The sequence below is a fragment of the Bos grunniens genome, chromosome 12, assembly GCF_055505025.1.
Source record: "Bos grunniens cultivar Pamir isolate PY7600 chromosome 12, Bosgru_T2T1.0, whole genome shotgun sequence".
NCBI lineage: Eukaryota > Metazoa > Chordata > Mammalia > Artiodactyla > Bovidae > Bos > Bos grunniens.
Window position 1 is genome coordinate 58,416,737 of NC_141176.1, and position 72,089 is coordinate 58,488,825.

Genomic DNA, 72,089 nt, shown 5'->3' on the forward strand with positions numbered 1-72,089 from the left:
GCAAATGTCTTTCCAAGGTAGTTTTACTGTGGTAACATTTGGCTGAAATGGGACTATTGGGATCCAAACACACTCTCAAATCTGAGTAAAATTTTTCCTTTTAATGTTAACATGTTTTCCAGCCTTTTCTTACTGAAAATAAAAGGCCAAATTTTCCTAATTCTCTGCCAGGTGGACTTAATTTTAAGGATGTAATTCTCTGAATGTAAGATGCTTTTCTAATGTAAAGATAGAAGTAGAATCACAGAAATACCATGGTGAATGGTCTTTGAGAGGTCATGAAATTTATCAGCCTCCTCACCAATCTGGGAACATATTTATCTACATTCTTTTAAGTAAGACACTGCTAGAGAAAAATGTTGCATAAGCACACAAAAGCCCTGAACACTAATCCCTGAGAATTTTCTGTAATTATTCTTTTGAAACCACTTTAAACCTTTAGATCTCAAAATGTTTTCACCAGGACTCCCATTAGAAAACAAAAAGCAAAAATATACAAAAAAATAGTTTCTCTCTCCTTCTTTCTCACACACACACACACACACACACACACTCACTCACAAGCTAACTTCTTTCTAAGATGTATTCCGATATTTTCCCTTTCTTTTCTTTGACCTCCATTTTTTTTTTCTTCTCTCATTAATTAGATATAGTAACAGTGCAGTTTGAAAATTACCTCTTTAATCCAAGGATAGTAATTTGGTAACTTCTTGGGACAGATAATCTGTCTATCTATTTATATTTACATTTCAAATAGTGACTTTTTCTATGCCAGTATTAGTCTTTACAGCTAACATGATTATGTTTGATGCAAAATGCTCATGCATAATGTTCCTGACATCCAGAAGTGAAAGGACTTCTTTTTATGTATTCCTTTAGTACATGTTGTTTAAGGATGGCTTTGAAGAAAAGCATTGAACAAGGTTGATGTTGAATATGTCTTTAACCTCAAAATGCATATACTATATATTGGTATATTGTTTTCTCTTTTATACCTCTGTGGCATCATTCTTGGTTAATTCAGAATTTGACTATTATTTGAAAATCAATAAAATAATTAAAGGTTGACATATTTTAAGAGGTGTGTCTGTACACATTTGCTTTAACCTACACATTTTGTTAAAATTGTAAGAGTTAAAAGAGAAATATAAACAAGACAAATGCAGGATGTTTTGACTGAACATTTATCATGTGACAGCACACAATTAAAATAAATTATGTCCTTAAAAGTGTTATGTTGTTTTGGAAATGATACCACAGTGGAATAATTCAAGCACTTGAAGAATATTTATACAACAGGCAGTAAAGTTTTTATTTTTGTGTTTTTTTGCTTTGCCTTATGTTCAGTATTTAAGAATGATTTGTATTTTGGCCAAGATTAAAATATTACCTTATTTTTGAGAGTAGACAGTACATTAACCAATTAGAAATCCCTGTCCTATATGTCTTAGAAGAATAACAACCTTATTTGAAGAATATAATGCATTTGAATTGACTTGAATATGATTAAATTTAACTGCAGCCTATGTTTTCCCTTTGAAAACACCTTACAGAGGAAAATATGTGACAGAAAAAAGTCTGAGTTTGGTGATTTCTGTGCTGTGTTCTCTGAAATGTGATTTGCAAGTCCGCAGTGCAATTTACTCAAAGCAAAAATTACCAACAGTGATTTAGAAGATGGACTATTTATGCCTTTTCTCAGAAATTATTTAACTTACAAGTTTATCAAAATTATAGAGTGTTCACTTTCTTTTGTACAAGTTCACTTCCTAAAATAGTGTAAATGTACAAAAATATTTCCAAATTCTTGCAAAAAAATTAATTAAATTTGAGTTTTCCTGTTAAGGTGATTAATTTAGTCATTTTCTCCAGGACAGTTACTCCAAAAAGAACAGGAAATAATTTGAACTTGAAGACAACCGAAAGGCAAAGGAGAAAAGGAAAGATATTCCCATTTGAATGCAGAGTTCCAAAGAATAGCCAAAAGAAATAAGAAAACCTTCCTCAGCGATCAATGCAAAAAAATAGAGGAAAACAACAGAATGGGAAAGACTAGAGATCTCTTCAAGAAAATTAGAGATACCAAGGGAGCATTTCATTTAAAGATGGGCTCAATAAAGGACAGAAATGGTATGGACCTAACAGAAGCAGAAGATATTAAGGAGAGGTGGAAAGAATACACAAAAGAACTGTACAAAAAAGATCTTCACGACCCAGATAATCATGATGATGTGATCACTGACCTAGAGCCAGACATCCTGGAAAGTGAAGTCAAGTGGGCCTTAGAAAGCATCACTACAAACAAAGCTAGTGGAGGTGGTGGAATTCCATTTTAGCTCTTTCAAATCCTGAAAGATGATGCTGTGAAAGTGCTGCACTCAATATGCCAACACATTTGGAAAACTCAGCAGTGGCCACAGGACTAGAAAAGGTCAGTTTTCATTCCAATCCCAAAGAAAGGCAATGCCAAAGAATGTTCAAACTACCTCAGAATTGCACTCATCTCACATGCTAGTAAAGTAATGCTCCAAATTCTCCAAGCCAGGCTTCAGCAACACTTAAACCATGAATTTCCAGATGTTCAAGCTGGTTTTAGAAAAGGCAGAGGAACCAGAGATCAAATTGCCAACATCCACTGGATCATGGAAAAAGCAAGAGAGTTCCAGAAAAACATCTATTTCTGCTTTATTGACTATGCCAAGCCTTTGACTGTGTAGATCACAGTAAACTGTAGAAAATTCTGAAAGACATGGGCGTACCAGACCACCTGACCTGTCTCTTGAGAAACCTGTATGCAGGTCAGGAAGCAACAGTTAGAACTGGACGTCGAAGAACAGACTTGTTCCAAATAGGAAAAGGAGTATATCAAGGCTGTATATTGTCACTCTTCTTATTTAACTTCTATGCAGAGTACATCATGAGAAACGCTGGACTGGAAGAAGGAGAAGCTGGAATCAAGTTTGCCAGAAGAAATATCAATAACCTCAGATACGCAGATGTCACCACCCTTATGGCAGAAAGTGAAGAGGAACTAAAAAGCCTCTTGATGAAAGTGAAAGAGGAGAGTGAAAAAGTTGGTTTAAAGCTCAACATTAAGAAAACTAAGATCATGGCATCTGGTCCCATCACTTCATAGGAAATAGATGGGGAAACATTGGAAACAGTGACAGACTTTATTTTTTTGGGTTCAAAAATCACTGCAGATGGTGACTGCAGCCATGAAATTAAAAGACGCTTACTCCTTGGAAGGAAAATTACAACCAATCTAGATAGCATATTCAAAAGCAGAGACCTTACTTTGCCAATAAAGCTCCATCTAGTCAAGGCTATGGTTTTTCCAGTGGTCACGTATGGATGTGAGAGTTGGACTGTGAAGAAAGCTCAGCGCTGAAGAATTGATGCTTTTGAACTGTGATGTTGGAGAAGGCTCTTGAGAGTCCCTTGGACTGCAAGGAGGTCCAACCAGTCCATCCTAAAGGAGATCAGTCCTGGGTGTTCATTGGAAGGACTGATGCTAAAGCTGATACTCCAATATTTTGGCAACCTCATGTGAAGAGCTGACTCATTTGAAAAGACTGTGATGCTGGGAGGGATTGGGGGCAGGAGGAGAAGGGGATGACAGAGGATAAGATGGCTGGATGGCATTTCCAACTCGATGGACGTGAGTTTGAGTAGACTGGGAGTTGGTGATGGACAGGGAGGCCTGGCGTGCTGCGATCCATGGGGTCACAAAGAGTCGGACACGACTGAGTGACTGAACTGAACTGAAGCATGTGCTGTTTTGATGTTTAAACATATGTTTCTTCAGATGCAATATTCTACTTTCCATCCATGATGCTTTTGAATGGTAGTGTTGGAGAAGACTCTTAACAGTCCTTTGGACTGCAAAGAGATCAAACCAGTCAACCCTAAAGGAAATCAGTCCTGAATATTCATTGGAAGGACTGATGCTGAAGCTGAAACTCCAATACTTTGTCCACCTGATTTAAAGAACTGTTTCATTGCAAAATACCCTGATGCTGGGAAAGACTGAAGGCAGGAGAAGGGAACAAGAGAGGTTGAGATGGTTGAATGGCATCACTGACTCAAAGGACATGAGTTTGAGCAATCCTTTGGGAGTTGGTGATGGACAGGGAAGCCTGGTGTGCTGCAGTCCATGGGGTTGCAAAGGGTCAGATATGACTGAGCAACTGAACTGAACTGAACTGAATATATATATAAACACACACACATATATATATATTGAATAGTTATCCTTCTCTCAGATCACTTACATTATCTGTCAGATAAAATTAATTGAACTATAGTTTGAAAACCAAATTGAACTAATTAACAATAGAATTAAAATTTACTTTTACAAACAGTTGCACAGCACAGACAGCAATGACAGATTCGCTGCATTGCCTGGACTGGTGGAGCTACAGATGACACCACTTTTTATTTCGTGTTGCCCTTTAGGTTTGCATGACACACATGTTGATGGGCTGCAGGAGGGAGGGCATGAGAAAGTCTGAGCAGCCAGTCGTCTGAATCCTCGCACTGAAGAAATGTGTCCACTTGCCTTCCACTTGGCTGCTCACTCTGCCCTTTACCCAGTTTTGCCTCTGGTTTCTGCTGATGGTGGAGCTACTCCTACCTCAGCTAACCCAGCTGGGCTCTGTGCTTGACCTGGACAATACCTTTACCCAACGGGACTCTTCCCAGCCTCTCACACAACCACTCTCAGATAGAAAGAGGACTGTGTCATTCCCAGGGGAAGCTCTTTGGCGCACTCTCCCTAGCTTCTTTGTGGATCCATCATCAATACTCTTTGCCAAACGCTGGATGAGAAGAGTCCTACCGTTGCCCATTGAGGAGCAAGCTAGGGAGATGGGGGCTTCTTTCTTCCAGTGTCGCCCTCTGCCCCACATAGCTAGACCTGTGTCCTCACAGGTTCCTAGGACTGCCTGATCTTTGTGCGCTTGTGGAACTAGGGGCTGTGTCTGTGGTCCCTTTTCTCTGAATACCTCTACATCTTTTTATTCTTCCAGATGCCTTATTTTATATCACTTCTGAACTATGTGCAGAAAAGAACTGAAAATAAATCTAGGAATACAATTTCTACAGACCAAATTTTGATAAATGTTATTTTCTTATTTTGTGAAGATAAAAACTGTTATGAAGTATTACCATTTTCTTTATGTAATTTTTTATAATTTTGCTCAATTTTTTATTTGTTGTTGTTCAGTTGCTCATTTGTATTTGACTTTTTGTGACCCCATGGATTGTAACATGCCAGGCTTCGCTGTCTTTCACTGTCTCCTGGAGCTTGCTCAAACTCATGTCCATTGAGTTGGTGATGCCATCCAACCATCTTATCCTCTGTTGTCCCCTTCTCCTCCTGCCTTCTATCTTTCCTAGCATCAGGGTTTTTTCCAATGAATCTGCACTTTGCATCAGGTGGCCAAAGTATTGGAGCATCAGCTTCAGCAGCCATCAATGTTCAGGGTTGATTTTCTTTAGGATTGACTGGTTTGATCTCCTTGAAGTCCGAGGGACCCTCAAGAGTCCCCTCCAACACCACAGTTCAAAAGCATCAATTCTTCAGTGCTCAGCCTTCTTTATGGCCCAACTCTCACATCCATACATGACTACTGGAAAAACCACAGCTTTGACTAGACAGATCTTAGTTGGCAAAGTAATGTCTCTGCTTTTGAGTATGCGGTCTAGGTTGGTCATAGCTTTTCTTCAGAGGAGAAAGTGTCTTTTAATTTCATGGTTGCCGTCACCATCTGCAGTGATTTTGGAGCCCAAGAAAATAAAGTCTCACTGTTTCTGTTATTTCCCCATCTATTTGCCTTGAAGTGATGGGACCAAATGCCATGATCTTAATTTTTTGAATATTGAGTTTAAAGCCAGCTTTTTAACTCTCCTCTTTCACCTTCATGAAGAGGCTCTTTATTTCCTCCTCACTTTCTGGCATAAGGATGGTTTCATCTGCATAATACGAGGTTATTGATATTTATCCTGGCAGTCTTGATTCCAGCTGGTCCTTCATCCAGCCTGGCATTTTGCATGATGTACTCTGCATAAAAGTTAAATAAGCAGGGTGACAATATACAGCCTTGATGGACTCTTCTCTCATTTTGGAACCAGTGGACACACTATCCACTATCCACAACTGGTCTATGTCTGGTTCTAAGTGTTGCATCTTGACCTGCATACCGGTGTCTCAGGAGGCAGTTAAAGTGGTCCGGTATTGCTATCTCTAAGAATTTTCCTGTTTGTTGTGATCCACACAGTCAAAGGCTTTACTTTAGCATAGTCAATGTCATGGTCCGTGCCCGGGTTGGAAAAGAATTTCCAGACATAAGACATAATGAGAGGGAAATAAAGTTTATTAGAATGGGAAATGCTGTTAGAACAATGGGCCAGTTCAAGGGAGAACTAACGTTGAACAGGGGTCCTTAATCCACTTTTATACCCAGGGTACAAGGAATGGGATAGGGGTCTTGCAGGTCATTTGCTGATTGAATGAGGCACATATACTGGGTAGGGGGAAGAGTAAGGCAAATACCTTCTCCCTATGGGGTAGGAGAGGAGACAGATAATACTGCTCTAGAGGACCTGAAATCCGTTAATAATTACAACATGGGGGAGGCAAGGATGATAAGGGTCTGGTTTTTCCATTCCTGCTTTCCAAGACCCTCCTTGGTTTTATCTGCTCTTTTGTCCTTGGGTCACCACAGTCAATGAAGTCAAATTTGTATTATTGTTGAAAATAATCTGCTATGATTTTCTCTCACTTATTTGTCATTTTTATTTGCAAAATCTTTTATGAATTTTTGCCTTTTAATGTCTAGTTTGAGCCCCACTCTTTCTGTGCTGCTTGTTTCAGCCTCTTTGATCCCCTGTTTTCTAGTCTCCTACAGCCCTTGCTCATTAATTTTGTGTTACTGTCTTTCAATACATGCTGTAATTAGCTAAGGTAAGAGTCACTTTAAAAATATCAGTCTGAAATATAATGAAATTGTTTTTATATTTTCTTTTACTGTGAATGTTTTTCCTCTTCTCAGATGTTTCACTGTTACTGCTGCTAAATGTGGCTCACTGTCATGAGCCTTTAATTAGGAAAGTTCCCCCAAAGCTAATATTAGTCAACATTAGAACACATGGTGCTTCTTGAACTTTGGCATCAAAAGAAATTAATAATTTACCCTGAATGGCATATATAGTCATCATTGAGCAGGAAATTTCTAGTTTTATTGCTCTCTGTGTGAATTGTGGCAATGAACTACTAAATCATGGTCACCTCAGGTTATATGTCTTTTTTTTTCTTTTCCTTCTTTAGAACAACACATTAAGCAACTCAACTCAAATTATGTGTCATTCTAATTGGAACTGGAGAGCAATTAACTTTTGTGTGGCAAAATGTCAAGCACTTGTTTTTTTTTTTTTTTACTCATCAAAAGGAATTTGTCAAGAGGAGTTTATGGCTTCATATAAATTACAATTGTTGCTATTAATTTGGTCTCTGTTCCAATTAGCTTTGGAGCTGCTCTAACTCTGGGAAGGATAGCAACTAGGAAATCCAATAAGCAATACTTTGTTTTGTTCCCTGACAAGACATCACTTCTTAATAGTCAGGGTACTGTTAGTTCCAGTTCAAATAAATAGATTTTCCTTGTTGTATAAATATAGGAATATATAAAATACTAAACTTGTGTATATCTTTCTTACTTTAGCACCAGTTTTCCCAAGTTTATATTAGGGAAAGCCATTATGTTTATTCCTTACTTCATAAAATAGCACAAGTCTAATACCAAAGAACTAAATAACAGACAAGAAATTGCAAAAGCACAATCCACATTATCTTCCTTCACATGCATATTTGAATATACTCTCTAGCTCCATATAAATTATTTGTAAAAGTAATCTTTAAAAAAAAAAAAAAAAAAACAACTGTAGCTCTTTTTGTCCTTTCCTTTTCTTTCTTTCCCTGTCCATTTTTCTTCCACAATGTTATTAAAAAAAAAAAAAAAAAAACCTTTGAATTACTGAATTTTAGTGACAAACTGGAGAAATATGTAAACTAATAAACCCAAATAGGTTTAGTATCTCTTTAAATAGAATCCAAAAGTAGATAAACTTTTGTTCAGTAATTAATGTTCTAGTATGTCATCGGAGAAGGCAATGGCACCCCACTCCAGCACTCTTGCCTGGAAAATCCCAGGGATGGAGGAGCCTGGGGGGCTGCAGTCCGTGGGATCGATAAGAGTCGGACATGACTGAGTGACTTCATTTTCACTTTTCACTTTCATGCATTGGAGAAGGAAATGGCAACCCACTCCAGTGTTCTTGCCTGGAGAATCCCAGGGACAGGAGAGCCTGGTGGGCTGCTGTCTATGGGGTCACACAGAGTCGGACACGACTGAAGTGACTTAGCAGCATGTCATATTTTGGAAATGATCTAGATATTCAATGAATATCCATCATTTAGTTTATCTCAAAGTAACCCTAAAGTTTTACTTAACAAAATGATTTTGGAAACTATTTTTAAGTAGGCAAAACAGAAAGCGTAATTACTGTTGAAAATTCATTTATAAACTTCCAGTTATATGAATTTAGATTACTTGTTAACAGTTTTGTTTAGATCATTCATGACGATTTATGACATTAAATAGCTAGCCATCATCTTAAATTGTTTTTCTTACTAACATTCTATAATAAATAACTTGAGCTTATTCGACTTTTAGTAAATCTAGGTAGAGTTAAAATTGTATGTCTCCATTATTTTTAGTGCTAATCATGCTAAATATATCTCTGTTTTAAATAAACCATTGAATAAACCAACAAACAACTTTATGTACTGAGAATTATCCAAGATCGCGTGAACTTGAAAAACATGGGGGTTAGTCTCTGTATTTCTGAGAACATACTTAATTTATATCACTTAATTTTCTTTTGGTGCTGCCCCAGTGGCACCAGTGGTAAGGAATCTGCCTGCCAATGCAGGAGACACAAGAGTTGTGGATTCAAACCCTGGGTTGGGAAGATCCCTTAGAGTGGGAAATGCAACCCACTCCAGTATAGTTTCCAGTGTAGAAAATTCCATGGACAAGAGAAGCCTAGCAGGAAAAAGTCCACAGGGTCGCAAAGAGTCAGACACAACTTACCACGCATGTATGGAGTTTTATTTAAGCCAATTAAATATAGTTTCTATAAGCAATACTATTTGTTAGCAGAAAAACATTATACATCCCTGCATATATGCAGAGATATACCACCTTACAACTGATACAGAGATCTTTTGTTTTTTTCAATAATATATGAAAGAATAGTTGGATTCAAATTGTGCTTTTGCAATCAGAATAAGGTTAACTATTCAGATGTCTTAAACATTTTACTAATATCTGTGGAGTAGACTTTCAAGATTTTTTGTTTATATGTTTATCTCATTTCCAATTGGCCTTCCTCCCGCTGGCTCCTCCTTCTTTTGATAAAATTACCAGGGTTTGGGGGTTTCCTCAGTAGCAAAGAATACAGCCAGCAGTGCAGGAACCATAGGAAACCCAGGTTCAATCCCTGGGTCAGGAAGATCCCATGGAGGAGGTCATGGCAACCCACTCCAGTGCTCTTGCCTGAGAATCCTTGTGGACAGAGGAGCTTGGTGGGCTACAGTCCATTGGGTCACAGAGTTTGACAAGCCTGAAGCTAACTTAGCATGCCTGTAGACACTAGGGTTTCTAAAGAAGACTGGGTAGAACGAATACATCTCAAAGGCACAGAGAAAGAATGTAAATTCTGCCAATAAGTACTTTCCTTTCCTAAGACCAGAATGTTTACAATACCCGCAAGCCTTTGAGGTAAATTAATAGGTGAGGTTTGCTGCTACTGCTAAGTCGCTGCAGTCGTGTTAGACTCTGTGGGACCCCATAGACAGCAGCCCACAAGGACCCGCCATCCCTGGAAGGTGAGGTTTGGGGATTGGGAAAAAGTATAGTTCAGTTTTTTTTTTTTTTCCTTCTATTCTTGTTAAGACTCAGTTGGAAAGATAAGTTCTGTCAACTGAAAACAAAAAGTGTACAAAGTGTGAGTTGTGCCTTAAGTGTTTTTTGAGACAGAATGAGGAATGAAGCTCAGGAGACATTGTTTCAGATAGCTCTGAGAAAGTACTCCAAAGAAATAGAAGGGAAAGTCAGTATATATGTGATTTTTGGTGACATGGGGGTGGGGGACAGGCAATCAAGTACACCCCCAAATCTATCTTGGCTGCAATGCAGGAGCAAGCAGGAAAGCCAAGCCCCTGAGTTAGAGTTATTGGCCAGAGACACCTTGGAAACTAACCCCATTACTGTAAAACCCAACACTGAGAGCCACATGGTAAAGCAGTCCTCTGTTCCCTTACCTTGCTGCTCTCCACCCAGGCCCCTTCCCAATAAAGTCTTGCTTTATCAGCATATGTGTCTCCTCGGACAATTACTTTCTGAGTGTTAGACAGAAGCCCTGGAAGGCCTTCCCATAGCTGCTAGTCTCATGGATGTTATTACTAGTCATGAGGAACAGATGTCACCACTTATGATTTAGTACTTTTTTAGATATGAGGAGATGCAACAATCAGTCTCATATAATCTTCTCCTGAAAATATCTATTTATCTGAAGGCCTAGTCGGCCAGTTTTCTGAGAGCATGGTGCCGAATTCCTGATTTCTACTCCGAACTCCCTTCAGGGTATGTTGGTGGTCAGAGATCACAGCAGCTTATGATATATATCCTCAAAGAGGCAGATGGCAAATGCCAGTTTTCAGTTGGAAGTTGTACAGGTTGATCCTCAATTTGTAGGGAAGCATTTTTAATTCCTCAAAAAATAGGGTTGCATCTTGAATGATATCAAGGGGTGACCAAGCATTCAACTACACTGTTATTGTAGAACCAGATTCATTTGCCCGACAACATGGAACAAGCCAAACACTGAGACACCTAGCTTTGCAGCAGAGGGAAATGTTATTCACGAGGCAGCCAAGGGGGAAAACAGAGAACAAATCTCCCTGAAGGTAGAAGTGAAAGGTGTATGTAAGGTACAAGTAAGGTGTAGAGATCATGGAGAAAGGTGACTGAAGAAGAGGAAAAAGTAAGGTAGTCATCATTACATCCAGGTGCAGCTAACCTGCATGCTTCTTCATGGGGCAATTGTTCAGAAATTGTGAGTTACCATACTCTGAGAGTGGAGTTTCTGCCCTCTGACTCCAAAAGATCATGGATCAGACATTTGCACATGCCCAGTTGGAGGATCATGGTTCCAATTAGTCTTAACTAGCTTGAGTTAGAACTGGATACAGCTGGCTCCAAATTCCTGGGCGGGTGGTGGTGGGTGGAATAAAAACACTCAGCCACATATCTTATTGTGTGGCTATGTGGTACAAGGAAGATATGCAAGTTTTTGTAAAAACAAATAAATTGAGCTTGATCTATGAAGGCATGTTATGATCTATTATTTAGTAATGACTAACTGATGACCACCCTCAGTTTCATTATCTTTAGCTTACTTTTTTATGTCAGGGAGAATATATTCAACTAAGTTAAACGTCAAACAATCCCCAGGTTCTAGGTTGAGAATTGTTTGCCTTTGGAATGGTTCCTTTCCCTCTGGATGCATAGCTTCATTTTAGCTTAGAGGAGAAAGCCTAAAAATAGTTCCTTTTAGGCTCTAAATATCAGCTTTCAATATGACCAACTTCTGACCATAGAGTTACTTAAAAAAATCTAAGTTTCAGCCAGGATACTTAAAAGAATATTCCTGACTGTCCTGAACAACCACTTGGACTCAAGAGACTGCAAAAGACACCACCCCCTCAAGCTCCAGAGTTACTTCCAAAAATATCCAAAAGCAGGACACACAGACAGTTCCCCTGAGAGCTGGCAGTCAGGAGAACCCTAAATGTAAATAGAACGCAATCCACATTTCTGTTCGGCTGTGGTTTGAGGCCTCCAACCTGACGGTGGCGCTGTCTGCATGAACACTCAGGAATAGAGCACCTGCGTGCTCAGAGAGGCGGAGAGTCAAGCCAAGTTTGTAAGACACAAAATGAGACACACAAGAAGGAAGTAGCTGCCCCTGGGAGAAGGGGGATCAACAACCCATGGGCACCTCAAAACCATGTTCACCAGAGTCTGGAATTGGAAAGATAAGGACAGTATAAAATTATACCTTCCTTTCTCAACTAGGCAATACAGAGGTCTGGAGAGCTGATCCAGGTAAGAGTTCTCACTCTGTGCTGGTTTCTGCTTGTTTTCCCCAAAAGCCCATCTGCAGGCTCCTGGGCAAGGGGATTTAAAGTCAAGTAGTTAGCTCTGGTATCAACTAGAATTTGGTATGATTGTCCATTAAATTTTAGTTTTCCCCTGTATGTTTAAGAGGACAACTTGAAACGGTTTTTCAGAGAATCCCTTTTGAGTCTCCCAACGCTGAGAGGGACCCAAATGGGGTTCATCCTTTGAGGGTAGACATAGGGTGATCAAACTGGTGTGGAAGGATTTGACAAAACTGTTTAGGATGATAATTCCACCCCCCACCCCGTGTTTTTGTTGGTTGCAAATGAAACATGAATTTCTGGGTCAGTGTTTTGATGATGGACTCCTAGGAGCGTTCAGTGGGGAGGCTCAAGGTGTTGCTCTAGGTTACTGGCTTTGGAGCTATTGCACTTGTAAGACCACTGACTTGGTGGACTTTATGGTTTTGTGGCTTCTTCAGTGTGGTTTCTTCACTGCTCCTATAGAACAGTGGTCCCCAAACTTTTTATCACCGAGGATTGGTTTTCTGGAAGACAGTTTTTCCACAGACAGGGGAGGTGGAGGGGGGATAGTTTGGGGATGATTCAAGTGCATTACATTTATTATGCACTTTATGTTGTAAACCAGAGGTCCGGGACCCCTGTTATACAGGATTAGTGAGTGAGTATTCAGGTAGAAAAGGATGGAGGAGAGTACCAAGAGTCACATCAGTCTTACACTGTTTTGTTTTAGGTACCTCTTGTGTCTTTCATTTTTTATTAGCTCTTGGTACTGAATCCTTTAATGAAACTGTTTTGGAATCTTGAAACCTTTGGGAAGCTCCTGCGTGCTGGTTAAAATACATCTTCCATTCTGTTTGATTGATTTGGGAGTGCTTGCTTTCAGGTGCACCTTTTCAATGAATGATTGTGTCTAATTGGAATGTTCTCCATAATGGCTATTGTAATTCTAAGTTGTCTCACTAAGATTTGCCATTTTTGTAGTTACTTCAGCTTCTGGGACCACAGTTCTTAGGCTTAAGTGCTCAGTTTCTGATATTTAAAGACTCCTTCTTTTGGGCTAAAACTTGGGTCTTTTGGAGCTAATTTATTACAAAGAGCAATGTGCTGCTGGATAGGGGATTTTGTGGTGTTTTACCATGTATCTCATTTCATGGAAATTTTCTTGAGGTTGGCAGGTGACCTGGTGTCAATCTAACACCTTCTATGACCAGCTTATCTAGCAAGGGCATCTTAGAGTGAGGTGGCAATTGCTCTAATAACTTTTTTTGCATACCCACCAAGATTGTGCATGGCTTCCAAGATTTGCATCAGAGCAATAGATCTATGACTCCTTTCAAGAAATGATTTAAGTGACGGATGCTCTAATGGCTTTTAAATAGTGTGATGTGTGCCTACTTAGATTTTGATAACCAAAACAGTCAGAATTTCTCATCTTATTTCCTAAGTCCCCAAGTGGCTTCTGTTGTCGATTGACCTTGAGGCCTTATGAGTGTCCTTGCAACTACCACCTATTGTGGACTGCCAATAAAACTATACCAGAAGCTTTCCTTTCTGGGGATGATATATATAATGTATATTTAAACAAAGTGAGTTGGAATTGGAGAGCTGGAAGCAAGAGAGTGAGGCTCAAACCTGCGAGTGACTTGCCCAGATCCCTCAGTAACAAGGAGAGGGAGAATGAACTCAGAGGGCACCTGGCTCTGTCTCCTTGTCTCACAGACTGTGAGCACACAGCTTTCAATCCCATTCCTCACCTCATTCTGAACAACTTAAAAATGAGAGAAAAAAGACATAATTAACACTTTATGAAGTAGTTTCCTTTCAGAGAATTTCAAAATTGGCAGAGAGTAGGATGCTTTTGTAGGGTAAAGAGTAGAAAACAAGAAAGTCAAAAATAAAAATATCTGATTAGCTGGGGCCACATAGTCAGCCTCATTTGGAGTGAGAAGCCCAGAACTAGCTTGATGTTTGGAGCTTGAGTGAATGGATATACTATGTTTCTGACCAAATTGAGCATTTCCAGGGACTTAAAAGTCATAATTTTCAGTTTGCTAAAATGTGGTATCCTGGACAGCATCAACTCCATCTTGGGTTTAGAAAGTCATTTCAGCATAGTTGATAATCTGAAGAGAGGTTTGCATATATACATATGAAGAATGGAATATGTAACTTTGTTACATGGGTGTACAAATAACATAGCTGTGGATGATTTATATAGTGATGATCTGTATTCATTATAGAGAGACCAAAGTCAGAAAATGCTCCAATTCTGTGTTAAATATTCTTTCACATTTCTAATAAAACCTTTCATAATTTTAATGTTGTTAGAAAAAGTGTGTTTTACACAATTAGTCTGACTTAATTTATATTTAATTATAATTATACCTGCTATGGTCCATTAAATAAACATGTTGTGACATAATTTTATCCATTTATTTTTTTTAATGTCTGGAAAATAATTCTAATCATTTATTCATTCAGTGAACATATATTTATCAACATCTGTGGGGGCATTACCTGGAAGGGTGAGCAGTTAACCAAAAGTTGAGGCTCCTTACCCCTAACAGGATGGATAGATATTTAACAATATGATTGATAGTTTATATGTTGATTACATGTGTGTTGTGATGTGGTATTTAATAAACAAATTCGGACTTATGAAACAGTGTATAATAGGGATCTGAATGTAAGTGAAACGTTCCCTGAAGAATTGTTTTGAGAGCTCAATGCATAAGTATTAACTTTAAAATAATAGTGGCAGATTGGGGCAGGAATGACGATACATGTAGAACAAGGAAGGAAAAAATGCAAGGACAAAATCCCTGAGGAAAAAAAATACTCCTTCCATTGCAGGAATTGAAAGAGAGCCAATATGGTGTAAGTTTAATGCCTGTAAATTACTGATAGATTGATGCTGCAATAGACTAGGGAGACAGAGGCAATTGTTTACAGTATTGTAAGCCAGGTTAATAATGTATCTTTTTATTTTAAGAAATGGGCAGAAAACATCTAAAGTTTTCATGTTTGTCAGAATTTTTTTGAGGCAGCTGATTTATCCATACCTCAAACTAGGCATAAAGAGGGATTCACTGATTCACATTGCTGAAAATCTATGATTCATATGTGACTGTGAAAGACTGAATATACAGATGGACAATAGTCAGACCATGTGTAAAAATAAAACTCTGGCCATAACCTGCAGCAACCTACCCAGGAGACCAGCCCATTATCTATAGTAACCAGCCCAGGAAGCCAGCTGCTACATATCAGACTTTCAAGGGAAGCCAGATTGCAATCTCCACCGACAGTCCAGGAAGCCAAAACAGTAACTCCTATAAAATCGGCCCCAAACAGCCAGGATTTATTGACTCACTGGCAGCTTCCCTATATTTTGGCCCTGTTTCCAATTTAGGACCAACAAGAGAAAAGCCAAGTATGCACCTCTAACCAATCACAGAGGATACATTGCTTCTAGTTAACTCAGTCCCACCTTCCCCTCCCTACACCCTACCATCAGGACAAACCTGCAGCTTCCCCTTTTTCTCCTAAAAGTCCTCCCACTCCTCTGCCTACGATTGATTCTCTCCCAAAATGCAGGTGTTAGTGGTTGACTTCCTTGCTCCCCCCAGTCTAAAAACTGACTTTGCTTGTTCTCATTTGGTTGGTCTTTATTTCTGCTACTGGATTCAGCGACTGAGAGAAGCCATCAGTAATATCTCTCTCTCTGTCTTCTTCTCTCCCTGTTTGCATCTCTCTGGTCAATCTTTTTCTGAGATTGACCAGAGAGATGGAAATAAAATTATTTTCTTCCACAAGACAATAATGACCTCAAGTAAGTCAAAGCTAAAATCATCTACCAGATATAAATCACAGATAAAAACTAAGTACTTCTACCCAGGAAACTCTACAGGGTGATCAAAGTCATTTTATGGCACAGATATTATTCCTGAACTAATAATTGTTTACAAAGTGGATGATTTGTTACTGAGGTTCATAAGATTACAGTACTTATATGTAGAATTGCCATATTTAGTAGAGGAAAAGATGTCCGGTTTCATTTGAATTTTAGATAAACAGCAAATACTTTCTTTAAAAATACAAGCATGGCTTATGAAAATGATACATGAAAAATATTGATACCAAGCAGGGCCATGTAGGGCTCCCAGGTACAAAGCCTTTCTGTGTCCTCCATTCCTTTGATTACAAGAAATAGACTTCATTTAGCTTCCATGACCTTTCCTGAGTTCCAGGGGGAAGATAGGATGATTTAAGCAGTTGCTACTTGGGGAAGGGAGGGGAGGTAAACCAGGGGAAAACAGTCAAGAAAGACAATAGTGTAGACTTAGAGCAAGGTCCTGGTTCCCCATCAAGGGAACAGTTCAGTTCAGTCCCTCAGTTGTGTCTGATTATTTGTGACCACGTGGACGTCAGCACACCAGGCTTCCCTGTCCATCACCAACTCCTGGAGCTTGCTCAAACTCATTTTCATCGAGTCAGTAATGGCATCCAACCATCTCATCCTCTCTTGTCCCCTTCTCCTCCTGCCTTCAATCTTTTCCAGCATCAGGATCTTTTCACATGAGTCAGTTCTTCACATCAGGTGGCCAAAGTATTGGAGTTTCAGCTTCAGCATTAGTCGTTTCGATGAACATTCAGGACTGATTTGCTTTATAGTTTGCTAGTTTGATCTCCATACAGTCCAGGAGACTCTCAAGAGTCTTCTCCAACACCACAGTTCAAAAGCATCAATTCTTCGGTGCTCAGCTTCCTATATAGTCCAAGTCTAACATCCGTACATGACTACTGGAAAAACCATAGCCTTGACTAGACGGACCTTTGTTGGCAAAGTAATGTCTCTGCTTTCTAATATGCTGTCTAGGTTGGTCATAGCTTTTCTTTCAGGGAGCAACCATCTTTTAATTTCATGGCTGCAGTCACCATCTGCAGTGATTTTGGAGCCCCCCCAAAATAAAGTCTCTCACTGTTTCCATTGTTTCTCCATCTATTTGCCATGAAGTGATGGGACCAGATGCCATGATATTTGTTTTTTGAATGTTGAATTTTAAGCCAGCTTTTTCACTCCCATCTTTCATGTTCATCCAGAGGCTCTTCAGTTCCTCATTGTTTTCTGCCATAAGGGTGGTGTCGTCTACATATATGAGGTTATTAATATTTCTCCTGGCAATCTTGATTCCAACTTGTGCTTCATCCAGCCCAGTATTTCGCTTGATGTACTCTGCATATAAGTTAAATAAGCAGGGCAATAATATACAGCCTTGATACATTCCTTTCCCAATTTGGAACCAGTCCATTGTTCCATGTCCATTTCTAACTGTTGCTTCTTGACCTATATACAGACTTCTTAGGAGGCAGGTAAGGTGGTCTGGTATTCCCATCTCTTGAAGAATATTCCACAATTTGTTTTGAGCCACACAGTCAAAGACTTTGGCATAGTCAATAGAGCAGAAGTAGATGTTTTTCTGGAACTCTCTTGCTTTTTCGATGATCTAACAGATGTTGGCAATTTGATCTCTGGTTCCTCTGATTTTCTAAATCCAGAGCTCAAACATCTGGCATTTCTTGGTTCACATATTATTTAAGCCTCACCTGGAGAATTTTAAGCATTATTTTCTTAGCATGTAAGATGAGGGCAATTGTGTGGTAGTTTGAACATTCTTTGGCATTGTCTTTCTTTGAGCTGTTTTCTAATACCGAAAATCCCTCCAGGTGGGAGAAGTTAACAATTAGTGGTATGCTGTCCTCAAGTATATAGACCCCAGACCAGCTGGAACCATAAGGTTGATGATGCTAACTCCTACTGACCATTAACACATCAGAGCACTGTCCAGAAGCTGATCACACCGTCTTTGAACTATTACTATAAATATTTTCACTATCTTCTCCAGGTTTGGATGTGTGACTTTCAGGGCATTAGCCTGCTGTGGTCCTGTTTGTCTGGCAAAGCAATAAAGCTATTGTTTTCTACTTCACCAAAACCTGTCTCCAAGATTCAATTTGGCACAAGTGTACAGAGAAGCTGAGCTTCTGGCATCAAATTTTTGTGTTTAACTCAAATTCAGATGTAACTGGGCATCTTATATATATATGTGTGTGTGTGTATTACTGCAGTATTACTCACATGACATGAAAAGCAAAGACATCATGCTCCATGTAATAGGCTGAGAGGCTGTGTGGGTAAAAATACAGAAAGAAAATATGCTAAGATGAAAAAAATAAGATGCCATTAAAATGCTTAAATGGGAATGAGATATTCAGATTTGAAATTTGAAACAGTTAGCATGGTTACTATGTTGCAGAAAAACTAGAGGCAACAGGAGAGGATGTGTAGGATATGTGTGGGTAGGCTATTGCAGCAGATGAGATGAATGTAGGTGGTTTTAACTAGAATGATGGTACATGGATTTAAAAAAATACATTAGACCACTGGGGCAGTAGAAGAAATAGTGATTAGTGATTGTTACTTGTTAATTATAAGGAGTAAGTTTAGTAAGATTGTACTTTAGTTAAGTTCAGTTCAGTTGCTCAGTCCTGTCTGAATCTTTGCAACCCCATGAACCGTAGCACACCAGGCCTCCCTATCATTCACCAACTCCCCTGAGCTTGCTCAGACTCATGTCCAGTGAGTCGGTGATGCCATCCAGCCTCTGTCATTCCCTTCTCCTCCCACCTTCAATCTTTCCCAGCATCAGGGTCTTTTCAAATGAGTCAGTTCTTTGCATCAGGTGGCCAAAGTATTCTAGTTTCAGCTTCAGCATTAGTCCTTCCAATGAATATTCAGGACTGATTTCCTTTAGGATGGACTGGTTGGATCTCCTTGTAGTCCAAAGGACTCTCAAGAATCTTCTCCGACACCACAGTTCAAAAGCATCAATTCTTTGATGCTCAGCTTTCTTCATAGTCCAACACTCACATCCATACATGACCACTGGAAAAACCATAGCTTTGACTAGACGGACCTTTGTTGGCAAAGTAACGTCTCTGCTTTTGAATATACTGTTTAGTTTTGTCATAGCTTTCCTTCCAAGAAGGAAGCGTCTTTTAATTTCATGGCTGCAGTTACCATCTGCAGTGATTTTGGAGCCCCCCAAAATAAAGTCTGTGACTGTTTCCACTGTTTCCCCATCCATTTGCCATGAAGTGATGGGACCAGATGCCATGATCTTAGTTTTCTGAATGTTGAGTTTTAAGACTTGCCCACAAGTGTCCAAGAGTCTCTGGCAGAAGTTTTGGTTGGTGGTGGCCTGATGCAGGGTTAGGGGCACTGAATGTAGCAGTGAGTGCATAGGACCTTTTGAAGGAAGTGGCCGTTATCTTCATTACCTCCACCATAGTTTAGCCTTAGGTCAAATGACGGGGAGGGAACCCAGCCCCACCCTTCAACAGAAAATTGGTTTAAAGGTTTACTAAGCAAGACCCAGTTTCCTCCTCAGTCAGTCTCTCCCATCAGGAAGCTTCCACAGGTCTCTTATCCTTCTCCATCAGAGGGCAGACTGACTGAAAACCACATCCTTGTCTAACTCAATGAAACCATGAGCCAGGCCATGTAGGGCCACCCAAGATGGACAGGTCGTGGTGGAGAGTTCTGACAAAACGTGGTCCACTGGAGAAAGGAATGGCAAACCACTTCAGTATTTTTGCCTTGAGAACCCCATGAACAGTATGAAATGGCAAAAACATCGTAATTAAGGTGTTAGAATTTAAGCGAACTTAGTAAGTCTACTGGAGGCAAGACCACTGTGCAAATTCAGTTTTTATTTCACAAAGCAATGATAAATAGTTCAAAAGTGAAGTTAAAAATACAGCATTTGAGTAACATGATAATCACCACATGATTAAAACCAAATCAAACAGAAGCAGAGTGATATTTCCCCACAATAAAATATAAAAGTTTTGGAAGTAAAGAGAGAATACCGAACTAAATGTGAGCAACCCTCTTTGTTGACTTGTAGCATCAATATTCAGGGAAGGCAATGGCACCCCACTCCAGTACTCTTCCCTGGAAAATCCCATGAACGGAGGAGCCTGGTAGGCTGCAGTCCATGGGGTCGCTAAGAGTCGGACATGACTGAACGACTTCCCTTTCACTTTTCACTTTCATGCATTGGAGAAGGAAATGGCAATCCACTCCAGTGTTCTTGCCTGGAGAATCCCAGGGACAGGGGAGCCTGGTGGGCTTCCGTCTATGGGGTCGCACAGAGTCAGACTCGACTGAAGTGACTTAGCAGCAGTAGCAGTAGCAGCATCAATATTATAAAGTTGATATTCTCCTCCATATTTATATATAAATGGGCTTCTGGGTGACTCAGGTTGTAAAGAATCCTCCTACAATGCAGGAGACCACCTGCAACACAAGAGACATGGGTTTGGTCTCTTGGTCAGGAAGATCCCCTGGAGAAGGAAATGGCAACTCACTCCAGTATTCTTCCTTGGGAAACCCCATGGACAGAGGAGCCTAGCAGTGTACAGTCTGTGGTGTTGCAAGAATCAAACACGACTAAGCAACTGAACCACCACATTTATATATAAATATGATGTAACCCCAATCAAAACCCCTGCAGGTATTTTTTGAAAGTATACAAGTTGGTTCTAAAAAATACTTGAAAGTATGAGAGACAGTATAATCAAGACAATCTGGAAAAGGTACGCAGTCATTGAATGTACTCTGCTGGGTTTTTAGACATCTATTAAAGTTAAAGTAGTTCAGAGAATTAGTATTGACACAAGGATAAACAGATAGGTCAATGAAATGGAATAGAGTCCTAAAGCAGAACCAAGTACATACAGCTACATTATTTAAAACAAGCTAGCCTTGCAGAAAAGAGTCATTCTTTTAATAAAGGGTTGGATATCCATATGAAAATATGAACAAATTGACCTTTTGCTTCACCACAAACACAAGACCACTAAACTTGCCTTTAGCTTTATATGTGAAACAAAAAGAAAATAGAATGTGTGGCCAATAATATATGAAGATGTAGTAATTATATTTATGATAAGAAAGATACTTAAATAGGAATGAAACTAAATACTAAACATGAGACACTTGAGCATGTTTGACAAATTGTGACCATACAGAGTTTCTCAAAATATTGAGTTTGGAGCAAAGAAAAGTTTATTGCAAGACCAAGCAGAGAGAATGGATGGCTTATGCTCAAAAATCCAAATTCACCATTGGTTTTCCGATAGAAGTTTTATAGGCAAAATTTGGATGAGGGCTACAGGCTGTGTGACTTTCTTCTGTTTGGTTGGTAGTAATGAGTTGGTAATAGGACAATATTTCAGGATTCTTGTGCTCAGCCTGAAGTTTCCATGCATGTCAGCTGCTCAGTCATGTTTGACTCTGTGACCCCATGGTCTGTAGCCTGCTAGGCTCCTCCATTCATAGAATTCTCCAGGCAAGAATACTGGAGTGGATTGCTATTTCCTACTCCAGAGTATCTCCCTGAAGCAGGGATCTAACCTGCATCTCTTGTGTCTCCTGCATTGGCAGGCAGATTATTAAATACTGCATCACATAGGAAGCCCGAAATTACCATCCTCCAAATTAAAAAGAGATCAGATACTAGCTGAAATTATTTTTAAAGACAAAATATTTGATAAGCTCAATCAGGTTAAAATATTTTAAAATGAAAATTAATGGAGTAAAAGAGATTTTAAACTATTCAATGAATGTGTGATGCTTCCAATATACCAGGTAATTTTCAAACATCTAAAGATAGATAAGGAAGTTAGAAAGAGAAAAAGTAAGAGTGGTGGGGGAAAACAAGCATAATATAAAAATTACAAGAAATATAGATAACATAGAATCAAGGATTTAAAGGAAATAAAAGTTGACCCTAATTTCAGATATAGTGTCACAAAATGCAGTGAATTATGGCATGTATTTCTTTTATGAATTAGGAAAAGAGGTTTGTATGTCTAATTGTCCCAAACTTGGTAAAATATATAATTGTATAGATTTCAGAAGCTAATTAACCCCTAGAGAGGACAAACTTAATGAGAATTAAAGTTAGGCATGTCATAGACGTCTCTTGAAAATGCAATAAAGAGAAAATCTTAAAAAGCAAGGAGAAAAAAATATATATTATCTCAGAGGAATAATCGTCCAATGACTGCAACTACTAATTTAAAACCATGCAATCTAGAAGACAATGCAGAAAAGTGAAGAAAGAAAAAGAAATTCATCTCAGAATTCTACTTTTTAAATCAATAAAGAAAGATAACTAGTAAAGGTATTTATCTTATTACAAAGGTAAGTAGCCAGGTACACATGCAAGACAAGATTTTCTCTTATTTTATTAAAATCTACATAGCCACTAAAACCTAAAATTAGAACACTGTCCTGTGGGTTAATAACATTTGTAGATTTAATAAGCATGATATCTATACCATAAAAGGAACATGAGAGTAGGTGGAAATAGATGTATATGTTTGAAATTTTTCTGTATTTTGTGTGAAATGCTACAAGATTACATCTCAGTAGATCATGAAAATGTAGAGATGCATATCATGATATCTAGAACACCACAAAAATATGTAAGGATATATAGCTAAATACAGTCCAGTTCAGTTGCTCAGTTGTGTCTGACTCTTTGCAACCCTATGAACCACAGCATGACAGGCATCCCTGTCCATCACCAACTCCTGGAGTCCACCCAAACCCATGTCCATTGAGTGAGTGATGCCATCCAACCATACATCCTCTGTCGTCCTCTTCTCCTCCTGCCCTCAATCTTTCCCAGCATCAGAATCTTTTCAAATGAGTCAGCTCTTTGCATCAGGTGGCCAAAGTATTGAAGTTTCAGCTTCAACATCAGTCCTTCCAATTAACACCCAGGACTGATCTCCTTTAGAATGGACTGGTTGGATCTCCTTGCAGTCCAAGGGACTCTCAAGAGTCTTCTCCAACACCACAGTTCAAAAGCATCAATTCTTCGGTATTCAGCTTTCTTTGTAGTCCAACTCTCACATCCATACATGACCACTGGAAAAACCATAGCTTTGACTAAACAGACCTTTGTTGACAAACTAATGTCTCTGCTTTTGAATATGCTTTTGAATATGGTATGTCTAGGTTGGTCATAACTTTTCTTCCAAGGAGTAAGCATCTTTGAATTTCATGGCTGCAATCACTATCTGCAGTAATTTTGGAGCTCCCTAAAATAAAATCAGCCACTGTTTCCAATGTTTCACCATCTATTTGCCATGAAGTGATGGGACCAGATCCCATGATCTTAGTTTTCTGAATGTTGAGCTTTAAGCCAACTTTTTCACTGTCCTCTTTCACTTTCATCAAGAGGCTCTTTAGTTCTTCTTCACTTCCTGCCATAAGGGTGGTGTCATCTGCATTCTGAGGTTATTGATATTTCTCCCAGCAATTTTTTGTTTGTTTGTTTGTTTGTTTTTTTAATTTTATTTTATTTTTAAACTTTACATAATTGTATTAGTTTTGCCAAATATCAAAATGAATCCACCACAGGTATACATGTGTTCCCCATCCTGAACCCACCTCCCTCCTCCCTCCCCATACCATCCCTCTGGGTTGTCCCAGTGCTCTAGCCCCAAGCATCCAGTATCGTGCATCGAACCTGGACTGGCATCTTGTTTCATACATGGTATTTTACATGTTTCAATGCCATTCTCCCAAATCTTCCCACCCTCTCCCACAGAGTCCATAAGACTGTTCTATACATCAGTGTCTCTTTTGCTGTCTCGTACACAGGGTTATTGTTACCATCTTTCTAAATTCCATATATATGCATTAGTATATTGTATTGGTGTTTTTCCTTCTGGCTTACTTCACTCTGTATAATAGGCTCCAGTTTCATCCACCTCATTAGAACTGATTCAAATGTATTCTTTTTAATGACTGAGTAATATTCCATTGTGTATATGTACCACAGCTTTCCTATCCATTCATCTGCTGCAGTCCAGCATTTCTCATGATGTACTCTGCATAAAAGTCAAATAAGCAGGGTGACAATATACAGCCTTGACGTACTCCTTTTCCTATTTGGAACCAGTCTGTTATTCCATGTCCAATTCTAACTGTAATAGATATATTAAAATTGAGTTGTGAGAAATTCAAAGCATTTTTAAAAGATAGGAAAGGAGAAAAAGAAGAAGAAAAATTAAAGTGGATAAAACAGAAAACAAATGACACATAGACAGGCTAACTTCAACAGTTGAGCTAAATATTAAGAGACTATAATTCGTTGAAGGGAGGAAACATAATAGAAAAAAAAATGTTGGTGGGGGGTGGTGAGTCCATTGAGGTTATCTGACTATAGTGATACCTAACTGAATTAAATATGTAGCATAATTCCGGTAGGTATCACTGTAGTCAGATAACCCCAATGGACTCACCACCCCCCGCAACATTTTTTTTCTGTTATGTTTCCTCCCTTCAACGAATTACAGTATTTGTAATGGATATCTTTATTTTATTAATAAGAATGAAAAATTTTAATACAATAACTAATTTACTTTTGCTGTTTTATTTCCTGAAAAAAGAATGTTTATAGAGATTTATGTGGGAGACACTTAAGCAAGAGATAAACAAAAATCTCCTTTAAAACTAATCAGCATTTGTGTCAAAGAGCCAATGTGTTTTCTCCCAAATTAAGTCAATTGCTGAAAGCTTGGCAATTATACAAACAACTGAGGTGATTCTTTTTAAAATTTTTGTTAGCCACAACATAATAAGTAAATAATGTATGTTCTTTAAAAAAAAATAACTATGCAGACAGTAAAAGAGTTTTGTATAAAATTGCAGGAATCTGAAACTTTCATATGGTTACCACGAAATAGGTGTTAAGATAAAACTGTTGACAGGCAGAGTGCAACCCCAAACGTTCCCTCTAATTTGAAGAAACTCTTGTATTTGAATTTCTCCTCAATTTTTGTTCTTTTATGTGACAGTTATCTTTTCTGTATTGCTAATGTGAACACTTAACTTTAATATGCACTGATTTTCCCATTATCTGCTCTTCCTCTTGCTGCTTAGACAATATCATCATTGTTAGAAATAAACTATCCTTTAGAATTGTTACTCAGATTTTGAATAACTACTTATTATCTGTAGATAAAATTCACGGTCTTTTAGAGTCATCAGTTCGATGCTTTTAGACATCCTTTATGGTGTAAAATATAAACATAAATACAAAGAACTATTTTAGTTTGGATTTTTTAGTATTACCTTCTTGAACTAAAAATTGTCATAGTATTTCTATGGAATGGAAATATGTCAACATAAACCTGAAGTAGATTTTGATAAATTAATAAGTATGTGTAGGTCCTAGAATAACTACTAAGGAAATAAGTAAAAATGTCCCTAGTAAACACAGATTTTTTGCAAGTTTACAAGTTCTGTTTTGCAGGGTACATTGCTGTCATTTTATTTTTAAAAATACATTTCAGAATGGAGCATTTATTAAACAACTCATTCTGAAGCACTGAATTATTTAAAATTTTTCCACATTTAGGACTTCCACAAGAACTGCATATAATGACCAGCACCCCTACGTATTGCCTGCCCCCAACAACAAGAAAAATTTGCCTTGAAGACAAACCTCAATTTCCATTCTAGAATGCAGGGACTCCTTTTTTTCTCAGAAATCATTTTCTCCCCAAACTTCAAAATTTGTTATAAAAAACTAACACTAGAATGGCTAAAGTTTAGACAAAATAGAACTCAGAGTAATGTGTGTTGGATAATGTTAATTAGATAGATCAGTAGTAATGGTACTAGGAGTTTAAATTTTATGAGCTCTTTAGAAACCCTTTTGACAATAACTATTGAAAACCAACATCTGTTTAACCTATGGCTGAAAAACAAAAAATGCACTAAGAGAAGTACATAAATATGTGTACCTAAAGACATGTTCTAAAGACATGACTAAAGACCTGACTTCCCTGGTGGCTCAGACAGTAAAGCGTCTGCCTACAATGCGGGAGACCTGGGTTCGATTCCTGGGTTGGGGAGATCCTCTGGAGAAGGAAATGGCAACCCACTCCAGTACTTTTGCCTGGAAAATCCCATGGATGGAGGAGCCTGGTAGGCTACAGTCCGTGGGGTCGCAAAGAGTCGGACACGACTGAGCGACTTCACCTAATCTCACCTTCACCTAAAGACATGTTCAAGAATGTTCAAAGCAATATTTGTAAAGTTTCAAAGTGGAAACATTCAAATCCCTAAATAGCAAAATTAAAACCACTGGATCAATAAAATGGTATTTAGTGAGAATTTATTGTGCATTTAAGAACATTTTGTGAACTAGGAGCTTTCACACCCAAATCTGATATGAAGCTCAAAGACATGGCCTTACAGCAGCATAGCTTATAAAATTAAAATGAGAAAGTTGTTTCATCTTTACAATGATTGGTTATCACAGTGGAGGTTTTCAGATAAGGGGATTGGTTAAAGTAATTACATTATACCACTTTTAAGAAGATGATGTTTCTTTCATAATTAATCGGAGACATATACATTAGAAAAAGCTAAGTTTGATTTTGCTTACATTTAAGAAATAACCTAGGCTTAGTTTGGCTTAGAGAAGGCAATGGCAACCCACTCCAGTACTCTTGCCTGGAAAATCCCACGGATGGAGGAGCCTGGTAGGCTGCAGTCCATGGGATCGCTAAGAGTCCAACACGACTGAGCGACTTCACTTTCACTTTTCACTTTCATGCATTGGAGCAGGAAATGGCAATCCACTCCAGTGTTCTTGCCTGGAGAATCCCAGGGACGACGGGGTCTGGTTGGCTGCCATCTATGGGGTCGCACAGAGTCGGACAAGACTAAAGCGACTTACCAGTTTTTTTATGTGACTAAAATGGTTTGTCAGGAAATTCTCAGATCTGACCTCCATTTTGTATTTAACTTTAACACTATCAGAAGTAGAAAGGATTAAAACAGTAACTAAGGCTTATTCCTACAATTAAAATGATTCTGAAATATAAAAGAATATCATAGATGAATGTTGCAAAATAATTTTGTCTGAATAAAAGTCAGACACAAAAGAGAACTTAGTGAGATTACTACATTTATAAAATATTCAAAATAAAATAGTAGTATTGAAGGAAGGTAATGAAAATGGACACATCAACACATAAAGTCTAAGTAGAAGTAGGTACATGTGCATTTTAATATTGTAACCGTTATTTGAACTGTATATTTTCCATATGTATACTTTATAAGGTTTAAGTCATACCTAAATAAAAAAGTTCTTTTGAAGATATGAAACATCAAAATTTATAAGTCTCTTGTAATATAGTTTCTTGTTATTCTTATTATACCTTTGAGACAAATATTAACAGGAAGCTGTCAGTGAGACGACGGTTTAGAAGGAGGAAAAAGGCATAGAGCTTGAGGTGAAGTGAAGTGAAGTTGCTCAGCCGTGTCCAACTCTCAGTGACCCCATGGACTGTAGCCTACTCTGCTTCTCTGTCCATGCGTTAATAGTAAAAAAAAAAAAAAAAAAGTTAAAGAATAAAATCAGCAGAAAGTGGTCAGTTCGGGTGATTTGTGATTGTGTTGTAATGAAGAAAATATTCAAATTAAATGCACAACCAATAAAGAGATCCAATACATAATTTAGTAGACTATACATTTATAGAGGAATAGGAAGGTCTTTAAGGTTTTTTGGGGGGTTTCCCCGTCATTTCAAATACAAGTACTTGTTAAGAGCCTCCTAGTTTTATGCACATATTCTAGATGTTACAGTATGACAGTTTTAAAAAGTGGCTTTATCCTATCTCTCAACCCCTGGATATGTCATAGCCATATCTTACAGATGTCACCCCTGTCCTACTGATATATTTTCTGTTTTAATCTTCCTGGACTTCATGATGGTTGTCTCAGATAAAGAAACTTGTGTGTGTGTGTTTGTTTTTCCATAATACCCATACTTTAAGAGTTGTTTTTCTCCACTGATGCAAAGCTTTTGTCCTCCACTAACTGGGTACCTCTTCTCTGTATTTCCTTGAGGGAAAAAAAAAAAAATGTCTCTCCTATTTTTAAACCATCCTTTCAGTGAACTAAGATTACATGGATCTAGGTCTAAAGTCTCTAATGAAAACAGACCCAAGTATGCATGTTGGGCTGTGACAGAGTCCCTCTTTATCCCCATCAGCATAGGATGGTTTTCTAAGTCCATAGACCCTGGACCATTGCTCTTTATGCACCGTCAAGAAGATACGATAGCACTAAGTCATGTCTGACTCTTGTGATCCCATGAACTGTAACCCTCCAGGCTCCTCTGTCCATGGGATTCTCCAGGTGAGAATACTGGACTGGGTTGCCATTTCCTTTTCCAGGCGATCTTTCTGACTCAGGAATTGAACCCAGGTCTCCCACATTGCAGGCAGATGCATTGTTAACTCCTGTCTAATCCTCCTCTATGAGAAGGCCCAGTCCTTCAAAGTAGATATTAGAACTTTTACTCAAAGGCTACCTAGTTTACTCTGAACCCTCTGGAGTATCTGTGCTTTCCCAATTTTGCGTTTCTAATACCAGAGCTTTCACTTATGAGGAGTGATATGTGAGAAGCCTAAATGAGAAAATCTGGTCACACAAATATATGATGGATTACTAAACATTACAATGACTAAAGCCCTCCCATGCAGGAGAAATAAGAAAACAAGACTCAAAAGATCTCCCTTGGCTTATAGGTTCCACTTAACTCATAAGTTATATTCTTCTTCTATAAAATGGCATGTTTTTATGTGGAAAACCTCACCCAAACTTTTCTTCATTCCATCTCCAAAAGTGCAACTAACTAGGTCATATCTAGAAATTGTTCACATTGCATTTTTATTTTCATGATTTTTTTTCTCATTATAGTTTCATTATCACCAAATGGGTTTTCTATTACCAAGACAATGAGGAGTGAAATATAGGAGCCTTAGAGCATGCCTGCTCAGTTGTTCAGTCATGTCTAACTTTGTGACCCTATGGACTGGCCTGCCAGACTCCTCAGGGAAGAATACTCAAATGGGTTGTCATGCCCTCCTCCAGGGATCTTCCCAACGCAGGGATCAAACCTGCGTCTCTTGAATCTCCTGCAAGCAGGCAGATTCGCATCTCCTGAATCTCCTGCAAGCAGGCAGATTCGTTTCCACTGAGTGGCCTGGGAAGCCCATAGGAGTATTAGACCAGTCTCTAATTCTATCAGGTAGTTTAATTATATCAAATAAACTGGAATCTTGACAAAACCCACAATTGTATAGTTAAAACAGTTTGAACTACTCCATGCTTCTGCCTATTTTCTCCCTTCACAGTCTCACTCATTGTCTCATATTCTCTCTCTCTCCCTCCCTCTCTCTCTCATCGCTCTCCCTTCCCTTCTACCCACAGCCTGTCTGTTTCTGATTATTAATCTGCAACAGATTTTCCAAAAAGTGTTCCTTTAAATCTTTATATTTCTACTAGGTAAACATAGTACCCCATTACGCTCCCTGCTGCTTATATTACTCTTTTACAAGTAGTTTACTTTTAGCAACAGGGATTTTTATATCATATTCTATTCCTGAATTGTACCTGTCTTTAATCTGAAAGTTATCTCTTGAAACAAAATATGTGAAAAGCAAATACGTGCTTTAACAACAGATATATGTGTTTTTTTATTTAAGTGCAGTTCATATAAAATATTATATTAGTTTCTGGTTTGCTGAATGGTAAATCAACATTTTTATAGATTATACTTCATTAAAAGTTATTATAAGCCAATGACTGTTAGCTAGTCCCTGTGTTATGTATCATTGTTGCTTATAATACCATATCCCTAATGTGTCCCTTCCTCTTCCCTCTCTTTTTTGGTAACCAAATATAAGCGTCTGCCCACACTGCGGGTGACCTGGGTTCGATTCCTGGGTCGGGAATATCCCCTGGGGAAGGAAATGGCAATCCACTCCAGCACTCTCACCTGGAAAATCCCATGGATGGAATAGCCTGGTAGGCTACAGTCCACGGGGTCACAAAGAGTCGGACACAACTGAGCGACTTCACTTTCACTTTCACTATGTTTTTTAAATGCTTAATTTTATCGAGTCATTGAGTGGTATATGAGAACATATCCAAATAGAATAAAACAAATTTAAAGTTGAAAAAAGCAAATTCAGTCAAACTAGATACAGAGTTCTGGTTCCCATTAGCTTTGGGTTTATGTCTATTTTGTGATTTATTGCCTGTGATTGAATGTCATCCAGTTGGGAATGCCCAATTATACTGGCATTCTTGGGCACTGCTATTCTGGTCCATGGAAGTAATTTTCTGTATCTCTATAATCGTAAGCACAACATTCCTTGTGAATTTAGAGGAAACATTCATTTAATTCAAGCTAAGGTTGAATTGGAGACCACCATTATAGAAACTGCAGGATTAACTGGGCCTTTCCTAAACTATAATGGTGAAATGGCAAATGTGTTTTCTGGAAAACCCAATGGCTGAATGTACTGATGTGACTATTTCACCATAACCACCTAAGGATGATCATAGCTAATTTCAACACAAAAAAGAAGATTCAAAAATGTGTGAACAACCCACAGTTTTCCTCCTTTCATTTGGATTTCATAAGAATGTTATTATGAAATCTTCCAAAAATAATGATTTCATGAAAGATTTCAATTACTACACCTTTTTATCATACCATGTATCTTCATCTAGCTTATAAGCTAAACCCAAAACACACACCATTCTATAACAACCCATATAATGAAGAATAGTGAAAATAAATGTTACATCTCTTAAGTATAAAGTATTTTATTTTTATCTTAGAATAGATTGTAATATAACTTTCACATTAAATGCTGAGGCAAAATAAAGAACATTACAATCAAGGTAAATATAATGTTCTGTGTGCTCAGTCACTAGCCATGTCCGACTATTTCCAATCCCATGGACTGTACCTTCCAGGCTCCTCTGTCCATGGAGATTCTCCATGCAAGAATAGTGAAGTGGGTTGCCATGCCCTCCTCCAGGGGATCTTCCCAACCCAGGAATCAAAATCAAACTGGGGTCTCCTGCATTGTAGGTGGATTCTTTACTAACTGAGTCACCAGTTGTTTTTTTTTTTCTTTTTTTTTTTTGCTTGTTGAATTTTTAATGTTCCTTAAATCATTGATGTTGTCTTTATGCTCTTTAAAATGTAGTCTAAGTTTTGAAATCTGTTAACAACTAAATTAGTATGTCCAGAAATTTTGTAGATTTCCAATATAATGTGCTATATTTTTTCTGCTAGTCAGTATAAAAAACACAATGAATGTTTTTATGGTATTAAAGCAAAATATTTTCCTTAAGTTTAGAAGTACTTAGAGATTTTCATTATCATAACACTTGGGGAATTTCATTGAATAATGAAATCATAGCCTGATGAAGAAATTATAATGATCTAATTATATAATTTCTAAAATTGCCACAGAACTATTTAGAATTTGTTTATGGACCTGGAAAACAGGAAAATTAAATTGTAGGGATGATATTTATATTATAAGAATTAACAGCATCATCCTTTAATTTTCTTTTTTATAACCAACACAATGTAGGTTTATTCTACAAATCTTTTTAATATTTGATTTGATAGCAAAGATCTTGCAGTTAATTCTGAATGATTTTCATACCTAAATCCCACTCCACCTGTGCCACAATTACAAGTGTTCTATCTTAGAGGATGTGTACATACAGGTTAATCACTAGATGAAAAATAAAATTTATTTGCACTTAGAAAATCAACTGTGTCCCATTTGACAGCAGGTGCTTTGGTGATTTCCTTTGAACATGTGTATTAGACCTGAGAGCAAAAGTGAGCCTATCTATCTATTGCTTCCCTGTTTACAGGCATATATACAAACAGGGAGAATGAGGGTAAAATTATTGGATATATTGGATACAAGTCACCTTCAAGCCTAGCTATTTTTAGATAGTCTCAGATACAGTTTTCTAATTCAGAAAAGACTTGGAATAGTCACAGACTGGACTATGACTGATTTCAATAGTTTATAATGTATTGATATCTGTTTTATGATGTGGCCAATGTATTATTTTATGTTCAAAGTATACTTAAAAAATGTGTATTTGCAGTAGGAATAGTGTTATAGTGTAAATTAGGTCACATTATTTAAGGATGTTGTTCAAATCTGTTTTATTCTTAACTTTATACACACACATATGTATGTACCTTATACACACACACACAAGCACATTTGTGTATGTGTGTGAATCTGTGTGCTTTGTCAATTTACTAAGACTGTTCAAGTTACCAATTATAATTCTAGATTTGTGTTTTTATACTTTTAGGTCTCAAAGTTAGCTTTAAGTATGTTTGAAGTTCTGTTGTTAGATGCATATATTCTAAGGATTGTTTTATCTTATTGATGAGTTAATCTTTTTGTTATGATGTACATTCTACTTTATATCATAAGTTATGTTACATTTAATTATGCTTTTTAATATTAATATAACTTCCCAGCTTTCTTTTTTTTGTGTTTTTTAATTGGAGGATAATGCTTTGCAATATTGTGTTGAGTTCTGCATACAGCAGCAAGAAACAGCCACAGGTATACATGTGTCCCTTCCTTTCTGAAGCTCCCTCCACTCCCCTTCCCTGTCCAACCCCTCTAGGTTGTCACAGAGTCCTGGGTTGAGCTCCCTGTGTCACACAGCAAATTCTCACTTGCTCTCTATTTTGCATTTGATAATATGTATGTTTCCATACTATTCTCTCCATTTGCCCCACCTTCTCCATCCCCTGTGTCCAAAGTCTGTTCCCTATGTCTGCATCCCCATTGCTGCCCTGCAAATAGGTTAATCAGTACCATCTTTCTAGATTCCAAATGCATGCATTAGTATACAATATTTATCTTTCTCTTTCTGACTTCACTCTGTGTAATAGGCTCTAGGTTCATTCACCTCATTAGGACTGACTCAAATGTGTTCTTTTTTATAGCTGAGTAATATTCTATTGTGTATATTTACCACTATTTCTGTATCCTTTCACCTGTCAATGGACATCTAGATTGCTTCCATGTCTTAGCTATTGTAAAAAGTGCTGCAACAAACCTTAGGGTATATAAATCTCTTTTAATTATGGTTTTCTCATTGTATATGCCCAGTAGTGGGATTCTTGGGTCATATGTTAGTTCTAGTCCTTGTTTTTTTAGGGAATCTCCAGACTGTTCTCCATAGTGGTGTATCAATTTGCATTCCCACTAACAGTGCAAGAGGGTTCCCTTCTTCCACACCACCTCCAGCATTTATTGTTTGTAGATTTTTTTAACGATGGCCATTCTGACTGGTGAAAGGTGATACCTCATTGTGGTTTTGATTCGCATTTCTCTAATAATGAGTGATACTGAGCATCTTTTCATGGATTTATTGGCTGTCTGTGTGTCTTCTCTGGAGAAATGTCTCTTAGGTCTTCCACACACTTTTGATTGGGTTGTTTGGTTTTCTAGTATTGAGCTGCATGTGCTGCTTGTACATTTTGGAGATTAATCCTTTGTCAGTTGTTTCATTTGCATTTATTTTCTCCCATTCTGAAGGTTGACTTTTAATCTTGTTTATTGTTTCCTTTGCTGTGCAAAGGACTTCCCTGGTGGCTCAGACAGTAAAGTGTCTGCCTACAATGCAGAGACCTGGGTTCAATCCCTGGGTCGGGAAGATCCCCTGGAGAAGGAAATGGCAATCAACTCCAGTACTCTTGCCTGGAAAATCCCATGGACAGAGGATCCTGGTAGGCTACAGTCCATCGGGTCACAACGAGTCGGACACAACTGAGCAACTTCACTTTCTTTCTTTCTTTGCTGTTCAAAAACCTTTAAGTTTAACAGCTTTCTTATGATACCATTTGCATGGTACATCTTTTCTTATCATTTCACTTTTAAGTCATCTTTGCTTTTATATTTGCTTTCATTTGTTGGGAACATATGTTTAGGACCTTTGTCTTATTAAAATTAATCAAGGTAACATTAGTCATTAATACTTTATCTCAATTACATTTAATACGATTTTAATATGGCTCATTTTTAGGGTATTATCTTCCTATTTACTTTTGTATGGCTCATCTCTTTTATTCCTTCTTTCCTACCTTCATTGGGATTAACTGAGTAATTTTAGGATCACTTTCTATGTCTTTTATTGGTTTTTTAGCTATATCTCTTTTATTGATATTATTTTTATAATTTCAATTCTAGTCACTGCTCTAGGAATTACAATGGGAATCCTTATTTTATTACTGTCTGTGGTAAATACCGATTTTAGATGATTGATTAATCAATTCCCAAATATTTTATGGCCAATATTTTTCCAGTGTTAACTTGAATATCAGTGTATAATTACTAGCCCATGTCAGGTGAATGTATTCAATAACCTACACATGTAAACTCAATTTAAAGGAATCTTCTCTGAAGAAGTTAGTTGTGCTGTTATAAGGTTTTTTTTTTAAACTCTGGAAAACCCAAGTGAAGGTATTCACCTTTCCCAAGCCTGTGCCTTCTGCAACATAATGAGAAACAATGACCTATGTCCACAACATTTTTCAAAGAGAATATTTTCTTAGATTTTAATTTACTGGACTCTGTTACTATACTATGTAGGTGGCAGCACAAGACTTTGTATTCAACAACTCATTTGATTTTCTGCCAAAGTCAAAGAAGGGCAAAAAAGAAGAAAGAAGAGAGTTTTTGTTAAATATTGTTCAGTATTAATAGTGCCATTAAATCTTCATGATTCTGTAGGTACATTTCAGAGGAACTCTTTTTTGAGCTGAGTCTTCTATTGCCCCAAAGAAGTCCAAAGAAGGAGAACTCTTTCTTTAGTCCATAAGGACCACGTAACTGAAGGGAAGGAATTTCTGTTCCTACACATTTAGTATTCTCTGTGAAACATATTGTAACACTGAAATGTGATCCTTTGCTTACTATAAATGCCTTTGTTTCAATGAAGCTAAAATAGCCACCACTGTCTGCCAAAAGTTTTGTAGTTTTCTTTTTTTTTTTTGTCCCCTAAAGCAGTTCTTGTTTACTTAGTCACTTGCTCTTAAAACAAAGTCCAGTGTGGTAGAGATATCTTGCAGGCCTTAATTATTTCTTGCTAAAAAGAAGAATTTTCAGGGCTTCCCACTGCATCGAGAATAAATGTTTATCAAAGACAAACTCACTAATGTCAGAGAAAAAGGAACTAGTCAATTACCAAGAATGAGCAGATGTGTTCCTGCTCCTTACCCTCCAGTTAGCTATGGCTGCATAGCCCTCATCCATGACTGTAACAGGAATCATGCCATTATCTAGAAAAAGAATACAAAAGTGGTGGCTGACCTCTTCCAAATAAAATAAAAAGAATTTTTTAAACCCTCTTTTTTGACTTACCAGCACCATGAATAGAAAAATAAATTAGAGGGAATACATAAGCTATTCTAACGGGTCAAATTTTTTAGAGGTCTGCTTATTTTAGTTACTTTGGCTGTATTCTCTGTCTCAGATATATCACTAAATATGGAGCCAGGCTGAGTAAATTACCTGTTTTTTTATATGTTTATAAATTAGAAAAGGCAGATGATATTGATGGAAGGATGGGGAACTAATAAGAGGACATTATATGCCTTCCAAGCTCACTACTGTTTTCTCTTTTTTAAAAAATTATGTTTGAAAATGCTGATCTATATTTTTATATACATGTGTTCTTTTTTTTTTCCAGAATCACATAGAATCAAAATTTGTTCATAGTGGAAGTAAAAGCTCCCTATGATACAAAGACTTGAGTATTTTGAAAAGACAACCTGGGCAGTAGTAAGAATTGACAAACACAGTAAGAATATCTGGGTCATGTTCTTCAAACTATAATGTCCATGCTGAGGGATATATGGTCACCTATAGCCTTAACAGATTATGACAATTATGGGGAAAAACCAAATCCATGTCACTGTATGGGATTGTGGCAGAGGTTGGGTGAGACAGAAGTAAACAGTTTTCTTCAAAGATATACCAATACCCTCAAAGTGATTCCTACTACCCTTAGTTGACATCCCACTCCTGAACTCTACAATATGTTTCAGGCTTTTCTTCATAAAAGCCACTAATTTTTAGAACAGAATATTTTTACTACATCGCCAATTCTCTTTTATCTTGAAAGATCATGAGTCATTATTGGAAATATATTCAGATACCAAGAATTAGATGATTATTTGTGCCATTAATACTCCATTGGCTAAAATCCCAGCTTCTTTGTACCAGCAATACTACAAACCAAGTGGAATGGAAGGGTAGCACACTCTTCACCAGTGATCCTACTCTATGTAAGATGCACAAACACACACACATTTAGACACATGTTGTCTTTGAATTCAGGATTTCAAAGAAGGATTTTACTGCATCTTGAAAATTTTGCAGGTTCCATAAGAAAATGAGGTTTAAAGAAGTACTAGTTATGCCAGCCTGTTTATCCTCTTCAGTGCATCACCCTCAGTTGGATGCCATTACCATGGGTGCTTCTTTCCCAAGGGCTCTTCAGAAAAGCAAATGTCTCTTTTTTGGTCCCTTCCAGTTCTGATTTAATACTTTGTTTTTCCTCTCTATTGAGTGAGTCTCTTCTAAATCATCAACTCTGATTTATTATTCATTTGATTCCATCTTCAAGTCCTTCAATTCCATTATAGTTTTAAGGTATCAGGATTGAACACGTTATTTTTTTTCCTAGTTCTCAGGCTAATTGGAGGTCTTACCTAATAGCTCAGATGGTACAAAATCTTCCTGCAGTGTTGGAGACCTGGGTTTGATCCCGGGTCGGGTAGATCCCTTGGATAAGAGCATGGCTACCCACACCAGTTTTCTTGTTTGGAGAATTCCATGGACAGAGGAGCCTGGTGGGCTACAGTCATGGGGTCACAAAGAGTCAGACATGACTGAGAGACCAACACTTTCACTTTCAGAGATTGCTTCCACCCTTGCTCAGGTTATGAAATATTCCTTTTCTGTATCCTAGTTTTGGTATATCAAACCCTAGGAAGTATAGCAGGATGAGAAAACCACCATACTTGTGCAAAACTCTGTACAACCATAACTTTGTTGTGAACCTAGTGGAATAAAGGCATGGATATCAAAATTACCATTATACAATTGTCCACCTTGGGGAAGTGACAAAAAAAAAAAAAGTGTTTCCATAGAGCAGTGCTCTTTTAATATTTATGGAAACACACTACCAGAGTAACTATAGAAATGTGACTCAGAAGCAAGAAAGTATCAAGTCTTTCTAGGTAACTAGGTGACACAAGCAGATTTTCTTTTCATTTAAAAAAATAATTGAAATGTATTCTTTGTCCTTAATAGGTAACAGCTGCTTTATAAAATAAATGGGAGATTTTAAGGTTAAAATACATAAATCCTCTATTGAAGGAATGAAGTTTCTGACTATTCTAGTTAGGACTCAGTTCAAGTAGAAGAAGAGAGGGTGGGAGTGGGAGGAGAGAGGTATGGCCATTACAGTGTTCTTATTAGCCATTCTTCTTATGTTTATTCCATGCAAAGAATTATTGTTTTGTTTATCTTTGAGATAGCCAGAAAATTTGAGATCTGCACTTTAATTTGCTGTTACAGTGATTAAATAATGACATTACCTTCTATCTAAATAGAGACGATATTCATAGTGTTTTAAGGTCTTGGACTTAGAACTAGTCACAGTGAATTCAAATCCTGACTTTGACATCTGTGTTACCTTGGGCAGATCACTTAATTGCTTAGTGACTCACTATATTCACCTGTACAGTGGTGATTACTACAGTACCTACCTACAGAGCTGTTACAGACGTCGGAAGTGCTTGGACCAATTCCTCACCCATATTAAATTCCAGGCAACTGCTTCTATCAAGTTATAATATCCTGACATTTCTGTCTCTACAAAAGGGATGTTATCACTCTAGAAACCATAATTATGAAGTACATGAGCCAGGAAATTCCTTCCTTTAATGGTGCTGGAGACCTGATTTTTTTTTAAATTTTATTTTATTTTTAAACTTTACATAATTGTATTAGTTTTGCCAAATATCAAAATGAGTCCATGACCTGATTATGACTTGGGACTTCGTGGCTTCATTTGCTGTGTTTCCCTCGCTGCAACCTCATTCACTTCACAGCCTTTCTTCAGAGAAGCAAAGACACACTAGTTAGGTTCAGTTAACTAAGTAGCTATTGTGTTTGCATTCTACTTTGCAGAAATTTTACCAAGGAGACTATAATGATGTTTTGGATATTCTCAAAATCATCAGGTTCATGTTTAAGTATAGCAGTTTCATTTACTCTTAAACTGTGCATTTAATGTCCATTAAATTTGAATTTAAATCTGAAGTGGAAAACCCTACTTCACTGAAAGTTGTTGAGTTGTCTCTAAATAAATCATATTACCTTAAAAATAAGCCCATGAGTGATTTTAGTCTTAAAATTTTGATTTTTTTCTTGCATCACTGATGATAAAATATTATATTGATATATTTGAGGGGGTTATATATTAAGTCTAGGATACTCACAGGATACAAATGTACATTGATTTTTTTAAATTTCTTTATTTTTTTAAATTGAAGCATAATTGCTTTACAGAATTGTGTTGTCTTCTGTTATACATCAACATGAATCAGCCAGAGGTATATATATGTCCCCTCTCTTGAACTTTCCTCCCATCTCTCTCCCTCATCCCACCCCTCTAGGTTGATACAGAGCCCCTGTTTGAGTTCTCTGAGTCATACAGCAAATTCCCATTGGCTATATATTTTATATATGGTAATGTAAGTTTCCATGTTACTCTCTTCATACATCTCACCATCTTCCCACCTCCCCAGTAATGAATATTGATTATTAATATCCTGAATCAATATAACAAATATTGAGGCATTGCACAGAAAGTGCATTCTGTTGATAGCATCATTATGGCTATGTCAACTATTAGTGATGTACTTATTCAAAAGAAGTCCACGATCCGTGGGAAAATTTATTGATTTTATCCTATTCAGCTTTCTCAAAAATATCAGTATTTGTATTCCATTTATGATGTCTGCAAATACATTTTCTGCTTGTATTTGTTTTGATTCACTTATTTTTTTTTCCATGGACAGAGTAGCCTGATTGCCTACAGTCCATAGGGTCACAAAGAGTCAGACGCAACTGATCAACTTCTGCTTTCATTTTCACTTTTTCACTTATTCTCTTAGTTTTATGTGTTGATATATGTGAACAATACCATAAGATCTCCTTCTTGATGTCTTCCTCTCATATCGTAAAAATCCAAATAAATGCAAGATGATTCTAAGCCTGAGAATAAATCCTCAAAAGTATAATGAAATATTCTATATTATGATTCCTTAGTCTTTTTAGTAATTTCTCTAGAGGAGCCGAAAAGGCACTTAATTTCTACCACAGTAGACATGTATCATCTAATGTAATTCTCATACAATTTCTGGAGACACTGAACTTCAAGACTCTACAGATGTAAAGGAAGCAATTGGCACAAATATGGACTACCTTTGACTCTTATAATTCTAATTATAAAAGAACTTTACCTCAAATAATGTTTCACAATCACAAAACTTCTTATCTTTCTTAAATTGGTGCATCAGTCATAAATATTGTTAAAGTGCTTTGTAAATTTACCTTCTTGAGGAACTACATTATTTTATCATCAGAAACAATGAAAAAAAGTCATACCCACCTTCCTGACAAAAATTTAAAGCAGTTCCTCTTTTAAGTGATCTTAGTATTTTGGCTAAAATATTTTTTCCCAAAATACAGTCATAGTGAAACTCTTCATTATTTATAACATAAAGTTTGTAATTTGTACTGTTAAATTTACATTTTAGAATATAGGCTGTATAAGAATAAATAATATGTACAGTACTATGCCAAAGTCTTCAATCTGGCTGTAAGACTCTAAGGAGGTCCCACATCTTGATTTCTTCATTTTTTATATGAATAATAGAAGAGATGTTGCCAAGATTTCCTTCAGTTTTACATCTTGAGAATTTTGTTTTTTATCATCTTCTAAGTAGCGCTTCTCTAAAAGTATGTTATTTAATAGTGTGTCCCCAATTATGGCATTGAAACATGAACTTTTATAAAATGGAATCATTCATAGTCAGTTGTCCTAAGTTATGGTTTAAGAAGACAAAACATAGTTTTAAGAAATGACAAGAATTGCATTTCTCAGTTTTATTAACTAGTAATCTTTACTATTTAGAAATAGTTTGAAAATTGATTCATGTAACAAAAGAGTGGAATAAACTGTGTCATAGCATATGAAAAAAGAATCCATGAAGGGTGTTCCCAGGAGGATCTCAGAAATAACATAGTTGCTCTGTAATCTTCCAGATAAAGTGTGATGAGCAATCAGAGCCAATTTATCAGCTTCTCCAAAAAGTCATTTTGTATTCTTACTCACATCATCCCCCTAATCCTGTAGAAGCACCTAGTTTTGCTCTTACACAAATTTCTAGTGCTCTGTATTTAAGTCCTCTGTTTTTTATTCCTGCAATCATTTCAAGATGTGGGTATATGTGAATGCCACTCGTAGAGGGCTTGAGGGTTTCATAAATGAAACATATTTTCTACTAATAGAATTTATCTTAAAGTTGGTAGGTGCATAAGAGGATTTATACTTTGGATACCTTACCTATGTATATCCTGGACCAATATTAGCGAAAGAATAGTATCATAAAACCTAAATGTATGTAATAAAGCCTATAAGTGTAATACCATTTTTGTGTTTTGTTTGTACAAATGAATCAGCCATTAACACATTTAAATAGGTACATTTTTTTAAATTATTTCACATGAAGGAGATTTCTAAATAGGAAAAGTGATATAGATTGAAATGACTCAACATGTGAGAAATGCATATAAGTTAGTGTGCTAATTAATCTATGTCTGAGATCTGGGAGAGAGACAATCAAAAACTTATATGAAACCTTAATATATTTTATATCAAAATTTAGAAAAAATTAAAAATGGAAGCTTTTTATCTTCTCATAGACATATTGTCACCAATGAATAGTAGCTTTCTATTTTCAGAATTTGTGGATTTTCAGAAAAGAAAAAAGCTAGAATGTTGCAGGTGGGCAGAGGATTTAAATTCTCATCCTGGCTCTTACAAACTGTGTGACATTGGGAAGGTTACTCAAATCTCTCTGAACCATGGCCTCCTCATCTGCTCATATAATGATACATAGAATTTATTAAAATGGATTAACTGTGATAAATGGAAACACACACAGTACCATGTCAATAATGGGTACTTATTCAATTTAAGTATGTATAGTTTCTAAACCAAATACTAGTATGTGTATATGTACCACCTTTCAGATGCTTTTAGATACTAAAAATGATTTCAACAAATATCTATAAAATCTTCATATTTAATGGAAAAAGCAGTCTGTGTATTAAAGCTAAACATGAATATAAATATTTAATTGTCATTACCGGGAGTCTTTTTGAGTATCTCAATTCAGTTTTAAATTAGAGAATTTACCTGAGTGACAACTTTGGGAACATAATGTTGATCTGATTAAATTCTGCTTCTTTAGAGTCCCTTGTACTGCAAGGAGATCCAACCTGTCCATTCTGAAGGAGATCAGCCCTGGGATTTCTTTGGAGGGAATGATGCTAAAGCTGAAACTCCAGTACTTTGGCCACCTCATGCGAAGAGTTGACTCATTGGAAAAGACTCTGATGCTGGGAGGGATTGGGGGCACGAGGAGAAGGGGATGACAGAGGATGAGATGGCTGGATGGCATCACTGACTCGATGGACGTGAGTCTGGGTGAACTCCAGGAGTAGGTGATGGACAGGGAGGCCTGGTGTGCTGTGATTCATGGGGTTGCAAAGAGTCAGACACGACTGAACTGAACTGCATAAGATTAAACTTGACTGGAATTGGCATTAGCTGTTTTCACTTTTCTTTCCACTGTCCTTTTGACAGAACTGTTCCCAAAGTGCCACTGATGCCCTCTACTTTGTTTCTGATCTGAGAGAAATATTCCACTGGTTTTGAAATACAACTGTATGGTATTTTTAAAATAGAAGCACTGGTTTTGTGAAAACAGAGAATTAAATGTTAAATTACACCTATTTTCAGTTCAGTTCAGTTCATGGAAAAAGGAAGACAGTTCCGGAAAAACATCTATTTCTGCTTTATTGACTATGCCAAAGCCTTTGAATGTGTGGATGAGAATAAACTGTGGAAGATTCTTCAAGAGATGGGAATACCAGACCACCTGACCTCCCTCTTGACACACATATATGCAGGTCAGGGAGCAACAGTTAGAACTGGACATGGAACAACAGACTGGTTCCAAATAGGAAAAGGAGTACATCAAGGCTGTATATTGTCACCCTGCTTATTTAACTTCTATGCAGAGTACATAATGAGAAACGCTGGGCTGGAAGAAGCACAAGCTGGAATCTAGATTGCCGGGAGAAATATCCATAACCTCAGATATGCAGATGACACCACCTTTATGGCAGAGTGAATAAGAACTAAAAAGCCTCGTGATGAAAGTGAAAGAGGAGAGTGAAAAAGTTGGCTTAAAGCTCAACATTCAGAAAATGAAGATCATGGTGTCTGATCCCATCACTTCATGGGAAATAGATGGGGAAACAGTGGAAACAGTGTCAGACTTTATTTTTTGGGCTCTAAAATCACTGTAGATGGTCATTGCAGCCATGAAATTAAAAGACTTACTCCTGGGAAGGAAAGTTATGACCAATCTTGATAGCATATTCAAAATCAGAGACATTATTTTTGCCAACAAAGGTCCGTCTAGTCAAGGCTATGGTTTTTCCAGTAGTTATGTAATAATATTTTATATTATGTAATTATTATTTTTCTGGATTTTACAATTTCAAGATTTATTGTGATTAATATATTTATTAACACTTTGTTTATATTGGGTCACTGTATGTAAATTTTTCATGCATAATTCTGTCTTATATATGGCATCATAGTCTTGATGGTATGTGTTGATAACATATATTTTAACACTGTGCCTGTATTCCTTTATTTAAACACAACTCTTTACTTTTAGGTATATTTAACCAAATAATAATTGTAGTGATTTATGCTTGAATTTCATTATGCATATACAGAAAAAAGTTGGCCAAACTCTATTAACATGGTCATTTCTGTGATAAATGATGATTATATAGATTTTATCAAATTTATGTTTAGAGAGACTGTGAAAAATTAAACATTTTAAACATTTTTGTATTAATTGAACTCTTTGAATACAATTGTATCATCTCTGAGATCATTCAACTGACCTTTAGAAAATGAAGAAGCAGGTGGATTAAAGAAACCATAACTTCATGTGCAATGTGAGACACTAGAGCCTTTTCCTTGATTGAAGACAGAGTAATATCAGATGGATAAGACATTTTTGTCACCGAGGGATAAAACAGTAATCAGAGGCACATTTAAAAACTTATTTTTCTTATCTCTGATGCAGATAATGGCCTAATGGTATCTAATGACATGTTCAATTAGAATCAACATCTGTTTGATCTTTAGATACATTCCTAGAGTGAACAAATAGTCAACCTTTCAGGGTATGTGACAAGTTTTATACCTTGGTATGAAATGACCTTGGAAAAGGAGATTCATTCTCTATTATTTTCAAAATATATAAGAAGAATGGGAGAATGAGTGAGTCATCACACTGATCAATTAGAATATTGCCACGCCATGGGAGCATGCATGCTCAGCCATATCCAGCTCTTTGTGACCCCATGCACTGTGGCCCATCCTCTGTTCATGGGACTTTTCAGGCAAAATTACTGGAGTGGGTTGCCATTTCCTTTTCCAGAGGATCTTCCTGACACAGGGATCGAACCTAAGTCTCTTGCATCTCCTGCATTAGCATGTGAATTCTTTACCACTGAGCCACCTGGGAAGCCCTGATTAGGGTGATAAATAATAAAAGGTGTATTTTAAAATTTTTGAATACATAAGAAGTCAAGAGACAAATGCTGAAACTTTATTGCAATAAAGATGACAAAGTTTGGGTATTTATATATAAAGAGCACTTAAATAGTGACAAGAAGGAAAGAGCTAAATCTAATAGAGAATTTGCCAAGATACGTTATGAGAACTTTTAATGGAAATCAAAAGCAAATAGTCAACACAAACTTGGAACCATAGCCTAACTTATTGACTATAGGGATAAGAATTAGAGCAACCATGACATATTACTTGACATTAACAAAAGTCACATATCATAATATACTCTATGTAATATATATTTTTGGAAGGAGTGAGGGGGAAAATGTTATTATACATTGCTGGGTGAACCGTGTAGAGTTAGTAGCTGTTTTAGAAAGCAATGTGAAAAATATATTAAAATTAAAAATACAGCTCATCAATCTCATTCTAGAGGATGTAATACATAGCATGTTTTTTTAAATCAGGATACATATATAGGATAATTTATTGAAATTTTTTTCATAAAGTCAAAAAACATAATTAATATGGGGAAAGCTATGTTAAAGTATGCCACTTCTTTTCCTTGGACTATTATGTAGTCATTAAGCAGACTGATTTATTACTAGTCATTATTATTAAAAGGATGCTTGGGAGTATTTTCATAATGTATTGCTAGATGAGAAAATCAGGCTTTAGAAAAGTGTCTACATCATGGTTTTGGAAAACTTGAAGGAATGTCTAAGAAATGGGGCTTTCCTTTTACCTCTGAATACAGCAGTACTTGGTGTATGAACACACTGGATGGTATTGAGAACACAACAAAGTCTGCAGTATTTTTCCATTCTTGATATATGAAAGGCAAAGGACAAAAGACAAAGTTGGTTTAGATCTATTCTGGTTTGTGTTGCACACTCTCCTTTAAAAAAATGTATGACACATCCTCCTGTAAGTTATACTGGTTTTCAGAAATAACATTGGCTGCTTTTGACTTGACTCTTAATATATTCCTGGAGTGGCTAATAGGGGAATTATTGTGGTCACAAACCCTACTTAAATCTCAATATTTATGTAATAAGAAATGAAATTAACCTTGAAGCTTTTTATTTATATTTTTCAGTCTACACATTTAAGTATTTCAGTTTAGATCATTTATGTGTTCTAACTTAGTCTCTGGAAAAACACTGTGTCAACAAAAACCCACTTGTATTATTTTTTATGACCAGAAACTAGTTGTTAGACTGATATTATTAAGCTGACTTGTCAATTGACTTTAGCAACTGATCAATATATGTTCTACTGAGGGAAATAATATAACTGGTTTAGACTGAAAGTAATAGAGGGAAAAAGACAGTATTAAGTGACACCAAAGCTACAGTGACGTGTGTAGGTAGAATGGAATTTCCTATGCCTGGTGTGAACACTGTTGAAACTGTTTCAATATGGGATGTATTAAAAACAAGCACTGATTGTAACAATTTTATAGATAACATCATCTATTAATCTTCCTATGATTATATATTCCCAAATAATTGATCATGTATGTCTCTAAATCAGAAATATAGTGGAAGTAGGAGTTTTGAACTCCACTTGTGTATTTGATATTTTATAAATATTACTGTAATTATAAACTTGTAATTCTTCTAGTTTCTATATGAATACATTTTAAAATATATAATACTTTAAATAATACAATGTGAGGTATTTATTTTTATTGTGAATAGAAACATAGCTATGACCATTTTTGACAAAAGATAAACCTAAATAGATGCTATATATATTGTAGAAAATATATTATTTTACTTGAAGTTAGGATTTATTTTCTCATTTTTTAAAATGATGAGTATAAAACATCATGAACATACAATTGCAAAAGAGGCAGACATTCATTTTATTATTAAAATATATTTTAAACTGTTACTATCTAAGAAAATGGATTTTTACCTGTAACATAGCAGCCTGTGAAAAAGAATGGAATATTTTTCTATTATAATTTATTTTTAAACACAGTCTTTTTCAAACTTTAATTACTGATCTCAAATCTGTATCAACTGTGGTCAGACTTTATTAATTCATAGGTTAAATCAAAAGTTTCAGGCCAAGAAATCAACATGCAAGTGACATGGCTTTAGGCTTCGTGTCCATCAAGCGTGTATGATCTTGAATTGCTAACTCTCTAGTGTGACAAATGAACACCATTCTTTGAACCACACAACTGACAAAAGTCACATTTCCAACTGTGCTTGGTAATATGAATTTGCTTTTAGAAATATGTCTTACAAATATTGCAAATTTGATTATTGCCAGTGGGAATCGTACTAATAATCATTAATTAGACTGCTTCCCCAGTGGCTCAGCAGTAACAATGCAGGAGCTGCAGTAGAGATGGGTTCGACCCCTGGGCCAGGAAGATCCCCTGGAAGGGGGCATGGCCACCCACTCCAGTATTCTTGCCTGGAGAGTCCAGTGGACAGAGGAACCTGGTAGGCTATGGTCCATAGGGTGGCTAAGAGTCAGACACAATTAAAGTGACTAAGTACATCCATTGTTCCATGTTGAATTTAATAGTAAGATACTATTTAATTTACTAGTAAGATTCTAGAATATAAAATGTTATTAGAATATAACTTCAGAAGTCATGTAAACTTCTCATGGTGCTAGTCTCAGTGAGGAAACTCAATGAATATCTATTATTTATTTGAAAGGTATGGTAATCAATTTTAGTATAACAGAAAATTATTGTATGACTTAATATGAGGTCTTAGACCTCTGTACAGCTTTTTTTTTTTTTTTTGAACTGGGATATTTTTGAGCCTCTATGCCTTTAATTTTGTCTGTTTCTCTAGAAAACATCTGATTACTCGGTAGTTAAAAAGCATTTAAAACTCCTAGAGGAGAACATAGGCAAAACACTCTCTGACATACATCACAGCAGGATCCTCTATGACCCACCTCCCAGAATATTGGAAATAAAAGCAAAAATAAACAAATGGGACCTAATTAACCTTAAAAGCTTCTGCACAACCAAGGAAACTATTAGCAAGGTGAAAAGACAGCCTTCAGAATGGGAGAAAATAATAGCAAATGAAGCAACTGACAAACAACTAATCTCAAAAATATACAAGCAACTCCTACAGCTCAACTCCAGAAAAATAAATGACCCAATCAAAAAATGGGCCAAAGAACTAAATAGACATTTCTCCAAAGAAGACATACAGATGGCTAACAAACACATGAAAAGATGCTCAACATCACTCATTATCAGAGAAATGCAAATCAAAACCACTATGAGGTACCATTTCACACCAGTCAGAATGGCTGCAATCCAAAAGTCTACAAATAATAAATGCTGGAGAGGGTGTGGAGAAAAGGGAACCCTCTTACACTGTTGGTGGGAATGCAAACTAGTACAGCCACTATGGAGAACAGTGTGGAGATTCCTTAAAAAACTGGAAATAGAACTTCCTTATGATCCAGCAATCCCACTGCTGGGCATACACACTGAGGAAACCAGAAGGGAAAGAGACACGTGTACCCCAATGTTCATCGCAGCACTGTTTATAATAGCCAGGACATGGAAGCAACCTAGATGCCCATCAGCAGATGAATGGATAAGAAAGCAGTGGTACATATACACAATGGAGTACTACTCAGCTATTAAAACGAATACATTTGAATCAGTTCTGGTGAGGTGGATGAAACTGGAGCCTATTATACAGAGTGAAGTAAGCCAGAAGGAAAAACACCAATACAGTATACTAACGCATATATATGGAATTTAGAAAGATGGTAACAATAACCCTGTGTACAAGACAGCAAAAGAGACAGTGATGTATAGAACAGTCTTATGGACTCTGTGGGAGAGGGAGAGGGTGGGAAGATTTGAGAGAATGGCATTGAAACATGTAAAATATCATGTATGAAACAAGATGCCAGTTCAGGTTCAATGCACGATACTAGATGCTTGGGGCTAGTGCACTGGGACGACCCAGAGGGATGGTTTGGGGAGGGAGGAGGGAGGAGGGCTCGGGATGGGGAACGCATGTATACCTGTGGTGGATTCATTTTGATATTCGGCAAAACTAATACAATTACATAAAGTTTAAAAATTAAATAAAATTAAAAAATAATAAAAATAATAAAATGAGTTGATACCAAAAAAAAAGCATTTGAAAAAATTATTATAAAAATGCATTATTCTAGAATTACTTTTGAGTATATATTGAGTTTCATTTGCAACTGTATCTTATTTTTTCTCTCAATGGTTGTCAAGCAATATTTCCAATTCAATGGTTCTGTGTAATATTCTTATAAAGAAAATCAAAGAAAGAAATAACCATAGTACTGAAAGAGAAAAAGTATTAGTTTCACTTTCACTTTTCATCAAACTACCACATTCTATGACTGAAAAAAAATTGAAGAAGTTATCCTTTCTTTATAAAGATTTTGTGTTTAACATACGCTTAAAGAATACACATAAATAATCATTAAAAATACTCATTTTACTCCTATTTATTGATATTACCCAGACATTTAAATCTTATCCACTTTCTCTGTCTTAAAACATTAAACAAATATTAAGGTATTTATTCTAGCATGCAGGTTCACTTTGGTGAAATATTCTAGCTTGAAGGTTCACTTTGGTGAAATATTCTAGCTTGAAGGTTCACTTTGGGGAAATAAAAGCCATTCTGTATAAATGTTGTTTTTTGAAACTGATTTAGTGTCTAAATATGGAAATACACTCAAGAGTTTTTTGGATAGAGATAATTATTGGAGTTGATCTCTTTTTCATGTATATAAAAAATGGCTTTTAGTGTATGCAGACATGTACAATAAAATGCATGTCAGCAGATAAGAAAGGCAGCATGTGTGAAAGAGAGCATAGATGCTAATAAAAGAGATGAATGAAACAGATCACAGAAAAATGACAGGGAAGGGCACATCAAAATAAAGTAGTTAGGTTTTGAACACATGCAGGATGAAGGATTTATAAATATATCCCATTAAAAGCATGGACATCATCTTGCAATTTTGTTATAATGAGAATTTCCATATGCCAATTATAAAATCATGTTTTATTATGTTTTAATATATGTCACAATATCAGCAATGCAATATAAGATATAAGATTTAATTTTAGATATTTATTCTCCATTCAAATGCTAAACCTCACTTTGTCATTTCCTACAGAAACACATAAGTAACTAGGCATTTGGCTGCACAGACACATTACCCACTTTTTTTTCTACAACAAATATATGATCAGAAGATATGATACTACAAAATCTAATGTAGGTATACTAATGCAGATAATACAGTGGCAGTTTAGAATAACCATAGAACATTAGACTGGCAGTCTGGAAATTTATGCTCTGATGTAAGCAAGGACAGTAACTATATGACCTTGTAGAATATTTGTGACATGGACACATATTTCCATTCAACATAATGACTTAATTATTTCTGTTTTTGAAATCCATATAAACTCTCACTCCTTCCACCTCTAGCATACATTTTAAAAAGTTTATACTGAAATTGTAATTAAGATACAAAATGGAGGTCAGTTATTTCTATTATCAAATTTCTATTTAATGATGACTAAGGAACATAAAAATATTCAATGACTTAGATGCAATTAATCATACAAAGATTAGAGTGATGTGAACTAATTTTTGACAGTTATTACTGGTCTTGATCAGACAAGGGAAAAAAGTTCTTAGCATTTTACTTCTGTCTAATCATGGGTGTGTAGGTACATTTAAAGTCAAGAGACTTTATAACTCTTAAAATTAGTGATAGAAAAGTGAAGAATTCAAGCATGAAGCAAGCAAGAGATTGAGAAAATACCCTTCAATCCTCTATAAATTATCTTGAGAACACTATACTATGGCGGTATTAAGAGTTTGTGATTTATTTGCTTTATCTAGTTTGAAGGTTTAACATTTTAATGTTATCTTTGAAAGTAAGCTTTATTATACTTATATATAAGATACCACCATTTAACTCTATGGAAAAAGCATCTTTCAGATGGTTCATGTAGGTCACCTAAATTACAATATCTCATTTTCTTTATAATAAACATAAATAATTCATTGAAATATCTTCATAATAATACAGAATACAAAGAGGGAATGCCAATATTTAGAAGACTTTGAGTAGGAAAATTATGATTTTTTCCTCCTCCTTCACCACCTCCCTCCTCCTTTTCCTCCTTCCTTCCCATCTCTATGCTTTTCTACAAAAAAAAAAGAGTAAAAAAAAATGAGGCAGGCAAATTTTATTAAACCTTTTATTAAATTTTCCCTTTAATAATGATATGATAGACATAAATGGAATATTTCAAGAATCTTTAGATTTTCTAAGGGAGAATTTAAATAGAAAGCACATGTATAATTCAACCTTTCATGCTATGAAGGCAAAGTTGTTTAAAATTGCCAGATAATTCCTTACTGACTAGAGAAATGGAAGTGATGTGTGAATTCAGATGAATGCAGAAGATTTATATATTGAGGAATTTATTCTTTAAAATTTCTGTAATGCTGTTTTATTATCTAAGTACACATCTATTGCTGTTGTTGTTCAGTCATCAAGTTATGTCCTACTCTTTGTGACCCCATGAACTGCAGCTTGCCAGGCTTCCCTGTCCCTCACCATCTCCCAGAGTTTGTCCAAGTTCATGTCCATTGAATCGGTGATACCATCCAACCATCTTGTCCTCTGTCATTCTCTTCTCCTCTTGTCTTTAATCTTTCCCAGCATCAGGGTCTTTTCCAATGAATCGGCTATTTGCATCATATGGTCAAAGTATTGGAGCTTCAGCTTCAGCATCTGTCCTTCCAATGAATATTCATATACAGTCACCAATTGCAAATAAAATAAAAGGTTACTGTTGGTACACCACTATTACCATGATTATAGATCTATACATTCATGCAGACACACAAACATACTCATAATAAATACATAATTTAGTTGTAATATCTTCTTAGATTCCTCTTGCTATAATAGTTTCTTAGACTTTCAAGTTTCTGATGACTTTTAACAGTTTTGATGAGTGCTGTAAATGTCAATTGACAGTGATTCCACTGATGTTTTCCTCCTAATTGTATACTGTGGTTATCTTTATGGAAGACAGGAAGCTTACAGAGAAAAAGTGGCATTCTCATTATATAATACAACATGTCAGCATGACATTATCATATAATATTGACATGACATAACTGTGCATATTAAATTTGATCACTTGATTGAGGTAGAGTTTGTCAGGAATCTCCACTGTAAAGTCACTCTTTCATTTCCCTTTCCATACAGTACTCATTGGAAGTAAGTTATCATGGTTGCAGCCCCAACCCAACCCCACCAATCTAAGTCACCACAGAAGACCAGGCTGACCTCTTTGTGCTACAGAGCAGTCTCCCACTGTTATTAAGTGATTTCTTTATATCTGCATGTATTCATGGCTGTTTATTTTTTACTGTGGGTTATAATCCAATGTAGGCTTCCCTGGTGGCTCAGTGTTAAAGAATCTGCCTGCAATGCAGGAGCCACAGGAGGTATGAACATGATCCCTGGGTCAGGAAGATCCCCCTGGAGGAGGGCATGGCAACCCACTCCAGTGTTCGTGCCTGGAGAATCCCATGGACAGGCAGTACATAGGGTCACAAAGAGTCGGACACAACTGAAGCAGTTTAGCATGCACTCACACATGCATAATCCAATGTAAAATTATTTTTGTTGACCCAGTTGTTGCAGTTGTGTTCAGTTGTTCAGTTGCTAAGTCATGTCCAACTCTTTGTGACCCCATGAACTGCAGCATGCCAGGCTACCCTGTCTTTCACTATCTCCAGGAGTTTGCTCAAACTCATGTCCATTGAGCCAGTGATGCCGTCCAACCATCTCTCATCCTCTGTTTTTCCTTTTTCTTCCTGCCTTCAATCTTTCCAAGCATCAGAGTCTTTTCCAATGAATCAGATTTTCACATCGGGTGGCAAAAAATATTGGAGCCTTAAATTCAGCATCAACTATTCAGGGTTGATTTCCTTTAGGATGGACTGGTTTCATCTCCTTGCAGTCCAAGGGACTCTCAAGAGTCTTCTCCAGCACCACAGTTCAAAAGCATCCATTCTTCAGCGCTCAGCTTTCTTTGTATTCCAACTCTCACATGACTACTAGAAAAACCATAGCTTTGACTAGATGTACCATTGTCAGCAAAGTAATGTCTCTGCTTTTTAATATGCTGTCTAGGTTTGTCATACTGAGCGACTTCACTTTCACTTTCCACTTTAATGCATTGGAGGAGGAAATGGCAACCCACTCCAGTATTCTTGCCTGGAGAATCCCAGGGACGGGGGAGCCTGGTTGGCTGCCGTCTATGGGGTCGCACAGAGTCGGACACGACTGGAGCGACTTAGCAACAGCAGCAACAGCAGGTTTGTCATAGCTTTCCTTACAAGAAGCAAGTGTCTTTTAATTTTGTGGCTGCAGTCACCATTCACGGTGACTTTGGAGCCCAAGACAATAAAATCTGTCACTGCTTACACTTGAATTACCATGATATTAAATGGTTTGCCTTGGAAATGAATGAACTCATTCTTTCTTAGGATTGCACCCAAGTATTGCATTTCAGACTCTTTTGTTGTCCATGAGTGGCTCCATTTCTTCTAAGGGATTCTTGCCCACAATAGTATATATAGTGGTAATCTTAATTAAATTTGTCCATTCTCATCCATTTTAGTTCAGTGATTCCTAAGATGTTGATGTTCACTCGTGCTATCTCCTGTTTGACCACCTCCAATTTACCTTGATTGATTCATGGACCTAACATTCCAGGTTCCTATGCAATATTGTTTTTTATAGCAACAGACTTTACTTTTACCACCAGACACATCCACAACTAAGCATCATGTCCACATTGGCCCAGCTGCTTTCTTCTCTCTGGAGCTATTAGTAATTGCCCTCTGCTCTTCCCCAGTAGCATATTGGACACCTTCCAACCTGGGGGGCTCATCTTCTTATGCCATATTTTTTTGCCTTTTCATTACTGTTTATGGGGTTCTTCAGGCAAAAATACTAGAGTGGGATGCCATTTCCTCCTCTAGTGGACCACATTTTGTCAGAACTTTCCATTATGACCTGTCTTAGGTGACCCTGCATGACATGGCTCATAACTTCATTGAGTTATGCAAGCCCTTCAACACAACAAGACTGTGATCCATGAAGGGGAAAATGATTTTTTTTTCCTTTTAAGTCTTTGTGCAAGCTGCATCACTTCAGTTGTGTTCAACTCTTTGTGACTTCGTGGACTGTAGCCCACCAGGCTCTTCTGTCCATGTGAGTCTCTAGGCAAGAATACTGGAGTGAGTTGCCATGCCTTTCTCCAGGAGATCTTCCTGATCCAGGTATCAAACCCACATCTCTAATGTCTCCTGCTTTGGCAGGTGGGTTCTTTACCAGTAGCGCCAAATGGGAAACCCCAATAAAACTTATATAATAAAATAAATGAGCAATAGCTACATGCAAAAACACATAAGCATGTAATTCTGTGAGAAGGACATTTGCAAAGTGACACATGCATTGAGATTTTATTTATATAATATTCAACAAGTAACAATCAGTTGTATTGTTTAAGATGTGTACATGTGTTAAAACTGCTTAAAGCATCAGGATATTTTTTAACATGTGGGAGAGAGTTGACACTTTGTGTTAGGGAAACTAAAGACTACAAGCTTCTGTGATACTACCTTTGTTTTATTTCTTGACCTGGGTGTTTGATTTAAAACTTGATCTGAGCGATTTAGGGCCACTGAATGCTTTTAATCTAAAGGGAGACAGACATTCATATTAAACTTGTGTTTTTATTTACTTTGACTACAGGATAGTTTGAGAAACGAGTAAGAGTGAAGGCAAGAAGACATATAAGGATCCTTTTGGAAAACTTCAGTATCTGAGAAAAGCAGTAATGTCAACTAGGGAAGAGATATTTACACACATAATCTAAAAGCAAAGAGTAAATATGTGAATGATTGAGAACAGTGAAGAATCTATACTGGCATCAAGATTTCCGACTGGGTTCCCCAGGACTTAGATATTGGTGTCAGTGACCATGAGAAGGCACACGGGGAAGGAAATATAAGGTTTTCAATTTACTTTGCCCAGATCCATCAGAGAAACCACTGTCTGTAGCAGCCATCACCTTACAAAATGTATTTCTTAAATCATGAGACTTGACAGTCAAAATTACTCTTTGACCCATTAACTGCAGAATAGATGTTGTGTTAGCAGGCATGAAAACAACATCAATCTCATTGTACATCTCCATCAGAACTCTTGAGTGGCTAGGTGTATTGCCAACAAGCAGTATTAATTTGAAAGGAATCTTCTGGGCAGAAGGGTCTCAACAGTGGGATTAAAATTAGAAATCTATATTGTAAACAGATGTGCTGCTGTCCTCCAGGGTTTGTTGTTCCATTTACAGAACACAGCCAGAGTAGGTTTAGCATAATTCTTAAGGGTTACAGAAGTTTTATAATGGTAAACAAACATTGGCTTCAACTTAGTCACCAGTTGCATTAGCCCCTAACAAGAGAGTCAACCTGTTCTTTGAAGCTTTGAAGTCAGACATTGACTTCTACTCTCTAGCTATGAAAGTCTTAGATGGTGCTTCTTCCAGTATAAGTGTTTTGTCTTCATTGAAAATCCGTTGTTTAGTATAGCCACTTTCCTTAATTTTCTTAGCTAGATTTTCTGGATAATGTGGTGTGGCTTCTATGTTAGTATGTGCTGCTTCACCTTGCATTTTTATATAGTGAAGATAGCTTTTTTTCCTTTAACTTCATGAACCAACCTCTGCTAGCCTCAAACTCTTCTCCTGCAACTTCCTTACCTCTATCAGCCTTCATAGAATTGAGGAAATCTTTATTTCTTCTTCAGTTTTTAAAAAAAGGTTTATCTTTCCTTGTCGATGCCAAGAGGCAGGCACGTCAGGACTGGTATGAAGGCTCTGCTCTATGACATGCCCAGGTGTTTACTTCTAGAACTCTATCCACGATGCTAAGTTGATGGCTTTGACCTTGGTCCAAGCCACCATCCACTGTGCAGGCAGCAGGATGGAGAAACAGAAGCCAAAGACATATATCAGAGCAAGTTCCCAAAACACCAACATAGTCCTTTTGTTTATATCCCACCTAGCTTACATAGCTGTAAGGGAGTCTGAGGAAGTGCGGTTTTCATCCTTGTAGCCTTGTGTCCAACTAAAAATTCTACTATTTTTTAAGGAGAAAATTAATATTGATACTGATAAACAATCTTTTGCACAGATATATGTTTTAAAATAACTCTAGAAGAATATCAAATTAATGCCAGTGGCTAGCTCTGGAGCGGAGAAGGCAATGGCAGGCCAGTCCAATACTCTTGCCTGGAAAATCCCCTGGACAGAGGAGCCTGGTGGGCTGCAGTCCATGGGGTCGCTAAGAGTCAGACATGACTGAGCAACTTCACTTTGACTTTTCACTTTCATGCATTGGAGAAGGAAATGGCAACCCACTCCAGTGTTCTTGCCTGGAGAATCCCAGGGACGGTGGAGCCTGGTGGGCTGCCGTCTCTGGGGTCGCACGGAGTCGGATACGACTAAAGCGACTTAGCAGCAGCAGCAGCAGCAGCTCTGGAGAGGAGTATGTTGTAATAGTGCATTTGAGGGTAACGATAGCTGAAAAGTTTTCACTGTATATCTTATTATACATTTTGATCAGATCTCACTCATATTTTGAATCTCTCTGATGTCCCTTTTGCAACCACCAGGAGAAGAGTCTGAGCTTTTAAAGAGTTCATATGATTAGGATAGTTGCACTCTGATCAACTGTGACATATAGTGCAACCTGATCAAAGGAATAATATTTTATATTCTCAGATTCCACTCACACTCAAAGGGGAGGAGATTATCTCAATTTTTAAAAATAATTTGCCAGACATATAGTTACTGGTTGGTAGTGTTGGTGTTTTCCTTCACGTCAATATGGTATTCTACTTTACCACCTATTGGTTTGCATGGCTTCTGATGAGAAATTAGCTGTTAATCTTTTATATATGTATGTGTGTGTATATGTGTGTGTGTGTATTTGTGTGAGGTACAATGTTATATTATTTTAAGGTATACAATATAAGTGATTCAACATTTAAATATATTATGGAATAATTACCAGGATAAATCTTATAACCACCTATTCCCATATAAAGTTATTACAGTATTTTGGTGATATTCTTTATGTTTTAGAGTACATTTCTGTAACTTATTTACCTTCATCTTACTGTGGTATCCTTTTATATGTATGATGAATCACTTAACTTTTGCTGTTTTCCAGATCCTCTCTTTGTCTTTCTATAATTTGACTGTCAGGATCCCTGAGTTTTTCTTCCCTAGAATTCTTTGAGCCTCTTGGATATGTATATTTATATTTTTCAACAAATTGAGGAGTTTTCAGCTATTATTGCTTCAAATATTCTTTCTTCATACATTGGAATGGTTGATGATATTCCCTAATCCCATTAGTTTTTTCATATTTCTCAATTATTTTTATTTTTCTCAGACTGAATAATCCCTATTGACCTATCCAAGTTTACCAGTTCTTCTGCCCTAATCTGCTCAGATCTGTTGTTGAGTTCCTCTACTTACATTTATTTCCCTCAAATTTTAGTTCTTGTATTTTTCAACTCCAGATTTTCTGTTTGGTTCCTTTTTATAATTTCTCTCTATTGATATTTTCTATTTGGTGAGACATAGTTTATTATTCATAGTTCATAATTCATTTGGTAAGACAAGCACTGTCTTCTTTAGACATGGTTTCCATCAGCTCTTTGAACATATTTAAAATAGCTGACTTAAAGATTTTACAAAGTAAGTCCAACATCTGTGATTCCTCAGGGGGACAGTCAGTTTCTTTTGATTTTTTTTGGTGCTGAGCCATACTATCTTATTTTTATTTCATGTCTTTTTTTTTCTTTGAAAACTGATAATTTTGATTGTTAAAGTGGGATAACTTTCAAAATAAAATTCTCCCTCTTCCTGTTGAATTTATTTGTTTAATGATTGTTCTGAACTAATTTTATGAAATTTATATCCTTTGTTGCACGTGACTAAAGAAACCTTGCTTTCATTTGTCTGCTGCTGCTGCTACTGCTGCTAAGTCGCTTCAGTCGTATCCAACTCCGTGCGACCCCAGAGATGGCAGCCCACCAGGCTCCCCCGTCCCTGGGATCCTCCAGGCAAGAACATTGGAGTGGGTTGCCATTTCCTTCTCCAATGCATGAAAGTGAAAAGTGAAAGTGAAGTCGCTCAGTCGTGTCTGACTCCTAGCGACCCCATGGACTGCAGCCTACCAGGCTCCTCCGTCCATGGGATTTTCCAGGCAAGAGAACCGGAGTGGGGTGCCATTGCCTTCTCCGTCCATTTGTCTAGTGGCCATTTAAAGATTAGAGAGAAGTTTCCTTAAATGCTTGGACACACACACACACAAATCTATCTATCTATCATATATATATATATATATGCACATCACTGACATCTGCAGAGGAACTTGGTGTGTGTGTGTGTGTGTGTGTGTGTGTGTGTGTGAGAGAGAGACAGAGTTTATCCTCTTCCTTATCCTTCAAGGCCTGCTTTCACACAGATTCAAGTTTAGCCAAAGGTGAAAGTTTAGAGATACTAGGTCTGTCTTGAGTATGAGTACAATCCTGTGCAGACACCTGGCCTTTAAAATTTAGAAATTGATTTATTTAAATCTTACTATGTCTGTGGGTCACTTGAAAAGTCTTCCTATATACCCCCATGAATGACTACTGCTCTGTTCATCATCCACTAATTGCTCTTTGACTAGCAAGACAAATACTGGATGCATTTTGTTTGGAAGCAATGGCAAAAGAATAATGCTGTTTACCTAGGACAATAAAAGCTACACACTAGAAGCATGGAATCATTGTATTCAGGTTCATTCCCAGACAAGGAAAAATCATTATCTAGTGAGCAGCTGCCAAAGGGAATTATTTTCAGTAATGCAGTTTCTTCAACTATTCAGCCTAAGTCTTGTCACCATCAGAAATTTTAATATTAATTTCCTTATTCAAACTCAAAAAATTCAACTCAGAAGTGTGATGCCAGACTTCAGAATGTGATTTGGCAATATCGTTATTTTATAAGTAAAAAATATACTGCTATTTCTATTTTAATTTTAAACTTTTGAAAATATTCATATTCTCTTGGCAGGACATTAATGGGCAAGGAAAAGAACTTATCACATTCTCTTTAGCAATCATTAGATTGTGAAATGTGACAATATGGTCTTTATAGAAAGATAAAATTGGCATTCCAGTATATAGAGAAACCCACAACTAAGACCATTTTAATGCTATTATTCAAATAATATATTCAGTATCTCTTTTGAATAAAAGAGTGTTTATGATTATTCGTGAGAAGGATCTCAAGGTTAAAGTCACAATTGAATGTGGCAAGATTATTTGACTGTTATGGGTTGAATTATGTCCCCTCCTCAAAAGATAAATTGTATTCCTAAACACTGGCATCTGTGATTATGACCTTATTTGGAAATAGTGACTTAGAAGATTGAATCATGTTAAGATGATATCATACTGGATGACAGTGGGCTCTGTTTCCAATAACTAGTATCCTTCTAAGAAAGAGAATTCTGGAGACAAAGTGCAGAGTCTCACTGAGAAGAAGGCCATATGAAACAGAAGCAGAGATTACATTTATATTGCCTCAAACCAAGGAGTGTCAAGAATTACCAGCATCTGTCAGAAATTAGAAGAGACAAGAAAGGAATTTCTCTAGAGCATTTGCAATGAGCATAGTCCTGTCAACACCTTTGTTTCAGACTTCCAGCTTGCAGAACTGAGAGAAAATAATTATGTTTTGTAAGTCATTCCATTTGTGGTAACTTGTACAAGCAGTTCTTGAAAATTATAGATTGACTGTTCATTCAATTTATATCCTTTTATTCCTGTATGTATATTTGGATTAAATTTCTCAGACTGTTTTAGGTGCTACATGACTGAATTAGAGCTAAAGGTATATAATAAGAATAATAAATATCACAAGCTAATCAAAGAAATATTTTTATAGTCAATTTTCCATGTTCTTTCCAAAATCACTGAAGATGGTGACTGCAGCCATGAAATTAAAAGACGCTTGCTCCTTGGAAGAGAAGCTATGACAAACTTAGACAGCATATTAAAATGCAGAGACTACCAACAAAGGTTTGTATAGTCTAAGCTATCATTTTCCCAGTGGTCATGTATGGATGTGAGAGTTGGACCATAAAGAAAGCTGAGCACAGAACAATTGATGCTTTTGAACTGTGGTGTTTGAGAAGACTCTTGAGAGTCCTTTGGACAGCAAGATCAAACCAGTCAATCTTGAAGGAAATCAGTCCTGAATATTCATTGGAAGGACTGATGCTAAAGCTGAAGCTGCAATGCTTTGGCCACCTGCTGAGAAGAACTGACTCATTGGAAAAGACTCTGATGCTGGGATAGATTGAAGGCAGGAGGAGAAGGGGAAAACAGAAGATGAGATGGTTGGATGGCATCACCGACTTGATGGACATGAGTTTGAGAAAGTTCCAGGAGTAGGTGGTGGACAGGGAAGCTTGGTGTGCTACAGTCCATGGGGTCACAAAGAGTCAGCTACCACTGAGAGACTGAACTGAACTTTCTGTTTTGCTTGATAGACTTTCAAGAAAATCGTGTAAGACGCTTATTTGAGATGATAGCTCCTCTGTCAGTTTAGGTCCCCCAGAGTTTCCATTGACCACATTAGAAACACCTGTTGAGAAAACACCTACATTCAATTTAGCAATTTATCTTTGCAAGAAATAGCATTCTGTTTTGTTATGCTACTGAAACTTTGGTGCTTTATGCTAAATAATCCACTAGGGTTTTGGATGATTAAAGTGTGACTCTATAATATTTATGCTATTAGATGCCATGCTGCTAAGTTGCTTCAGTCATGTCCAACTTTGTGCAACCCCATAGACAGCAGCCCACCAGGCTCCCCCGTCCCTGGGATTGTCCAGGCAAGAATAATGGAGTGGGTTGCCAGTTCCTTCTCCAATGCATGAAAGTGAAAATTGAAAGTGAAGTCACTCAGTCGTGTCTGACTCTTAGTGACCCCATGGACTGCAGCCCAACAGGCTCCTCCGTCCATGGGATTTTCCAGGCAAGAGTACTTTAGTGGGCTGCCATTGCCTTCTCTGATTAGATGCTATAATAGTTTTTAAATAGTAGAATAATCCTTTACCTACAAAATAAAGTAAAATATCAAAATCTGTCATATAAAAAGAATAAGATTCAAATATGATTAATTTAATCACATAAACAAAATAATCACATTTATTTTAATCACATAAAAACACAAAATAAACACATTTATTTTGATCAAAATAATCACATTTATTTTAATCACATAAAAATAAATTTTATATTTAAACCAGATAAGACTTTAATACTTACTAGGTCTTACCAGTATAATTTTAACATTTTTGAATAAATATTGTTTTAGAAGACAGAAATACTTGCATAAACATATTTATCACAAAATACCAGTGAATAAGGAAAAACCTTGAACAACTGGAAGACCTACATAGTTTCCACCATGTTTCTTCATGTATGTTATCTGTTGCTTGGAAAGACCCTAGGGTTGATTTAATGCCCTCTTTTCGTTTCAAAATCTTAATTGTCTTTTAATACAGAGATCCACATTCTTATTTTTTGCTTTAGGAACCACAAATTAGGTAGTAGGTCCTACCTTCAGTATACTACAAACTATAGTAATAAGAGTATGGTAATGGCACAAAAACAGATGCACAGATCAATGGAATAGAATAGAAAGCCCAGAAATCAACCCACACACTGATGGTGAATTAATCTATGACAAAGTAGGCAAGATTATATGATGGAGAAAAGACAGTCCCTTCAGTAAGTGGTGCTAGGAAAATTGGAGAGCTACTTAGAATGAAATTAGAGCATTTTCCAATACCATATACAAAAATAAGCTCAAAATGCATTAAATAAGTAAATATAGCCAGAAACCATAGAACTCTTAGAAGAGAACACAGGCAGAATACTCTGACATAAATGGTAACCAAATATTTTTGGAATCATCTCTTAAGGCAAAAGACATAAAAGCAAAATTTAAAAAGGAGGATCTTATTAAGCATAAAAGCTTTTGAATGGCAAATTGTTAACCAAATGAAAAGATAACCTACTGAATGGGAGAAAATATTTGCAAAGAATGTGTCCAATAAGGGGCTAATATACAAGATATTAATATATAAACAGCTCATACAACTCAGTTTCAAAAAATAAAACCCACTTAGAAAATGAACAGATGACATGAATAGTTGTTTTTCCAAAGAAGGTATACAGATGACCAGCAGTCACATGAAAAAATGCTAAAAAATGCTCAATATTGCTATTCATCAGAGAGATACAGATCAAAGCCTCACTGAGATGTAACTACACACCTGTCAAAATGACTATCATCAAAAAGTCTACAAATAGAAAATATTGGCAAGGATATGGAGAAAAGGGCTCTGTTACTATTGGTGGTATTATAAATTGGTACAGCCTCTGTAGAAAAGCGTGGAATTTCTTTAGAGTACTAAAAATAAAGCTCCCATATTATCCAGCAGTTCCACTGCTGAGTATTTATCTGAAGGAATTGGAAATACTAATTTGAAAAGATACATTCACACCAGTGTTTATGGGAAAACTATTTATAGTAGCCAATACATAGAAGTGGCCCAAGTGCCCATCAACAGATTAATGATAAAGAAGATGTGAGAGAGAGATATACAAATACACACACACATGTATATACACACATACGTGCATACATACAGGCAACCTGTATTCTTTATGTATGTATTAAAACAACAATATTTGTTGAACTGGGTACTTTTGGCCAACCTAGAACAAAAAAGATGAAGGTTAAAAAAACTACATAAAATTAATGCTAATCAAATGAAAGCCATTGTACATATACTAGTACCAGGAATTACCATAAAAGTTATTAGATATACAGTGGTATATTCCATATTATACAGTGTTATTGTGTTAAAAGGAATAGCCACAGTGTGATGTTTATGCACAGAAATTATACACTGAAACTTCATCCACTTTCTGACTTTTTACAGAACCCTGTAAGCAGCACTGAGACCAGAAAGAAGTCTAAAATGTTCAGTTTAGTTCAGTCGCTCAGTCGTGTCCGACTCTTTGCGACCCCATGAATCGCAGCATGCCAGGCCTCCCTGTCTATCACCAACTCCCGGAGTTCACCCAGACTGACGTCCATCGAGTCAGTGATGCCATCCAGCCATCTCATCCTCTGTCGTCCCCTTCTCCTCCTGCCCCCAATCCCTCCCAGCATCAGAGTCTTTTCCACTGAGTCAACTCTTCTCATGAAGTGGCCCAAGTACTGGAGTTTCAGCTTTAGCATCATTCCTTCCAAAGAAATCCCAGGAGTGATGTCCTTCAGAATGGACTGGTTGGATCTCCTTGCAGTCTAAGGGGCTCTCAAGAGTCTTCTCCAACACCACAGTTCAAAAGCATCAATTCTTCGGTGCTCAGCCTTCTTCACAGTCCAACTCTCACATCCATACATGACCACAGGAAAAACCATAACCTTGACTAAATGGACCTTTGTTGGCAAAGTAATGTCTCTGCTTGTGAATATGCCATCTAGGTTGGTCATAACTTTCCTTGCAAGGAGTAAGCATCTTTTAATTTCATGGCTGAGGGCCCCCTTACTGCACCTTTGGTAACTAACTTTCAAGAATTGCCATTATCTCAGTTTTAAATAGCATTAATATGTTTTGTTTCTGTACTTTGTATAAGTACAATTGTATAGCATTTTGCCTCAGGCATTGTTTATTCAAATTCACATTGCGGTTTATCCATGTTGTAAAGCATTCCTTTTTGCTTCGCTACTGTATAGTATTTCATTTGACCCTCAAAAATAGTTTTGATCTTTATATCACGCTGCACATAAAATGTATACAAAATAATTCTCAGTTAGTAATGGTTCCATAATTTGAAATATAAAACAAGTATTTCCTTTAAAAAGAGAGAAATAATTGGTCTAAAAATCATTTGAGATAAAGCAGAATATATTAAAGATAATAAATAGCTATCTTCTAGTTAATAAGTAGCATACAGATGGCAAGATTACCTGAAGGAGAAAATAAAGGGGAAGAAAAAAGATTCTAAAATTATAACTCAAAGAAACTCACTAAAATTTTGAAATAATTCTACTAAATAATGCTAACTGAAATAGCACACCACATGCTCGAGAGTATTGATTCACTAAAGCTAATATTTCAGTGCAAGCATACTAAATCACCTCAGTTGTGTCCGACTCTTTGTGACTCTGTGAACTGTATCCCTCCAAGCATCTCTGTCCATGGGATTCTCCAGGCAAGAATACTGGAGTGGGTTGCCATACCCTTCTCCAGGGGATCTTCCTTACCCAGGGATTGAGCCCACATCTCTTATATCTCCTGCAGTGGCAAGCAGATTCTTTACTACTAGAGCCACCAGTTTATAAAAAATCCTTTGGCCATCTAGAAAGTGAATGCATTGCTTATAAAATAAACATTAGATTATCATGAAATATATCCATAATATTTCTTTAAATGTTGGTACAGAGGGGTAAGGCAAAGATTAGCAAAACGGGATATCTTTCAGATCAAAGAGCAAAAACTGTAATTGTTCACATGATCCTTTCCTGAGGAATTAACTAGAGAATAAGATTCAGACAATCAAAAGATATTAGACTGACACAGAATCTGTGACTGAATGATCCTTAAAAAGGATGAAAGTAGTAAGCAATTATTAAATGATCTAATTTTATCATTCCCTGTATACTTCGTAATCAGGAATGATGGTGTGAAAGAGAGGAGACACAGATGCACTAAGAATAAGTCTCAGTAAAAGTCATGTTGTCTTTATTTTGAATTGGAATTATTAATAATAAGTCATGAGAGTTGTCTGGAAAAGGCCAGACAATTACCCATCAAGTTGCAGTGAGCATCTAAACACTCAGATTACAGTTTTTAAATGCCATTTTTCACTAAATGATATCACAAGTCTCAAAAAATTGTTGGTTATAAGTATAGGGAAGAAATGCACAAGAGGATGCTGCAACATCTTAGATCATATCTCAAGGAATGTTCCACAGACATCTAGGGACATATTGAAGGGACAGAGCATAAGTGGCTTCCATTAGCCTCTAGCCTCACAGTTTGAGGTGAGGCTTCTGAGACTTCACAGAAGGTGACAGTTTGATCTTTTTGATGACAATAGTCACAGTGGGTTGAGTAATGATATAGTAAATGAAAGAAAGTATCTCTTTATAGGAGCATAACAACTAATAAGCAAAAATGCAATTATAGAATTAGAAAACCACCAGAGTAGGTAGATTAAGCCAATATAAATTATACTGGAGTGGGTTTCCATACCCTTCTCCAGGGGATCTTCCCATCCCATTGATTGAACCTGGGTCTCCCTCATTGCAGGCAGATTCTTTATCATAAATTAAGATTGTTATTCAGTCACTCGGTTGTGTCCGACTCATTGTGACTCCATGGACTGCAGCACGTCAAGCTTCAATATATATATTAAGCATCAATGGCTCATAACATCACAAAGACAATCAGTTAGTATTTGCATCTTGCACTCCTACCATATGTCACCTATGGTCAAAATTTGCGCCTTGCCAAATAAATAATACCTAACACAAATCTGGTCTCTGGATGCAGGTGCCAATTTTTAGGAAACATAGAGGACAAAGAAACATATTGAACTGCCACATATATACATTCCGCAAAACTCAGTATGAAGAATACTACAGATCAAATGAATCGAATTCATTAAGTATAGTTTAATAATTAAAAAACCAAAGCTGAGGGAATGATCCATTTTGTACCAAAGGTGCTTGTCTTCTGTATAAGACATCTGAAACATGTATTAAATCACTAATACAGTTTATCTTTGTAAGAATGGATTTACAGGCAACTGTCATTCTCCTGGAATTATTTTAGTTCAATGTTTGATATTTCTTATAAGTTGAAAAATACAAAGTGTTGTTATAATGTATGTTAACAATAACTAAAGCACATCTTTTCCCTGAATATTTTTAGAGTTGAAGCTAGTTATTCAATCTGTATATGTATGACCAAATTTTAAACTTAAGAGGTTCAAACTATTATCAATTAAATTAGAAAGTCAATTAGTGTTAAAATTCAGTCAGCATGTGGTAGATCTGCCAAATTAAACCAAATTTTCCACCCAAACAGGTTAATTAGTGCTCATTAGGAAACTCATTCATTTTGCTGTTCTCTGCCAGGATGTGTGACTCTTCTGAATATTAGACAGATGGAAACTTCTAGCACTGCTGGAAACTTCCTACAGAGGAGTCTTATCTCATTACCTTTTCAAAAGTCCCCTGTTCCTATAAAATGTATCCCTTGCCACTGTGAAATGATTTTCTGGCTACAACTTTTGAGGTATTTAAAACAACAGATATGATAATAATTATAACAAGTGGTTGCAGATTAATTTGCATTTTATAAACACTTTTCTTTTTCATTATCCTCTTTTTTTGTTCTCACTGTGATATGGAATGCCTTATTATTGTTAAGGTTGAGAAGCATTATCATTCACCCAAGCTCATAAAATTAGATGATGATGAGGGCTATAGCTTCAACTGAAAACTTTTAGGTAATTGTGTATCACTTACACATGCACACACATCTACACACACAGGCACGCATTAGATTCACATCTTCTGAATACAACTTTGTATTATTTATAATTGTAAAACCCTCCAATGGGTATTAGAGCATCTTTTTCAGTATATACCAAGTATAAGGTTCTGTGAAAAAGTTCTACTACTGAGCAATAGAAGGTAGTTCTTTCTATTTGGTTTTGGAAGTGAAGATCAGAAAAGGAAGTTCTGATATAGCAGTTTCTATACTCTTTATTCATATTTTAACATCTGTTTTGTAACTGTTGAAATGAATCTGTATACTTAAGTAATGGTAAACATTTTTATGTGTATCAATATAAACCTCTCCCTAGATGAATGATTAAAGTCAAATCAATCAATTCAATAAATTCACATTAATTGATAAGTGGATACCTCAAACAATGAGGCACTCATCCTACTATATTGTTTAATAAAATTTGTTAGAATAAATATTCAGAATAATAGCATAATCATTAAAGTATTTATGAAAATAGAGCATTATAAAAATTACATATAAAAAACTCAGATATATCATATGAGACTTACATGTGTATGTGTGTTCAGTTGTGCCTGACTCTTTGAGACCTTTGGACTGTAGCTCGCCAAGCTGCTCTATCCATGGAATTTCGCAGGCAAGAATACTAGAGGGGGTTGCCATTTCCTCCTCCAGGGCATCTTCCTGACCCAGGGAGATTAAACCTGTGTCTCCTGCATCTCCTGCATTGGCAAGTAGATTCTTTACCGCTGAGCCAGCTGTGAAGCCCATGAGACACGAGAAATCAGCAAATTGAAATATGAACTACTCTTGATTGTAAAAAAAACTCCGAAGTATAACGTGTCCTGCTGTGCTTTGGTGCGCTTAGTTGTTAGTCGTGTCCAGCTTTTTTTTTTTTTTTTTTTCGTGTCCAGCTCTTTGCAACCCTATGGACTGTAGCCCTGCCAGGCTCCTCTGTCTGTGGGGATTCTCCAGATAAGAATACTGGAATGGGTTGCCGTGACCTCTTTCAGGGGCTGTTCCCAAACCAGGGATCAAACCCAGGTCTCCTGCATTGCAGGCAGATTCTTGACCATCTGAGCCACCAGGCAAGCCAGGAATACTGGGGTGGGTAGCCTGTCCCTTCTCCAGGGAGTCTTCCTGACCTAGGAATCTAACCGGGATCTCCTGCATTGCAGGTGGATTCTTTACCAGCTAGCTACCAAGGAAGCCCCCATAAAGGTGCCAGTTTCTTCCAAATAAATTGTTAAGTAGTTCAAAATCTGCCTATGGTAGGCAATTATGCAACATGTACCACTGACCACATATTTTTAATTTTAGGCATTTAGTCTAAGGAGCTAATTGAGTCTGGAAATAAATGTGATACAAAAATACATCAATCAGAACATTTTATAATAGATAAAAGCTTTGGAAAAATAACATATCTATTTGTATTGCACATATTGATAGCTGGATACCTATCTATCACAAATCTATCACTTTGTCTACTTACATATATATATACACTTTTATATGTATGCTATGCTATGCTAATGCTAAGTCACTTCAGTCGTGTCTGACTCTGTGCGACCCCATAGACGGCAGCCCACCAGGCTCCCCCGTCCCTGGGATTCTCCAGGCAAGAACACTGGAGTGGGTTGCCATTTCCTTCTCCAATGCATGAAAGTGAAAAGTGAAAGTGAAGTCGCTCAGTCGTGTCTGACTCTTAGCAACCCCATGGACTGCAGCCTACCAGGCTCCTCCATCCATGGGATTTTCCAGGCAAGAGTACTGGAGTGGGGTGCCATTGCCTTCTCCGTTTATATGTATATGTAGATATATAGAAATGTATATAGATAGTAAAGAAAATAAAACAAATATACCAAACTGTTCACTCCTTTTGAGTATGGACATACAGTGTATTTTAAAAATACTTGACTATAATTTTCACTCATGTACTATTTTTATATTTTTCTATAATTTTTCTGTATTCTTTGCATAGAAGCTCAATTATGCCATTGACACCTCTTCTCTATTACTCATAATGCCCGGGCCCACTTGCTTGTTTGTAAGCTTTCTTCATGTGAGGTCTTTGTATGGCCTTTGTCCACAGCTGACATAGTATGTATATCTCTTTTGATACCATGTTTTCTTGCATGTCAACAAATACAGATATTCATGAAAGGACACTCCATGAGGGCAGGAATTTGTATTTAGTCATTATTGTATCATTACTGACAAGAACGGTGTCTGACATCATGTCCATATTCAGCAAATGCTTGGAGTTAATTAATAAGCTATTATCAGAATTGACAACTACATGATTTGTTCCTGTCTTGAGAGCAGAACCAGTTATTTTTAACTTGAGTTAAAAATAAGCTAAAATGAATAACTCATGTCTAGCCATTAAATATTTTGCATGGATAAAGTTTCATCTGTTTAGAGATGTGTTTCAGGACATAGAATACTAAGCCTAAAGATTTACTAAGTCCAAGTGTTTAAATGATTACTAGCATTTTAAGTGCTTGTTAGTCCTAACAAAACAGTGGGGAAAATAGCCTAATAGGGTTGAGTCTTGAATATGGGTAAAAGGAGAATCATACTTCATAGGAGGGTAATGTATAAGCCCTAGAAATGGAAGGCAAGTGACTTACACATTTCCTGCATTCTCAACAATTCTGTGATTTCTCTTAAGGAAATTATATCATTGCTAGATCATCTGCTCCTGAGAAAGATTTACCAATGATACTAATTAATGATCTGTGGAAATAGGTTTAGAGAAACAATGTGATCATACCTTTAATGTTGAAATAAGGTCTGCCTCTTGGGTACAGCAAACAATGTTGTAAAGAACACAGAATTCTGGATTCTGATCCTAGTCAAGGAGTGCTAAAAACTGTCTTTTACAACTTTGTGTGAGTGTGTGTGTGTGTGTGTGTGTGTGTGTGTGTGTGGTATATGTGTGTGTATGTATTGATACCCATATAAGGCTTGTAAAAAACACTGACTGTGACCTTCCAAAATCCTTCCTGTGATCTCAGTCATTTTGTAGACAGGTCTGGCTATACTTATTTTGAATAAAAATATTATAAAGTCTTGCAGAATGCCTTTCATTTTCCCTCCTAGTTTCCTTCTCTACCTTTTTTCTTCTTGTTCTCTGCCTCAGAAAGTGACTGCCATAATTAGTTATATCAGTTGGTTCCTGTGCCCTCTGTCTTCCAGTTAAGCCCAAGTATTTATTTCCCTAATTCCTTTTGTGAGTTTGACTAGAATTTGTTGGCTCCCTTGGGCAGAGGTCATTGTTCATCTCAAGGTAGCTTACTCCATTTGCCTCTCATCCTGAATTCTAGTAACCTCCCCTTCACATTGATTCTTCAGACTTGCAGGCAGTAATAACTCCTCTACTACTAGTGGAGTTCATGCTTTGAGTTTGTGCATTGATCCTCATGATTAACCTCAATCCATCCTCACCTTTGTAAATTAATCCTTTGTAATGATCCTTGTTTGATTATATTGCATTTACCTAGCTGTGATTGTGACTGATGTAATAATTCATATTAAAAATAACACAGAAAACATGAAGTCATGTTGGTTTGTATACATATTGAAGGCAAACATGTATTCAAGCCACATTACTGGAGCAAACAGGATTAATCCATATGATAAGAAGTCTCAAAATTATTAAATTATCACTGTTGGTAACTTGAGATGAATTATGGTTAGAAGGAGACATAATAAAGAACAAGTTGTTGTGATATTTAGTTTCTATGGCAACTAAAATGATTATAACAAAATCACTTGATTTTTTACACATGTCTAGAGTGCAAACACAGATAAAGATAATTTAGGAGTTATGTATGTATAATTAAGAATATGCATAGATGGGACTTCTCCAGTGATCCAGTCGTTAAGACTCTGCACTTCTACTTCACGGGGCAGTTTCGATCCCTAGTTGGGGAACTACAATAAGATCTCACAGGTGGCACAGTCTAACAAAAAGAATATGTATAGACCAGAGATATTTCCAGAAGCTTTGCAGGGGTCCCTCAGCTCCTGTAATAACAGGACAAGAACCTGAAGCTGAGAAACAAATCTGTAAACCTTGCAGAACTGTAGCACCAATTAAACATACTATTCCTTTAAGCAGTTTATTCTCAAATCCCTACTTTACACAGATAAGACCCTAAGAAAATGCATTAGGATTTGGGGAAGAGGAGAATGAGTCAAAAGCTCCAGATTTTTCTGAATTTCCTTTGTCCCCCTACCCAGGAATCTGATCTCTGCATACAGACATTTTAATGGCTACATGCAGGGCGTTATCCTAACAAATGGAGGCCAGTTATCCTTCGATGGTATATTTCATGTCTTCAAGTCCCTAATGAAATGAAAGTCAAACCCCATAAATCCTGGATAAGGAAGTATATAAGCCCTGGTCCAGGAGAAAATGGCCTTGACATTGAAAGATGTATGAGATATTTGCAATTTGTATTGTTGTAAGACTGGGAGCATGTGTGGAAGTCTTTCTAGTGCAGTAGACCAAGACAGATGTAATAAAAACTCGATTTCATCAAATACATTGAAAAGGAAGAACTTGGCATTTGAGTTCTCAAGTATTGATTTAATTAGCTGGAAGTAATAGTAGTCTACTAAATTGACCATTCAAAGGCAGACTAAATAATGACATTAATTAATAATATGAAATGCTGGAATTTCCTTGTGACATTAAAGTATATAGAGCCTGGAGAGTTAGGAATGTGGGAACGAAGGATTGCTGTCATGGAAATATTAAGTGCACACTGCTCAGTTGCCCCTAAAAATGCCTCCCAGCAGGACCTTCCATTACCAAACATTATGAGCAACATTCTTGAAAAGCTCTTTATATATCAGAGTTGACTGAGTGTGATAATACACTCTTAATGTCATGAGAATAACAGGATCTAGTGATGGAGTGGCCAATTGACCATAGTTATCCATCAGGGACAGCATGAGTGCAATTAGCACAATTAAACTACATCCGCATAAAGTTAAGTAAGTGTTTTAAGCTCAGGGATTTCTATTTAATTTCTAGGAACCCTAAATAATCTCAGGGTTCCTAGAAATTCAGTGGAAGTTCAGCTTCTCAAACTACTGCTTGACATAGGCAGTGTGAATAGTTCAAGGTCTGCCAAGGTCTGCTGAGCAGAAAACTAACTTGTCCAAAGAAATGGTTATTCTAATAAATGGTTATTCTGATAACCATTTAGGAACTGTTAGATATAGGCTCTGAATGTAAGCTGACCTTTGTCACCCAAGAGGTGCTAAAAAAATTTTTTTAATATGGTTTTTTCATTCAGTATAAAGATTTGTGACAGTCATCAGATAAATGGTTTCTTGGTCTGAGTCCAAATTGTTTCACTGGGACTATGACTTATGTCTAGAATTATTTCTTCAATTCTGAAATGAGTAGTTGGAACATACATTAGCTACATGAAAGAATTTCCATTTTGGTTCCCAAAACTATGGAGTAAGGATGTGTGTGCATGCTGAGTCACTTCAATCGTGTCCAAGGCTTTGTTACCCTATGGACTATAGCCTGCCAAGCTCCTCTGTCCATGAGGTTCTCCAGGCAAGAATGCTAGAGTGGATTGCCACACCCTCCTCCAGGGGATCTTCCCCACCCAGGGATCGAACCCAGGTCTCTTACATCTCCTGCACTGGCAGGTGGGTTCTTTACAACTGTCTCCACCTGGGAAGCCCATGGCGTGAGAGACAATGTTTAAATGTCCAAATATACATCACTGTATTTGTATTTCTCTTTCCTTTGGCTAAGATAGTAAAGCAAAAACAGTGTCACACTTGTGGGGGAGTTGTAGAGGTCCACATGCCACCTGAAGTCTTTGGAGATGCATGGGTGCTGATTTTTACTACATGTTCTTTTAATTTACACATTTGGCTAACTCAGAGACCACTGGTTAGGGTAAATATCAGTAGATTATCAGTAATAACATACAGTAGTAACACTCATAGCTGTAGTATGTCTTTGCCTAGGAAACTACCTGTGAGTATAAAATTGATGGTTTGGGCA

The 72,089-nt window shown here is 36.8% G+C and overlaps 1 long non-coding RNA gene across 3 annotated transcripts; it reads left to right on the forward strand.

The window, feature by feature from the left end:
* The first annotated feature begins 11,381 nt into the window (after positions 1–11,381).
* Positions 11,382–44,027, forward strand: LOC147361807 (uncharacterized). Of its 3 annotated transcripts, none has more exons than XR_015137643.1 (4): positions 11,414–12,233; positions 32,815–32,845; positions 33,873–34,020; positions 41,845–44,027. It is a non-coding gene; the product is annotated as an uncharacterized LOC147361807 (long non-coding RNA). The 3 variants fall into 3 exon arrangements; XR_015137642.1 differs by having other exon boundaries at positions 11,421–12,233; positions 32,788–32,845; XR_015137641.1 differs by lacking the exons at positions 32,815–32,845; positions 33,873–34,020 and having other exon boundaries at positions 11,382–12,233.
* Positions 44,028–72,089: the final 28,062 nt, after the last annotated feature.